Genomic DNA, 70,191 nt, shown 5'->3' on the forward strand with positions numbered 1-70,191 from the left:
TAAGATATAAAGGAGGAGCAGCTTAAAATACTATATAATACCTCTATAAGGAAGATAAATAAATTAAGAATAAGTAAAAATAACCCTATAAACTACTATTTAATAAACATAATAATAGAATATATACCTTAATAAAAGATAGATATCTATAAGAAGTAAGGGAATACGGCAATATTAATAAGCTTAAAAACTTATATATTTAGGCTTATTATATAGTAAATACTATAAACCCCTACTATAAGGAATTAAGATTTAATACTAAGGATATTATAAAAACATTTCTAACCTACCTAAGATATAATAAATTATTATAGCTATCTTATAAATACTATTAATATAAGGAATATAAATAAGATAAGGAAGATAATAATTACTTCCTTATTATAATTTCCGGCATACCTAATAATAACCCTTATTAAAAAATAGAAATAAAAAGATATCTAATATATTATTAATATAAAAACCTTAAAGTAATAAAGCTATAATTCTATATACTATATTACTATAAGATTTAGAGAAATAGAAACTTTTATTAAGAAGCCTTATAAATAATAAAAATAATTAAAAAAGTAAAAAAAGAATTTAAAGATCTAGCTTTAGAAAATTATAAGAAAGAAAAAGGCAAAAGGAAATTTAAACTTATTAACTTAGGAGAATATAAAAAAAGAAAAGAAAAAGAGTTTATTTAAGGAATATATAAATAACTAAAAGAACATCTCTAAGACAAGAAAAACAAATCTAAAATTATAAAAGAAAGATACCTCCTTAAGCCTATTAACTTTAAGAAAAGACTTAATTAAGTTTTAATTAATAATAAATAATCTAAATAAGGAATTTCCCTAAATAAATAAAATATAAAACTAGAAAAACATTTTTAATAGTATTTATATAATAAAGAATTTATAAATAACTTTTTAGAAAAAGAGAAATATATTAAGGACTGCCTAAAGGAAGTTAATTATAATAATAAAGAATATAAGTTACTTTATTAAGCCAGTTTAGGAAAAGTAATATACCTTTTATAATAATAAAGCTATAAAAAAGCAGTAAATAAGGATAAAAAAGACTTAAATTAATAAGTACTCTAGGAGCTATATAAGATAATAAACCTAATTACCTAATACTATAAGCTTAAATTAAGGAAAGATAGCTAAATATATAGATTAATAGTAAAGTAAAAAAGAACTTTATTAATTTAAAAATAGTTATAAAGCTAGGATTATTATAAAAAAAGAAATAACTATTATACTAACTTATTAATATAAAAAGGTAACTTTTTAATTATAATAATAATATAATAAATTAAGAGATTAATTACCTTAAGGTCCTTATTAAAGGAAAGAATTAAGAAATAAGTTTTAATATTATTCCTTTAGGAGAGGAAATAGATATTATCCTTAAAATAAACTAGCTTAAATAAAAAAACCTATATATTAACTAAAGGACTGGCTAAGTTATATTTCTTAATAACCCTAATAGTAATAGTAAAATAATTATAAAAAGTAATAAGAGATTTTAATTTATAACTAAGAAAATAAATATAGACCAATATAGAGCAAAGACTTTACTACCTCTAAAAGGAGTAAGATATAAGTATAAGACAGGCTAAAGATAAAAATTAGAAATCCTAGGCATCCTTAAATAATAAAATCTATAAAAGGATAAAATTATAATATTAAGCCAAGACTAACTTAAAAATATTCTAAAAGAATATTAAATATATAATAAATTATTTTAAGAAAAACTAAAAATAAAAATCCCTAAATATAGTAAATAAGACTATAAAATTAACCTTATAGATAAAAGACTATTATTTTAAAAGCTATATTTACTTAATTAAAAAAAACTATAAGTTTAGTAAAAATATATTAATAAGATATTAAGAAAAGGTTATATTAAAGAATTAAGTTTATTAATAATATTAATAATATTCTTTATATTAAAGAAAAATAAAAAAGACTAATTAATTATAAATTATTAACTAGTTAATATATATATTACTAAGGATTAAACCCTACTTTTACTTATAATAAAACTTAAAGATTAATTATAAGGCAAAAAGATCTTTATAGCTCTAGACCTTAAAGAAGTATATAACCTTATTTATATTAAGAAAGGAGATAAATAGAAGATAGTATTTAAAACTAGATTTAGATTATTTAAATACTTAATAATGCCTTTTAGCCTTATTAATATACTTATAATGTTTTAGTAAATAATTAATAGTATACTTTAATAATACCTTAATATCTTTATAATATATTACCTTAATAATATCTTAATTTTCTTAAATAATAAAGAAAAATATAAAAAATATATTTATAAAATCTTAAAAGTATTATAAGATATTAAGCTATTAATTAAATTAGAAAAGAGTTACTTTTATATTATAAAGGTAGACTTTTTAAGATATACTATTATATTTAGAAAGATCTAAATAAAGAGAAAGAAAATCTTAGTAATAGTAAAATAAAAGGTACTTACTAATATTAAAGAAATATAAGCCTTTTTAGGCTTTACTAACTACTACTAAAGGTTTATTAAAGGATTTAGTAAGATTGCAATTTTATTAATAAAACTAACTAAAAAGGAAAAGTCCTTTAACTAAAATAATAAAGCTTAAGAAGTATTTAAGTAACTTAAAGGAGTAATCCTTAGTAAACTAGTCTTAGTAATATTTAATCTTAAAAAAGAAATTAAGCTAGAAATAGATATATTAAACTTTATATTAAAAGGATAAATTAATTAGAGAGATAAGGAAGGAAAGCTATATCTTATTACTTTCTATTTATATAAACTATATAAAGCAAAACTTAATTACTTAATTTATAATAAAGAATTTCTAGTAATAATTAATTATTTTAGAGAATTTAAATACTATTTAATAAGAAGTAAGTATAAAGTTAAGGTTTATATTAATTACTAAAATATTTTATATTTTATTATAACTTATAAACTTAATAAATAATAACTATATTATATAGAATTCTTATATAAATTTAACTTTATAATTATTTACTAAAAGGAATTAGAAAATAATAAAGTAAATATAATTAGCTAATAACTAGACTATAATACTAGCACTACTAAAGTAAAAAAACAAGTACTAAAAAAAAATAATAAGGGAAAATATTAATTTACCTAAAAGATAATAATACTAAGATAGATATAGGTAAAAGTAATTAAAAAGATCCTAAGGGAATTATAAGAGTTTATTTAAGAATTTTATATATATCTATTATATAAATACTAAAAAGTTACTAAGACCTTAAAATAATTATTATAATAAGGCTATAAAATAATATAAAAAGTAATAAAAAAGGATATTAAATAATATAATATTTATATTAAAATAAAAGTATAATAATACAGACCTTATAAAATACTATAACTAATAAAAGTTATAAAATAACTATAAAGCTTAATTATAATAGATTTTATAACTAAATTACTATTATTAAAAGATCCTTTAATTAGAATCTACTATAATAGTATTATAGTTATTATAGATAGACTTATAAATTCTTAATCTACTTACCTTATAAAGAGGTAATAAATACAGAAGTTATAGCCTATATCTTTTATAATAGGGTAGTAAAAAAATAAGGACTATTAAAAGAGATTTTATTAAATAAAAGACTAATATTTACCTTTAAATTTTAGTAATTACTTATAATACTTATAGGAATTAATTACTAACTTATAATAACTTTTAGACTATAAGTAAATAGTTAAATAAAATAAATAAACTAAGTACTAAAATAATACTTTTAGTATTATATTAACTATAAATAAGATAACTAGGTTAAAAAGCTACTAAGCACTTAGCTAGCTTATAATACTGCCTATAATAAAAGTATAAAACTTATACTATTTAATATAAATATTAGATTTATACCTAATATATACTATAATGCTTAGGAGCCTAAGAATATAAACCTAGCAGTAATTATTATAATAATAAACTAAGAGAAATATATAATAAACTTAAGATTAAGCTAGAATTTATTAAGAAAAGGATATAGAGATATTATAACCCTAAAAGGTTAAAGAGACTAACCTTTATAAAGGGGATATAATTTACTTATTTACTAAAAATATTAAAATAAATTAACTAAATTATAAACTAGACTATAAGTACTTAAGACTAGTTAAAATTAAATAAAAAACAAGGGAAAATTAATATAAATTAAATCTACCCTTAAATATTAAATATTACCTAATTTACTATATCTTAATACTTAAATTAGCTATAGATATAATATATATAAAAACTAGTAATAAACTATAATAAATTATAAAACTAAAGGTATATAAAGTAAAGGAAATTAGAGATATATAAAGAATTAATAGATAAAAGATATATCTAATTAAATAAAAAAACTACTTAAAAAGCGAAAATATATAAAAACTAATAAAATACCTTATTAATACCTAGTAATTCTTAAAGAACTTTTACTAATATTAAATAAAGGAAAAGCATTAAGGAAATTATTACCTAAACCTAAAGCAGACTAATTAATATTATTAAGAATATAATCTACCTAAAGATTATAAAGTAATATATTTTTATATATATCTAGCCTTAATAAGATTATATTCTGCTAATTTACCTCTTAGAGGCTATAATAAGTAGCCTTAAAATGCTTTTCCTTTATATAATTATAAATCTTATAAATCCTTAATAGATAATTAGCAGCTAGAGTTAAACAGGACTAAAGCACTGCTATCTTCTTATAAAGCTTAAAAAGATCTTTACTTACTTTATCTTTATTATTCTCTAATTTCTTTTTTTATTTTATTAAAGTTATAACTACTAAAATTAATAAAAGACTTATAAAATAATATATAAACTTATAAGAAGATATAATATAAGTATTATTATAAGACTTTTTAGCTTAAATATACTTACTATAATAAGCAGAATTAGCAGATATTAGATACTTCTTGCCTACCTAAAAGTAATAAATATAAGGCATATTTACTTCTTTATTAGCAAACTTAATAGAAAGCATAAGTATTTAGATTTTATAATTCTTATAAGATAACTACTTAGATATATAGTTAAATATTATAAAATATAATAATAAAAGGTTTAAGTTAAGTCTTATTAAAAGAAAATAAATATTAATTAAGATAATAGGCCTTAAAGATAAGACTACTAAAGGGGAGAGATTATATTATAACCTTAGCAGTTATATTATATATACCCTATAAAAGCTCTACCTTAGTAACTAACTAAATAAGGACTAATAAGTATAAGAATAATAGCGCTCTAAAACTATATTATTTTAAGACTAATAATAACCTTATATTATATTGCTTTTATATAACTACCTTTAGTATATAAAAATATATTTATTAGCACTTTTATAAAACTTAGCTTACTAGCTATTAATAAAGTATCTTTATATTAATAAGCCTAATATATATTACTTAATTATTAAGAGATATAATACTTTATAATGCTTAGTATTATGCCTTATGTAATCTGTAAGTATAAACCTAGTATAGACTAGTTTACCTATTTAAAAACCTAATTATTATACTTAGTTAATATATATAGCCTCTAATTTACTTTATAATACTTATAAGGCTATATCTATTACTTAATTATAATAAAAGCTAATAATAATCTTACTTAATATAATATTAATTTATTTCTTTACTATAAGTATATTAATTATTTTATAAATTATACCTATCTTAACTTAGTATTAACTCTATCTAGTGCCTTTACTTAATATTATTATTTTACCTTTACTTCCTTTAAATCCTTCTTATAAGCCTAAACAGTTTATAGCAGTATAATATTACTATTATTACTATTATCCCCTTATCTAGCTATATTATTACTATTATTACTACTAAGGTTAGCCTATATAATAGCTAAATTAATAATTTAATACCTTATATATAAAGCCTTATATAGTAATTAAAGTATTATTATTACCTAGCCTTTCCCTTTACTACTACTAATCTATAGCCTATAGTGCCTTATATAGGTCTTATATATAGTAAAATTCTAACTATTATAAGTTAGAAACTAATAGCTTTTATAGTTAAGTCCTTTATATATCTTTAATCTAAGGATAAGTAGGCTTCTATTTAATAGCAGTTTTATATTTATAATTATTAGGTTTTATAATACCTAAAGGCACTATCTAGATAATAAAAACAATTTAGTAAATGCAATAACTTCTTATAGTAGCTATCTAATAGTCTTATAGTAGTTATAATAGTAATGCTCTATCTAAGCCAGTTTAGGCTTAATAGCTATCTTATAAATTAGTTATAGTAAAGCATTAAGCTAGTTCTAAGCTAATAAAAGGAAATTTTTTATTATAAGAATATAATTATAATTAAATATAAATAAGTTTAATATAGCTATTATAAATTAATTATCTTTTATATTATAATTTAATACTATATACTACTACCTATTATAAATCTTTAAAGATAGATATATTTCTAGCCTTTATTATTAACTTCTTTATCTTAATGTTTATATTAGCTGTAATAATGCTAAATATTTAACTTATTAATAAATAAGAAATTGCAGTAATTGCAGCTAAATCTACTAAGCTTTAGGAGTTGCAGTATAGCCTTATTACTATTCTTTAGAATTAGCACCCTAGTTAGGTCCTGAAATCCTTTCTTATTATAAAAAGATAATATCTCCTTAAGTTTATCTCCTATATACTTATATATATTTTAAAAGTAGGCTTTAATGCCTCTGCCAGGTCGAACAGTATATCTATAGAGAAGGCAAATTAAAATCCGAGGCTTATTAAGCACATAGAGAACTCCTTCCGTAAATGCGAAATGTCTGTTCCCGTCATGCACAGTTTGTATCGACACCTCGCTATATCTTGCAGGTAAGACTTAATCCTGCCTATCTTGCTAGCCCTCTGCTAATAAAAACTGCAAACTTTACTTACTTAAGGCCGTTAATGGCCTGCTACTTTTTTGTCTTTTTGCCAGATAACCTTCATCTATTAGAAGTATATAGTCTGCAATAACCTCTATAATGGCTCGCTTCTTACTAGTTGAAAATGATTTTAGAAAGGGTAATTCTTCGGGTGCTGAAGGTATGTTCTTGCTTGGCTGGTGCAGGAGTTCATGCCAGCGCACCGAAGCCCATTCATAGCATCGCAGAAGTGATAGTTGGAGTCTGGATAGGTATGCTCTATTAAGTCCATACGTAGTCCCACGCTAGAGCAGCTGGTGCCCGCTCTGCCAAGCGAATATGGAACTCGCGGTTTGTCAGTCGCTTTGCTTTATGATAACGGATAATATACACCATATAGCCGCCCTATGTATAAATCCCGCAGCTTGTGTTCGGACCATTCTCATACTCGAGGCTAAGAAGTTCCCTAATATATAGAGTCTGGCTACAGGCAGTATAAAGACTACCTGCAAGCTGCTCCTCTATCTTATTAACTTGTTTTAAATATGCTATTATAGTATACTATCTCTATATGCCGTCTCTAGCTAGTCTGTTTCTACCTGCAATATAAGTATAAACTAATAATTCTAAATATATTAACTTAAGACTATTTTTAATATATTTAATAAAGCTATAATTACTTTTTAAACTAGTAATATTATCTTTAACTTTTATTAAATTAATATTTAGATATATATTAAATATTAGTTAATTATATAATACTTCTGCCTATATAATAAAATAATTTAAGAGTTTATAAAAGTTATTTATTATTACTTTAGTAAAAAAGTAAAAATAGTAGTTTAGTATATATAATATTATATTTAAAATCTTAAAGACTTATTTGCTTTACTAATAGATACTATAAGCCTAAAACTATATACTTAGCTTAGACTTTATTAAAATACTTAAAATATCTAGCTTTTAGTTATTATAAAATACTAATAAATTTATATCTATATAAAGGCAATACTTACTTTAGGAATAGTATATACTATATATAAATTATTACTAATAGTTTTAAGTAATACTATTAGGCAAGTTAAAATCTCTAACAATCTATAGAAAATCTAAAGATACTGCTAAAATATATAAGCAGTATAGAGCTTAGTTACCTGTTAAGAAAACTCTTAGTACTAAGTATAATATATAGTTAAAATAAGAGTTTAAGGAATTAATTAGATATAAATATAGCAAAGTCCCCTAATTTATCTAAGAGCAGATCCTGTTAAGTTCTAGCCATATACCTATCAGTATTATTATCATAATATCTAGAGTCATTATAGTCATCGTCGTTATCGTCTTTGTCTTCAAGCTCCCAAGCTTCAACATTCTTATTATCTATCTCGCCATCCTCAGCGCCTTCTTTCCCATCTAATCCTTAATAAGCTTGAATGTTAAGAAGAACGTCAGTAGATGGGCCGCCTATAGGACCAGAGTGTATTCCTACTAGGGGACTTCCCTGTCTTTCCATAACTAGCTAATTCCCCTTTAATATATTAAGATAGTTCTAAATATCATGCTCCTAAATTCTATCTAGCTATATAGAGATCTTAGGCTTTATCTTTATATTTATTATTTCTTATTAAGAGTTACCTTATATTTAGTATATTTATAAGATAAAAGCTAAAAATTGCTTTTAAGTCCTTTAATACCTAATCTTATTATTATTCTCTACTACTAGGTTAAAAGCAATTTCCTAATAGCTATAAAGCCTTAAGCTAAGTAACTAATACTAAAGATTGTAATTAGCATAGTAAACTATATCCTTATAATAGTTTATTACTAAGTTAAATACTCTTATAATATATAAGATCTTTTATTTATTTTCTTATAGGCTTATAAGGTTTAGTATGCCTTTTAAAATACCTTATCTTAAGGTATAGTTTATATTAAGAAAGTAGTATTTAAGTAGTCTAATTAATACTTATAAAATATCTTATTAAGACTTTTAGTAAATAGAAGGCTATTATATTCTATTAAAACCTAAATAAAATTAAATATAAGTACTTATATATTATTTTTATATTTATTATTTCTTATTTTAGTTAATAAAGTTTAATAGACTTTATAAGTAAAATTTTAATAATCTCTTACCCCTATTTTTATTAGTATATATTTAGTTTTAGTAAGAATAGTTAATAAACACTACTAGAAACCGTTATTAGATTGTTATATAAAAGGGTATGTGTTTTAATTAAGGAGGAGGGGTTGCGGGGAGAGCGGTAGGCTGCTAAGGTTGTTGAAAATTTGCTTGCGGATTTTGGATTAGGTAATGCGGGCGGGGCTTCGAGCTCCCTCGACTCCTTGCTGGGATCCGGAATAAGGTTTATCCGTCCCGCAGGGAAGGTCTTGGCGCCAGTTGTGTCTCCTGCCCGGGAGAGCAACATCGCAGCCTCACATTAAACACATTAAACACGGTGTCGGGATGTCAGTGGCAATGTACCTAGGCAAGCGTGGGGGAATTGGGCAACTGGTTATGTATTAGGTATTTTTTTGCTAACTGCAGGATAAACAAAGCAATCAGCTCACGCATCCTGGCCGTCTTCAACGTGCCTCAACTCTAATCTCCCATCTCGTCGTCGCCCTGATCGCCACTATTATCATCAGATATAATGATTATCTCGTGCTCGGTCTCGTTGTTGCTCCCCTCTACGACCGACTTGGCCTCCTCTGCAGCTTGCTTGGTCTCCTCCTCACTTTTCTTAAAGCTCTGCATAATTATATACTCATCAGGCCATATATCAGGATTACTCGTAGGTTCGAAGTCGTAGTCGCAGTTAGGGTTCAAGGTTATGTTATTCTTGCAACAGTACAGCGCGATATCTGTTGCGTGGTAGATGTGGACTTGTTCAACAGGCCTCCATTCTGCCTCAGATTTGCGGCGGCCCTGGAGTTGTACGAGGAAGCGGTCTGGGTGCGGTACATCCTTGGGGGCGTGGTCGAGGATCTTCTGGACATGGATGCCGTTGCTAGAGGTAGTACTTTGGAACATGTTTAGGCCTCTGTTCCTCTCCAAGAACGCGTAGACAAGTGGTTCATTGGCATCTTGAAGTTCTTTCTGGAGTATATAGCATAGTCGATCTTTCATCTCGGTGCGGCCATTTTTATCGACATAGGTGAATTGCTCTGAGCATAGCAATGAAACCCTTCCGCTCCCGGCGGTGGTCTTTGGGTGGAGGATCTCGGTAATGGAGGCAGCTGCGATGGCACAGGCAGGTCAGCGAAACCGTCAGATAAGGCGGCAGGGCAACACCAGCAGCGGAATGTTTACATACGGTCTTGGCAGCGTTTGATAGACACCTTCTTTTCCTTTTCCTCCTTTGTTGAAGATGGTAGATGTTGTTGTCGTTGAGGGTTAAATGGTGATGATGCTGAAGCTGGAGGGAAGTGGAAGGAAAAGAGGAAGAAGCCTTCAATGGAGTTGTGCCTTCTTCTGATCCGGGCGGGGCTGTGAACCAGAGTGAAATTCAAGGCCGGCGGCGGCAGTGCCAGCAACTTGCCTGGTATAACGAGAAGGACCACCAGGTCCTGCAGTAGGATTTGTGTTCATTATTATAATAAGTAGACTAGAGGTGAGTTATGTTTGTTGTAAGCACCGAGCTGAAAGTGCTTTGGTTTCTTGCAAAAATTGGGATTAATGAGTGGTATTTGTTAGGATGCTGGCGGAGTGTTTAATTAAAGCCCTTGAAGAGGCTCATGTCGTGACGGCTTCGGTGGTCTTAATCGAAGGCGCTTGGGGTTTGCTGTGATGATAACCACCGCGGCGGGTTAGATCCTGTTATCTTATCAGCTGGCGTCCGAGATCTAAGCCTGTTATGGTAAAGATCCAGCTTCCGGTGGCTGTATGTGTGGCGTATGTGGCTAATGGTGTAGGGTAGGGAATACAGACGCACTCTAGATACTGTTTAACTTCCTTATATCCTCGTCGCGTATATAAGCATTGTAATTATTATAGAACCATAATCTGCGGACTTTCCTCTTTACAATCCTTATTTTCTTTTTCTTTTTTCCCTGTTGTGAATCTAGTTGCCCTCTTCTTTGTGCTCTTTAGCAAACCTCATTGAATATACCACATCACAACAGGGTCACTTTTTAGCTCCGATGTCGACTTGCACAAAACACAACACCGGTGCCCCCGATATGGTTAGAGTGTCTAGGAATAGCACCATGATACACACAGGGTTCTAAGCTAACCAACCGCAACCCTAGATTATACACAAAGGCATCCCTGCATTGTAGATTTAGTGTTATCCCCCTGACGGTTCGGACCGAGGTCTCCATCTTCATCTGCAGATAGAGCTTTCCATCGCGCTCACCCCGCAGACCGCCCTCGGCTGATCTGCATCACATCTAGAAAAGCAAAATAAGCTTTATCTTAACAATACCGACGGATTTTATCACGCGTTTGACCTTGGTCTCGATCTATACTTTCCTAGTTATATTTACCTTGTACAAATGCTTAGCCTGTACCTCCTTCGCGACCCGAACCTCCCTGCTCGTAGTCTTCTTGCAAAAACGGAAGTGGGGCTGCTTAAGTCATCGAAAATTCGGTAGCATATTTTAGATTAGGTAATGCGGGCAGGGCTTCGCGCTCCAACTTCAACATACCTACTCGAACAGCGGCTTATGCTTCCCCTCACTCCAACGCGCTCGTACAGTTGTCTCCTCGACTTGAGTTCCTCAGTCACAATCACCTCACTCCAACGCGCTCGAACGATGGCCTCCGCGGCTTGAGCTTCCTCATCAGTCACAGTCACCTCTCGAATACGCGCTCGACTCTCAGAGGACTCTCTCTTTATCTTCAAGATACTCGAACACAAGCCAACTAAGACCGGCACCGAGCTGTATATCCAGTGGGTTAGGTACAGCGAGGACAAGGCATCCTGGGAGAAGGTAGATAAGATCTGGAAAGCTGCGCCAGTTATGACATATTACTACTACTCTAACAATTCGATCGCAATTCCGAGACTTCTTGCCGACTTGGGTGAGCTAGGCGAGGATATTTCTTTTAAGGAGGTTGATGGCATACTTAAGATTATAATTTCTAAGAGCTTCTCAAGCATTAATGTCACGAAAACGAGGTCTTTTCATCGTTTTATTTAAGTTGCTCATAGAGGGCGATACAGCTGGATCGGACGTAGGTCCTTCTCGACGGGTTGTGTGGTGAAACCTGTTTCTTGTAGGATTGACTGCTGTAACCACGCCAAAACATGGATCCTCCGATATCACATCCAAGAGAACACTTAGAACTTGGCATGCTCAGCTGTTGTATTTCGTTATTCGATAAAGCATAGTGTATATCTATCTATGATGTTGTAGCCGTCACTATGTCGGTGACCTGGGGTACTCAAGCGTAAGGTTCCTGCAGCTCTCGGCAAGCCATGTCACGGCGACTGTAATGCATTGCTAAGCCATATGTAAACGGCCCAGAGAATTAGGAAATGTAAGGTCTGGCCCATGACGTGCACTACTTTATAATAGGAAATTCAGCCCTTGATCGAGAGTCACTCTATCACAACCACACTATAGCATGCCACGATGCATTATTAATCCAAAAACAATAAACCTTAACTGCTCTAGACGATCATACGGTCTCAGGGGAAAAGCTTGCTTGAGGAAAAGGAGTCACTGTATATATGCGAGTCCAGACAAATGAGGCGTACAAGCATAAGCGTTGAGGAAGCTTTTAGTTACTTTTGAGTACGCAAGTATGCCACTGAAGTACTTGAGCACCATCGAGCTTGGTCGGCCATCCGTCAGCCTTTCTGTACGGAGCGCCAGACTCAGGCCGAAGACAAGCTCAGCAAGGGTGGAAAGGGATGGGCCCTATCAGCCCTCTCGGCGAACACGCGATCTTAATAGAAGTGTGTTCAATCTAGATTGCCTTCATTCACAGTGAGCGTCGGACTGGACAGAGTTACTGAACAGGTAGCAGTCTGCGAACAAGCAGTGGTTAAAACAGTCCATTGATTGCAGATCTAGTTAGGCAGTGATCATGGTCTCTTTGTGCGTTTGCTCAGGTGAATGTCTTTGTCTGACCACATAAGCATTCACCTTCAGAGGGTTCGCTGCCTTGGCGATAGCCTTAAGGCAGCAGATCTTTCCAGGCACTGGCTCTCTTTCTTCCTTCAACATCTCACATCACAGCTCACAGTAGATCTTGCTTGAGTTCATCAGGGTATCCAGCACCCCGGATTCAGAATTGAAGAACAGACAAACAGTGGCCCAAGTCTTAATCCTCTGCCACTGGCTCTGTCAGTTTAGCTCAGCCAACTACCTATACCTGTATTACAGATATACCGCGTTCGTGATGACCGGCCCCTGCCTACCCCCACTTATTGACAACCACTGGCAGCACATAAATATGGCTAGAGATCGTGACCTTCTCCTTAAGATGTCTTAGGCAGACAATACTAAGGAAGAGAGTCAATCCTCGATCTATATAACGCCACGACTCTATTTACCTCAACTACAACTTTTCTTCTCTCAACATCTTTCATCTCAAGACTTTTCTTCTATCTCTCAACTACTTTCATCCCCATCTACAGCTCTTTCTTCCATCTGTCATACCATTACCATGGCTCTTCAGGAGCCTAGCAACCGAGAGCGCCGCATGTACTATTATGGCCTTCCAAGCGGCCCAAGACTTGTCGCCCGCTCTAGCACCACGCCCTGGTCTCAACCTCGTGAGTGGCCAGAGCGCAAGAAGCTGGGCGTTGCTACAGGCCATAAAATCCAGCAACCATGGAACGATCTGCAAGGATCACTTCAGCAGCTCATCATCAACACGCTCAGCGGCATCGACTGGACCGCCATAGACATCTTGCGCGTTAGCTACGAAGACACATATGAAGATAAATGCCCCGTCACCATGTTGATTTCCGTATCCAAGGACTCGACTTCGTTCCGACAGGCAGAAGCAGCAATCATCGCGTGCAGGGATATTCTCATCCGGTTCGGGCTCGATGACGTTGAAGTTGAGATGAAGGAAAGCATCGTCAGCACCGCTGCCTCGAGCCCAGGTCCAGCTACCTCAGACCCGATAACCGGCCATAAAGCCCCACGCCTCGATCCCGGCCCTTTCGACAACGACATATCCGATCTCAAGTACAACATCAATCGCGACATCTCAGAGTACATAGGAACGTCGATTGCTTCAACTGATGGGTTTAAACAAGGAACAAAGGGCCTCTATCTACAAAGCAACAACGGCAAGACATATGCACTTACATGTCGGCATGTTCTTTTTTCCGACAATGACTGCAAGGAGTACCGTTACCAAGACGGACATAATACTATCACTAAGGATGTTATCCAGCCAAGAAAGAACATTCTGAGCAACATAGTAGAAGAATTCAGGAGCAAGAAGGAAGCACTTGATCTGACTATTGATCTCACTGCAAAGCCATTGTATAACACTGTATCATACCAGGCGCTGCGTGTCGGTAACTTACGAGAGCAAACCTTGCGACAATCTTGCCAACCCCGCATTGATCAGTTTGACCAGAAGGGCTGCGCTATCCTTGGTCACGTCGTGTTTTCGCCTCCAATCGAACTTTGCTCTCAGCGTCTCAGACTCAGGGATTGGGCGCTTATCGAACTTAGCCAGGATATTTTTACCACGAAGCTCAGCGAGCTCAGAAACAAGGTCCCAGTCACACAAAAGCTCTCACTGATGCTGGGCGAGGTCAAGGAACTCCTGGCCACAACTGCCCTGCGGCTAGATTTCACTTATTCTCTTGAAGTGGCCATTGGACCACGTATGGTTCCCGAGAGTGATCTAGAAGATGCTCTATCCAGAACCCCGACCGAAGGTAAGGGTCTTATTGTTATAAAGCATGGCTTTAAAACTGGATTTACTATTGGACGCGCTAATGGGATCCGTTCTGTTATCCGCTATGCCTCTGAAGCCGTTGGAGAGGTCATCTCTAGTGAATGGTGTATTATTGGGATAGATAAAGCTTTCTCTGAGAAAGGGGACTCAGGCGCTTGTATTTTTGACCTGGAAGGTCGAATTGGCGGCATGATTACCGCAGGATTGGAAGCTGAGAACATTACTCGTGGTGGGTATGACGTCACGTACGCCGCGCCTATGCAGTGGCTTTTGGACGACATCAAGCGACAAGACTACGATATCAAGCTGCCTAACTAGACCCATATCTCTAATAAGGAGTTTTTGAGGACTTTGAGGATTTATGAAAAGTTTTGATGAGTTTTGGTTGGACTTTGTTAAGTATTAGGAAACTTGATGGTGTTCTGAGGATGAGATGTCAGTCTGGACTGAACTCTTATAGTGTAGACCAGCCTTGGGGAAATTGTTAAAAGGCTCTTTTCTTAGTAGATAGAAGTAGGTAGATCGTGTCCCGAGTTAAATAAGAAGGCATTGTAATAAGAGTGCCAGAGTTATCTAAGCGCCCTAGCAAAATTGTTATGCATCCTATCCAGTATATACTAAATCACTATCACCTCCCTCCAAAAGCCCCCTTTCCGTTTCCACCCCTAGGCCTCATAATCACAGGCCTATTATGCCCCTAGTACATCCTCTCCAACTCCTGCACCTCCAACCAATCCGTCTCTTCAAATCTCCTCTCCTGTCAACGCTTCCAACTAAACCCTCACACGCGGCACATCAACATCGAAATCCCGCCTCTAATAAATCCTCTCCCGTTCGCGTCTTTTCGCGTTGAGAATCCTACTCAATATCCATATTAACGAAAGCAAGTCAAGTGCCTCTTAGGTCGCTATCGTCTAATAGCGAGGGCAAATCTTTCCGAAGAACATGCTGTTCTTAGACAAGCCGACAAATCGGGTGAAGTCCTTTCTACCCCAAGGCCTTCGGTAACCGCATGCCAAAGAACGACTCGGTCCTCAGGACGGCCAGGGTAGCATGGTTTAATGCAGCTGGTACCAACTTCCTCTACCTCCAATTACTTTTCCTCAGTCTCTTCTGCTATATCCTGGGCTCCCTATACCAGCAGACAAGCAATATATATAATCTTTAGATTATCTTTATTAACTACGATAGGGGCGCAATCGGTCAGGCTATGCAGGGTACGTACTCATCTCTTCAAGGGAACAACTATCCATCCTTAATTAAAAGACCACCTTCCGATCTTCTAACCAAGAGCGACCTACTAGAAGCGGTTTACAAGATAAGATACTAGGCAGCTTTCTTTATAACCAAAGGCGCTTTAAGCCGGCTCTAAGAGGTATTAGAAGGGAATAGGATAGCATTAGGATATAATAACATAAATATAATAGGATATATATAAAACAAGGCTATATATATACCTATTATTAACTCCGCTATCTCTGCAAACCTTTAGCCTCTATTAGAAGTTGCCAGAGTTATATATAGTACTAGGAATAGGACAGGCAATATTTAGTCTATTTCTAGCTAGACTTCCCTATCTATCCTAGCTAACTTATAAAAGCTTTAATTTATTAATATTAAGCTAATATTATAAGAATTAAAAGTAATTTATAATACTATAGTAATTATCTTAATTATAATTAAAGAATTCTGCTATTTTAATATAGTTAATAGTCTTTATACTTAGTTTAAACTATATACCTATATTAACATATATTATATTATTATAATCTAGCTTATTCTTTTTCTTATTTATATATTTATTAGGTTACTTTATATTACTAATACTATCTAGGCTTTTAAAGCAGGCTAGTATATTAATAGTAATTAATTTATTTTATCTTAAATTACTATATAACTATTTACTTATATTAACTTTCTTACCCTTAATATCTTTATAATATAGCTACTACCTCTATTTATCCCTATAGCCTTTATCTATTAGATTATCTTAAACATCACCTCTTTATTATTATTATTTAATCTAAACCTAGCCTTTTATTAAGTTAGGTATATATTCCTAGCTTATAAAGTTTACTAAGTACTTCCCTATATCTAGTTAAGGGGATGCAATCCCTAGTTATACTATGCCTTATTAATCCTATTTATATAGGAGTTAATTACCTTTATTTTAAGTGCTCTCGGAGTCTTCTGCAGAAGCTACTTTGCCATAGTTAGAGAAGAGCAGCAGGAAATGGAGGGGCAATGCAGGAGGCTCCTACACGGCTTTAGGGTAGGGCAACCAAAAAGGCCCTCAAAGGTGCGATGGTCTGTGAACTACTTGGGTAGGGCCTAGAGACCGGCCACCCCGTGCTTTCCTTTACACCGTAAGTGCCCGTGCGTCAAGCACGGGGGGTAGCTTGACTAGGCAAAGGGTCGGTTAATAAGGAAATAAATAAGCTACTTTTAATTTATATGTAGCCCTACTAAGAAAATAGGTCACTCGTTTAATTAAATTGTTACCGTTTGCTGCACTAATAATGCCCGCAATATGTCATTACCCCTCATAAACGTTACAACGAAATCACCACTTAAATATCCTTAACACTAACATAACTACTTCACTCAGTCACAATAATTGCAATTTTCATTCAATTAAGCTAATAAGTATATCAATTAAAAGCCCTTAGCCTGCTCTTTCTGCAATATAAAGATAGATCGATCTTAATACCGGAAACCCTAATGTCTCGCGGTATACTGATCATAACCTTGAGATGCGTACTGTCGCGGCTGTTAAGCTTCTTCAGGAAGGATATTACTCCTCAGCTATTAAAGCTGCTGCGGCATAGAGGGTATTATATAAAAGGTTGCTTTCTCGACAAAAAGGAAAACATCCTATCTCTAAGAATGGCGGCAATCATACCCTTTTTTCGCCGGAAGAAGAGAAGGCGATCCTAGCTTAGTGCTGGCGCCGTGTCACTCAAGGACATTATATTTAACAGCGCACTCTTCGACAGCATGCTAATTCTGTTTTAAAAGCTACAGGGAGAGCCCCTACTGCATCTAGATACTAGGCAAGGCGCTTCTTACGCCGTCATTCTTCTGTTTTTCATAGAAGGAAGACTTCAACGCTTGAAGCACAAAGAAAGGCGATAGAAGACCGAGTAAATATCGAAGAGTAGTTTAAAAAGTGGCACGATTACACCAAAAAAGGCATAGATTATAAGGGTCTTTGGAACATCAATGAGACAGGCTTCCAGATTGGATATCTTAGAAACGGGATTATCATATGGACTTTTCGAGCTGTTGACCGGCCTATCTTGATCGATGCACATAAGACAATAAGCGTCACGGTCATTAAGTCGATATCAGCAATAGGAGCTATTATTCCTGCCTTTATTATCATGCCAGGGGTACAGTTACCGTCTCGGTAGGTTAATAATGCATTAGAAAAAGGCATAACGATTATCATAACACCAAAAGGCTATATCGACGATATCGCCGCGCTAGAATTCTTCAATCACTTTAAACGGCATACGCGGTCTCAAAAAAATCCACAAAAAAGAACAATATTACTAGATAGCTATAAGAATCATTTCACCAAAGAGCTTTTCCAAAAAGCCCAAGATGCAGGCATAGAGCTCTTCCCTTTCCCTCCTCACTTGACGCATATTCTTCAGCCGCTAGATATTGGGCTATTTAGCTCATATAAGCACTAGCATCAAGAAGTCCTTTCTCATAAGATTGCAGATGGCGCTACAGACTTTAATAAAGCTAACTTCCTGTTTCATTTATAGGAAATCCGCCGCAAGACTGCTAAGAAAAGCACTATCATCTCATCTTGGAAGAAGACCGGCATCTATCCTTATAATCCCGCAGCCGTGATCGACCGTATGATCAACCCCTTATCATCACTATCTTTAGAGGTAGCTAAGGAGTCGTTACCCGGCTACATATCACAGGGGTCATCTTCTACCTACAGCAGCGATAACAACTCCGAATCCGATGAGGTTTCTGAAGTCTAATCGTCTCGAGAGCTATACCATTCGATTCCTTTTGATCAGGAGATTCGATTAATGTCAACGCCGCCTCCGCACGTCAACTGGATCGAAATAAACACGCCACAGCTGAATTTGCAGAAGATCCGTCAGTATGAGGAATATGTGGCCCTCAGGATCGAATGCTCAGTGGCCTCGGGCACGCCCCTGACTCCCTCAGTGTCACATATTAATGAGAAGGTGCGAAAGGCACACTCAACTCTCGCTTTAAATGGCATTACAGCGACTCAGGAGATGCGCCTGCTTAAGGAGAAGAACCTTAGACGCTCTGCCCGGGATCAGGGGATAACGATTATAGCAAATTACGGGCCAATTACTGTCTATGATGCCAGACTTCGCGTCGCAAAGGATCAGCATAACCGACTGGCCGGTCAGGCAGCAGAGGAATCGCGCCTCCACAATAAGGAAGTAAAAGACAAAGTTATCTATCTACGACGATGGATTGCAGCAGTCAGGAAGCAATTGAGAATAAGTCTAAAGCTATTACGGGTTGCTGACCTTCATAGCAGCCAGCCGAGCTATTCTCAGAAGAAGAAGCTATTCACAGCAGGTGATTTCTATATAAAGTCACAACACCAAGAGTTTCTGAAGTTAACCGCGTTGCTAGGCTTAAGATACCGGCTTCTCCGCGAGCTTGACGATAAAATGAAGCAATCCAAGGAGAGAGCAAAGCAGGCAGTGGAATCAGGAAGTCAGGAAGTCATTAAGGTCTTCAGATTTCACTGGAATCCCCTATTCCTTCTTCCATTTGACTATAACTTCAATATTATAAAGGAGGCACTGGAATTCCTTGTTGCAGATGAGGAAAAACGCCGCTCCAATCGGAAGAAGATGTCGTTAGAAGCTGACGGCTTGGAAATCGTTGAAGATGACGAGGAATTAATTGATGAAGAAGATGATGACTCCGAAAATGATGAAATAGTCGTTGGGGGAAGTATTGAAGTCGATTAGGGCGAATTCGTTGTCCCAAGGGATGAAGAAAATACCGAATAGTTGTGACAGTTGCTTGGTGTTGTTGCGATATGCATTTTTGGTGATGGTTGCAAATGGAGGGGTTAGTCCGGTCACAATCATGTAGTTAACAGTGAAAAAGGAGGTACTTTGTAATTTGGTGGGGCATATATATGAATTCAAGGTAGCTTTTTTTCCCTAGTCAACCGACCCTTTCCCCAGTTAACGCACCCCCCGTGCTATAGGCACCGTCACTGGTGACTGACTAAAAGCTAAGGGGTGGCCGGTCTCTAGGCCCTACCCAAGTACTAAAAGGGGCGAAAATTGCCTATGGAAAAGTTGAAGTTTTCATATAAGATCAGCTTAACAGTCTGTGACCGATTATGGAATCCCGAGCGGCATCGATAGCCAAGCAGGCTCAATGCAGACTAAGCTATGGCTAACAAGCATTGCATTCTCAATGGGTATTTTTGAACTTCCTTCTTAAAGCGTGTATTTTTAAACTTGTTAGTAATCTTGATACAAAAAGAGAATTTTACGGTTGACTTGCCACTGCATGGCTAGGGATGATAATGACCAAAGGTTGTCAAGAGATGAGGGAAGACATTCATAGCACGGGTCTGAGCTTTTCTATGAGATTGAGCATCGCTGGTTTATCATTCTACTCATTGCTTCTCTTGTCAAGAATGGGCTCATCAAGGGGGGAAGAGTCTTATGGCTACTACCTTGGCTGCTGACAATGGGAATACTGCTGTTGGATATGTGCAGCTTGAAGGGCAAGTTCTATCTGGCTACATTGGTCCGTTGACAGAACCGACAAGCAATCACCATCCGCATCCGTTGGCCCCAGGTCGGGCTTTGGTGAAACGGTTCTATCCTCCCCTTTGGGCTATTGTGTGGGTAGTTGGTATGCTGCCTGAAGTGTGTTTTGAGATGTGTTATTTAGAGTTGAATCTGGCTGAGAGCTGACGCTGACTGCACGCCGTACCTCGAGGTTAGACTGAGTTCAAGCGGCAACTTTCGCTCGATCTCCGCTGCACTCAGCAGCATACACATGCATGTGGTAGTGCTGACAGGCGCGACTTTTCCATAAAGTGGCTGCTTATCATTTAAGGGCATGATTCATTATGATATATTCCCCAGCCGTATGAACTTTGTATAAGATACTGTGTCACAATAATGTATTATCGTCATGGCAGAGGATGGTGTTACTTCTTCTGACAAGAATGCAAAGCTGGATGCTTTACACGACTGTATCGAGCAATAAGGATCTCTAGTTAATGTGAGTTATATGGTTCGACTTTTCCCGCTTCAAGTACGCCTTTATTTAGAGTTTTAATCATGCCAGAACGTCCGGAGGTAGTGTTGGTCCCCTTCCGCTTCGTGTCGGAGAAGGACGTAGCGAGGCGCTGTCCATGAACTCTCATTTACATGGACATGAATGGAGCTGCTGATCATGGCCGTGGAATAGATTGTGGATGGTATGTATTCAGCAGTAAACTTTACTTGATACTCGGCATTACTGTTCCCGACTAACCGAAACTTTTAACAGGAGTCGAAATACATCAATATCCGTTTATTTACAAGTAGTATCATTGGCTAATGCATTTTCGTCAAGCATTGATGTTCATGTCTCACACCACCTCAAACTCGAGCCAATTATATCGATGGACTTGACGTATCTATGAGAGAGCGTTCAGGCGCCTGAATGTCAACGTTGTATAAGACCATCGATTGGAATCTGGACATAAATAGCTAATTCAACCCATCACCCTTTGCAAATATCTACTTAAAAGTCATTTTACAAGCTACAATTCGCCTACTACCCTCACTTCTATTCACCCGTAGGATCATTAATCGTTGTCTTGTTAATGTCATTACCTTGATCAACTCTTCATCCAGATCCTTCGGCTAAGCTACCCAAATCATTCAATTCGGGTTTTCTCAAACGTTGTAATGGATTTCTCCATCTCCGATTATGAAATTATTGTGGACTCACATTCACCTGCCCCCTCTATAAGACCCCGAGATGAACTGCAAACAGTGGATTCCTCCTACTTGCGGGGTATAGTGGATATGGGGAGGTAAGTAACGCCCTGTATGGAAACTGAAGTACGACAAATTATTCCTTGGCTATTAATATAATAATAAACGGGTCTTGAAAAGATGGAAATTATTGGCGTGGAGGCTGACAGATATACTAGTAACGGCATCCGATTCTCCGTCACGGATCTATCTCCACCTTTCTCTCGTATTCTTCCTACAATCCATGTGTATCGTGTCAGTATATCACTTTACGACGCCCAATTTGATCCAGAGACCGGCCACCAAGTACCTATCCCACCTGATACTATTGACGACGTTATTGCTGCGCTGAATCGTTTCAAAATTGTCTGCACCGACCTTGGCGTTCCCCAAGCGAACATCCATGTTGTCGCCACTGAAGCAACTCGAGCTGCTCTCAACTCTGCTGAATTCATAAAGAAAATAAATGCAGCTACCGGACTTGTCGTTGATATGCTCCCTAAAGAAGATGAAGGACGTATCGGTTCTCTAGGTGTTGCAAGCGGTTTCTCTGATATCAGAGGACTTATGATGGACCTTGGCGGTGGCAGCACTCAGATTACCTGGATTATATCACAAGGCGGGAACGTCCGCATTAGTGACAAAGGATCAATAAGCTTTCCTTACGGAGCTGCAGCATTGACGAAGACTTTGGAGGACCTTAAAAGGGGTAAGTCGAAACATGAGGCAGAGAAAGCACGGGAAAAGCTTCGCCAGGAGATGACAAAGAATTTCGAGGATGCATACAAAAGTCTCCGAATTCCTGAAAGCTTAGTTGAGGAAGCAAAGACAAATGGCGGCTTTCCATTGTATCTCTCCGGGGGTGGATTTCGAGGTTGGGGCTACTTGCTCCTTTATATGAGCCAGACTGGCGAGAAGCCTCATCCCATATCCATCATTAATGGATACACTGTTGGAAAGGAAAGATTTGAGAACACAAAAGCCATGGAAGAAGTTGCTCGGAATGCCCATTCTGTCTTCCGGGTTTCAGATCGGAGGAGAAAACAGGTTCCTGCCGTCGCGTTCCTAATCAACGCTTTATCCAACGCGATCCCTCATGGAATCCGACTTGCACACTTCTGTCAAGGAGGTGTGCGAGAAGGACTTCTATTTAGAGAGCTTGAGCCTAGTATCAGAGCTCAGGACCCTCTCGAGGTCACTACCCAGCGTTTCGCCCCCGAGTCAGTCGAGGCCCTCTACAACCTTCTCATGTTCTCATTTCCTAAGCCCTCCCAGGGTGGGACTCGCAGATTCCCAGAGTCCATCAGCAAGCATGTTATACGAGGATTCGCAAATATCATGTATGTTCATACCATCATGGATAAAGAGCTTGCATCTACAGCAGCAATGTATAGCACGAGCACTGGATTACTTGCCTTTACTCGCGGGGTTTCGCATGAAGACCGAGCCAGACTTGCCCTTATGTTGGAATCGCGTTATATGGGAGAGCTACCCCCACGCGAGAGCAAGTTCAAGGAGGCACTCCAATCTATTATTACGCCAGAAGAGGTTTGGTGGGCTGCATACCTTGGCCGAGTCGGATACCTACTTGGTCGCCTCTATCCCTCAGGGAAAGTTGATGAGAGCAAGCCTCGCATTGTGCTCTCATCTGAATGGGCTTGGGATCTAGGCCATAAGAAGAAGGGGGAGGGTGTTCAGTTGACTATATCTATACAGAAGATGAAACATGATCCCGCAAAGCTAAAGAAAGCTTTAAGAGATCATGTGAATATAGTGGAAAAGATTGGTAAAAAGAAGAATTGGATAGGAGGGCCAGATGGCTGGGGGATGAAGGTAAAACTGAAAATTGTAGAAGAAGATATCTTAATCTTGTCTGATAATAGTCTTTATTAGTATTTATTAATAAGTCTTAGTTTTATTTTATATTAATATTTTAACTGACGTTTCATTATTTAAGATTATTCAGGAAATTATTTTACTAGTCTGCAAAGTTTCCAGACACGATAATACAACAGGATCTAATAAGATTCTAGGTAAAGTAATAGAGTAACTCACTACTAAGCTATAAACTATTTAAGATGCGTTTGGGACTTTCTGCATGAGATGTGATAGTAGGAGGGGTAATCCCAGCACAGAGCTCCTAGGTCTATTTAATTATATTTATCATAGCTTATTTTTGTCTCAGCCCAACGCTAACTACCGAATCCTAGTCTGATCACTATAGGCAGGTTAGAAAGATTTGCCGGAGAGCTGGCATTGGGCTGGGAAATTTCGACTTAGCAGGCTTACGATGCTACCTCCGAAATTACCAGACAAGACCGCTCTATCGGAGGTAAATCATGTGAAAGCCTTGGTAACCAGCTGTTCAACGGACACCCTCTCTTTTCTATATCACGAACCAAGTCTGGCTACAAATAATCAGAAATTGTCTTTTACCAGATGCTAACCAGCCATCAAGTAAACAAGACCATACATATGTGTAGGTTATGCTTTCACATGTCAACTATTCCTTCCACTGTTACCATACTTTGAACATTATGACAATTTATTACATCACGTTATAAACATCATTTTAGCTAGTCTTCCGCAATTAATCGGCATCTAGCTCAAATTGGGAGTGCCTTTCGGGACGAAAGGTTCTGCTACCGCGCAAACCTCCCTGTTTCCTCTCTCCGCCACTGGTTGATGTCGCCCGGATTTCAAGCTCCTCGTATAATGATTAAATAAGCAATCAACAGCGATTTGAATGGGTCCGTCAGTGAAGATATAAGAATATAATAAATAACCCTTAGTAGCTGATTTAAGAGCACTGCTTCTATTAATTTTATAACTTGCAGTATAAATTAACCCTGGCCCCATTATCTCTTTACTTCTCACGTTTCATCTCTTCCAAAGTTACTCTGCTACTGCTAGTCATTTTAATATTCAACTCCTATATCACAAGCATATCCTAACAAAGAAGGTATCTATCAAGCTTAACACAAATTCAGACTCAACCATGGCCTAAGTAAGATCAAGGCCAGGCGAAACCTGAACTACAAGCCGCACGGCACCAAATCCTACATTCACCTTCTTAACCGCTTCGGATTTGAACCTACCAAATCCGGACCGTACTTCCAAGCTCACCGAATCCAACAACGTGGACTCGCTCACCCTAGATTTGATGCTGCTGTAGGCGGACGTGCCTATCAGACAAAGATACTTCAGAAAAAGCTTGGTGCCGATGGATCTCTGGATGCCGGCGGAACTCAAATTGGAGAGGTTACGGCAGAGGACGTGCCGTTTGATTCCACGTACTTGTGCGAGGTGTCCATTGGCACGCCCCCTCAGAAGTTCAAGTTGGACTTTGACACTGGGTCCGCAGACCTTTGGGTGAGCCTTCCTAAACCAGGCCCTAAAACAGAGTGCACAATTCTAACCAGGTACCTAAAGGTAGTCTCAACAAAATTGAGTAAGAGAATCCAGAGAGGTCACAATGTCTTTGATCCTTCATCTTCCTCATCGTTCAATGAGCTCACCGATAAGTCTTGGGAGACCGTTTATCAAGATAGGAGCCGCGCATCAGGAGATTGCGGCTCAGATAATCTTACCATTGGTGGTTTGACCATTGAGAATCAAACTGTCCAGCTCGCGTCGGAACTTTCCTACCAATTTGCCCAGGGCACTGGCGATGGTCTTCTTGGCCTTGCTTTCCCGTCCATCAGCACAGTCAAGACCAATAAGTCTCCAGACCCTGCAGACACTCCTGTTATTAACATGATCAAACAAGGTGACATCCCCGAGGAGGCTGAGCTCTTTACCTCGGCGTTTTACAGCCAGTGGGATGCTAATTCGCCTGAGTCATTCTACACTTTTGGCTTCATTGACACTGATCTTGTCTCGAGCTCCGGTGAGGAAATTACGTGGACCGAAATTGACTCGTCTGATGGTTTTTGGATGTTCCTATCTGTCAGTGTCTCTGTGAAGGGCAAAACTATCAATCTGTCTGGTAATAAGGCTATTGCAGATACTGGTATAACTTTAGTCTTGGTTTCTAATAAGGTCTGCGAGGCGCTGTACAATGAATTTCCTGGGGCGCACTATAACTCGACCTAACAGGGCTATGTCTTCCCTAAGAGCACAAAGGTAGAAGACCTACCAGAATTCAAGGTGGCGATTAGGGATAAGCGGTTTATTATCTAGCCCTAGGACTTGGTGTTTGCACCTGCAGATAAATATAAGTGGTATGGTAGAGTTTAGTTGAGGGGCAAATTGGCCTTTGATATTTTTGGCGACTCTTTTCTTAAGTCGGTTTACGCGGTAAGTCCTCTCGAAGCTGAAATTTCGGGAAGCATGCTAATGAAAGATAGATTTGGGACCAAGGCAATTAACGATTTGGAGTCGTTCTAAAAATTGAAGTAACTCAGAATCTGGACCTTATGCGTATTACTTAGGGGATTATATTTATTATTTTGTTAAGAAGGTTTTGCAAGTATATGCGGAACGTTGATGTGGATGATGCTTGCTCCTTAATTCCTTGGTGTAATAATGTTTTGGAATATATGCAACATCTCGACGATGAATTACTCTCGCAGCCAATGACATAATATTGTACAATGATCAATATACAAACCATCCACTGCTTGACTCTACTCCAATAGACATGTGCGTCGTATAGAGCAACTGCTCACTACTGTCGGAAACTACATCATTACCTTGTCAAGTCCTATAGCTATATTATAGCAGCCTTTAAATGAAACAGCAGCCGACATCGTGACTTAATCACCATTACTTTAAAATAAACAAGACAAGTTAATATAAGATATACAAGTAAACAAGTTACTTTTCTAACTTTTAATATTTTCCATTCCACTCGAACTTGAACAGCAGGCCCCTCCGGTAAAATACTCCCCTGATTATCAACTATTTACATCGGCAACTCATAGTTCCAAACAACTCCAGTTCAGCCACTTCTCCTCACCGTTAAATACGAGGTAGCTACTACAAAAGCTCTTACTGATATCAGTAGCCCTCCCAACCGCACTGCATCTTATGTGCCTTGCAGTTCAGCCGTCTCTTGCTACCCCACCACCTGAAACATATCAGCAGCCACAATCACAATGACGCCCGAACAACCAACACATTTACTTACTGGAACGAACCAAGCCTTTTTATATCATTATATGCAGCATGTATTGGCTGGTGCACTGGCCAGTGAATGTATTATCGGCATCGGCTGTGCGTTTAATGCCAAATTAGAGAGAATAGGTTGATGCGGTTGCTCTGACGCTGTGATAATGCTACGCATAGGTTGCTTGATTTGGGGAGGCAAATCGTGCTCTAGTTAACTACTAGGCAAGTTATCTTAAGTATCCTTAGAGTCTTAGATTATTTATATTATATATATTTATAATTACTATTACTTAATATATAATCTATATTATAGAGGTATATAGTTTAATAATTCGGTTTATTATACTCTAAATAAGGCAGCTTATATAAGATCTAGTAGGATTACTTAGCATTTCTTATATATAGAGCCTAGTTTATAAAGTCTAATTACTATTAATATAGATATAATTAGGTATTATACTCTAAGTCTACTATATATATATTCCTATTTAAAAAAAAAAATAAGAAAAAGATAAAAGTAATTAATTATAGCTAAAGAGATATCTTAAACTATATATTATTATATCTTACTTACTTCTAATAAATTATACTATCTAAAAGAGGCTAACTATATGGCAAACATTAGCTATAATTAATTATCCTGTATTATTAAATATGGCGTTAACTTGTAGTTTACTGCTAGCATAATATATCTCTAGACCCTCCTCATTCTCATTACTATGTAAGCAATTTGCAATTATACTTCCTAGTATCTTGGCCGTAGCAGCTATAGCTAAAGCCGCTATCACTAGTATTGCTTTGCGAGCTTGACCCACTGACATAGAGCGAATATTAATCTCGCCATTTGTCGGTTCTTTTCTTGGCAAAGCCATGGCAATTTTGGAAACCTTCGGGGACATTGTTTAAACCTTGAGCGAGGCCTGTCTCGAGAGCAGCTTGACCGCGGATAGATCGTTTTGGCAAAGTCCATAACATAATGAAACGCAACAAAAGGGCCATATGGATTTTATTAGCTATATAATTGTAATACTCCTGGCAGATAAATGGTCTATTAATTCACCATCCATTGCTCCATCAATATAGCACTCCCTAACCAGCCTGAACTATGTTACAGAGCCCCAAATTCATGGGATCTCTACGGGACGCAATATATACGGCGTCTGCATGCCAGAAATGATATATACGACATCATCCTCTCTTGTTGCAGCAGGCACAACCCCAAGTCAATGGCCAAAGGTAAGGCAAAGCTTCCGGCCGCCACATATTGCTTTCATTCTTGATGCAAAGTCCATGGTAAGTGTGAGAACATTTCCTGGCCCTTCGGTCTCTGCTGCACATTGGGAGTCAACCGTAAAGCTGTAGCCGCGATTTCTTAAGCTTTCGATCTCGAATGCGGCGGGGTTATCTGTCAAGATGTGATATGCCTCGATCAGGCTGTCTGGGTCGGGACGCCAGCTCGAATCGTTGTTGATCCGGTTGCCAATGAGGGTCCGAGGTAGCACTGTACGATCTGAAATCCGAGCCGCCAGAATCTCCGCTTCAACTAACCAAAGTCGATGAGTGCGTGGATCCATTGAGAGATGATTATAAGGCTGTATGCTTTGAGCAGCAATTCCGTCAATCAAAACTGCATTTGTTCGGAGCTGTCCCAGTGTAGGATCTATTTGAAACTGAGGCCTTGAAGGACCGCCGGCGGTATACTTATAGCTCAGGGTGTTCGGCAGGCCTTCGACTTCATCACAGAAATTCATCATTCGTTGAATATTTCCTATCCCAGGTGGAATATGGATACTGATCAGCTCAGTGATCCTTTGCGTCTCCCTTTCCCAATCTGGAACCCAAGAAGGAAGATCCGGGTTGTTATTGGATACACTTATCCCGGCATGAGGCAGAACAAACTCAGCGTCGTGGACGGATTCAAGTAATTTGATTGCAGTTGAACGGAACAGCTCCGTTGTGGAGATGTTCTGGCAAGGTCTAATCTGCCTCGCGGTATCGCTATTCGAAATGCCTAGGAGTGCATAGATTTTGTCGCGGGGATTAGTGGCTTTCAATCTCGAGCAGACTGATAACATAAGACCAAAGCAATGTATGGTTTCCCTGTTATGGGAAGACTCGGAGTTCCAGGGGCGGAGGCCAAAGGTTGTATTCCAGCATTTGATAACATCAAGAGCATCATTCGCTGGAAGCTTGCTTTCCTTGCAAATGTCTAATATCGCCTCTGATTGCGATAACGCCCTCATGGCATAGCAAATCACTTCTGGCCAAAGGTAAACGCCACCAATATAGAACTGTAAATTGTGGCCCAAGCCAGCCTCTTGGCATATCCAAGCTCTGGTGAAATAGCGATGAAAGACGAACTTCATGAAAGCCCCTCCATTGCGGAGAGTTTCTGTCCCAATAATTGAGGAATTTATCTGATTGTATATTCTATAACTGAAATTTGTTAGAGATTTCTGCAATAGTACGCGCAGCCATCGACGCGTCGAAATTGTCATCTAGCCAAGCGACTACACGGTATGCGTCGATGTAGATATCTCTCATCTTCTTGATCTGACTTTGAACCTCTTCGCCGTTCTCCTGGTTAATGCAAATTTGGTCGATCCATAGAAAGCGATCATGAATGAAGGATCGCCTAGCATGCAGAAGTTGGTGGAGGCTCTGACTAATGTCGTGTCGCCTACCCCAGATTGCAATAGATCGCTGAAGAGATGTCTCCCTCCAGGTGTAAGACATTGCCTCATAATGATAATCTTTTGCTTCTGCTAGGGGCACTGAAAACAATTTTACTTGAATTATCCCGCCGGCAAACGGCTTCCAAGATCGACGAGGAAGGTAGAGCAGTCGAATTTCGTCCTCATCGATTGGGACTAAGCTGTAATAGAAATCAGCAAGGTTGACCTCCTGATCGCGATTTTCCATCCAATCCCGGTACTTTATCTTCAGGTAATAATAAATCTTTAAGCGCATTTCAAAATAGTAGTTATCAAGCGGTTTTAACGTCAGCTAGGCAAAGAATGATTCGGAAATTGACTCCCAAGAGATCCCCATGTTTGGCCATCGGCTGCCAAGCTCACAAATTACTCCCGAAGGAGAGGGGTAAGGACGACAAATGATAGAGGGTCGCAGTTCCAACTGTTGGAAAACATATGATGATGGATTTCTTGCGGGCGGAAAAGTAGTGCTGCGGTAGCAAAATGGGTGAGCACGCGGATTTGGTTGAGTTTACGATGCCCACCAAATTCATCATTTGGGACGTCCAGGAAGATGATGCAAGCTAGCTTAATATCCAACTAACATCCGTAGAAAACAATTGCCAAATATGTGGACACAACCCAGTTGAGTGGATACCAACGATGCAAAAGAATTGCTATTATAGCGGCACTCGCATGGAGACAGACGGTTTTCAAACGTAGGTGTGTAGTGGGAACGACAACAATGTTGAATGTGCTGTATCCAACAATGGCGGTATGCCTCACGGAATCCCAAGGCAGACGGTCCAGAAGATAGCCTAGAATGGTAGACCAAAACCCTATGGTAGCAAATTCCCGATATCGCCATCCGAAGTAGGTGTTAAGCTCTGTGGGCGTGGTAGTTTTATAATAGCCTGGCAGCGGTGTTACTGAAGGAAGCCGATTATATAAGTTTGCCATTTTGACTATGTGTGTCGCCTACAAGCTACAGAAGCCTACAAGGACCCTCTCAAGTTAGAATGTAGAGACAGGATCAGGATCAGGGACAAAGGCGGATTACCGATGGACTTAATTAACAAACCACCTTGCTCCTGGCACAGAAGATAGAGTAAATACTAATCGTTCCGAATATGTCGCCAGTACCTCTCTATTAGAGATATAACCGAGAGTGGACATTCAAGCTAAATGCGAGAAGAGGGACTGTAAAGATTTCTGTTCCAGACTGGTTAGAAGGTAGTTTTTTGCCTCGAGGAGTGAAAAGGTATGTAAAAGGTCTATTATCCACTATACCATCTGACTGAGTTGGCCTTCCGGTTACCCGAGCCAGTGGCGGTCTTGGCTGTCTTTTTGAAGGCATCTTGTCTACCTTATGATGGCTTCATGCAGGCGGGGTAAACATGTCACCTTATAACTGAGACATTGAGTTGCCAACCTGCACTTTCAGTCTGTCACAACTTCCACTGAACGCTCAATGGCCCTGTGCTTGTATCGCTAGGCGGTCAGCTGCCTGCCATCAAGCCCTATGTAGTTAGTCTGTGCTGAGGGGCTTTTATGGCTGACACTAGGCTGAATAAAACACTACTTCTCCGATTATATACGGAAGTTAATTGCATTAATTAGGTATACTGCATACCAGAGCGTAAAGGTGCAAGCTATTAGAGATCCCGTAGTATTAGTGCACAGCCACTTCAAGCGGCAATATTATCATGTAAAGTTTCCAAGCTCGCCCGTTAGTCCATGCGTCGGCTTGGGATTAGCCCAATTTAGTCAAGTTATCCCTAGTGGCTTGCATAATATTAGCGCCACAACGCCTTGTCAGCAATTTACACAGTCAAGGCAGGAACGTTTGGTCCTAAAATCCTTAGGTTAAAACTGCTATTCTTTCCTTTATATTGCCGATTTGCCGAGCCTTACACTCATTTTAACAAAGATCCATGGTCGAGACTCAAGATCATAGCGTAGTGCAGCTAAATATATGCATCTCGAGGTAGTTGATGGATATTGAATAATAGTCAGCATTTGCGCTTTCTGTTGCAGAAACGCCTGCTTAAAATATAAAACCATGTCCCAAACCACAAGAGAGTTCTAAATTGCTTTATTACACTAAATATTTATTACTTAATAAAATTAAAGTTAACTACACCATAAAGTATTTATTATGTCTTTTATTATAGATTTACTTAAGCTTTTTATATGTCCTATTTCTCAATCAGATGAGCCTGAAACTGGTGCAGAGTAAGCCCAACCTCATACTTTCTAATTACTCAAGAACTCGCTAATTTAGTAATTCCCTTAGCCCTCAGCCTTCCTATTTCAACACCAACACCACGGAGCCTGATTACAGTGCCCAGACTCCATCTTATGAGTCACAGTCGCCTTCCTATAACGCCCAGCCTTTGTCTGACAATATGTCGTCAGGTGGGGAAGGGGCTGTGCAGAACCATAACATTGTCAACCAAGCCTGGCAGACAGCATATAGCAACGCACAGGAATATGTGTCAGATGGGACTTATACACAAGAAACAGTATATGGCAATAGTGTTACGACTGGGGGTGCAGCAAGCTACTTATGATGTTGAACTAGCCTTGTGCAGCTAACAATCTGCCTGACAGCCGACCCCGCCTAGCGTGGCTTTATTAACTGTATGTAGACTCTATGTGGAATTGGGTTAAGCTTGCTGGGTATATGGAGGAACTCGATGCCTGGGGGTAGGAAGTCGGACACAGGGACCACCAATACTAGCTAGTCGCTCCAAGTCCTCATAGAAAATAGAAAGCAGGTACTTATTAGCAAACCTTTAACTATTCTATCCTCTATTGCTTTATTATTAAAGGCAGTACTGTAGCAGTAATTTAATATTATTAAATTTAACTTATAATTACTATTATTATTGTAGCGATTTTTATTCTTACTATTATAGTTATATTAACTATTCTTATTAACTTAGCACTTTTGGCGAGCTTACTGTATGTTTTTACTATCTGTAATATAAATAATATGAAATCTCCTATTTGGAATTAAATGTAATAAGGTTGCAGTTAGCGCCTTATCACTCGTCCTAATAATTACCAGTATATCTACATACAATGGGTGAGGCGCCAAATATAGAATGAATCTCATTCTTATAGACCAAGTCCATAATGTCCTTCTTGCCCATGAAGACGGATATTAGATAGTAACTTAGTGATATCAGTACTGTTGTTGTATGTGGAAAAGCTCCTTGACTTACCGCCAGTAGCAGCATTGCCCATGATGACCATGTCGGGTTCAAGGGTTGCCTCATGCTGGTAGGACAAATCCTTGCTATTCGGGCCATATCCAGTCTGAATCTCATCACAGATAAGCAGAACGTTGTGCTTTCTGCAGAGCTCCTGGGCAACCTTCAGGTACTCAGTTGGAGGAACGATAGTGCTATAAAGATTTCGGTTGCTGCTTCAGTCACGGTTACTATGTCAAACATACCCGGCCCAACCTTGAACAGGCTCGATACATAGTGCGGCAAGATGGTGAGCGTCTTCCTCAAAGTAGTTAGTTAGGGCTTTAATATCACCGAACGAGATAAGCTTTCCACTTGACGGAGCATACGGGCCAACATTGGGGAGATGCTCGCCGAAGTCTAATGTCAAGGTAAGTATAAAGATCGTTATGTTTTCATACGTAACTTGCGCTTTGCTGCGACAGTAGCCATGGGCATAGTCAATAGAGTCCATCTGTGGTAGCATTGATCGACAGTCGAAATGTGAGTTTTGTCCTGAGGAATACCCTTGTGGAGATAGGCCCATCCTCGTGCAATCTTGTCAGCTGACTCGACGGCTTCAGAGCCGCTGAGCATTGTCACGATTGAGCCGTAGCCGAATTCCTTGAGGCGCCAGCTGTTGGCTTTTCCAAACTGTTTTAGGTCAGAAGGAGATTGCTTCCTACCTTGGTTACCCGCTGGGAAAATTCTATATAGAGAGAGCTGATGCTATACGTCCCAGCGAGGGGAAGCTTGTAGACGTGATCTGCAGCTGCCTTTGCGAATTTGGCGTTCGACTATCCAAAGTTCATAACTGCGAATTGGCCGATAAAGTCGATGTAGTCTTGATCGTCTACATCTTGGATGGTGTGACCATGGGCGGATTCAACCGCGACCTTACCATTATTAGCCAGGTATAAGTCCAAGCTAGAGTGTATAATGCAGGGATATATACAGCCAGCCACAAGCCCCAGGCCGGAACCAGCTCTGGCACCCAACAACAAGGTTGTGCAATGGAGAAACGGCGACGAGACTGAAGAAGAGAAAGCGGAAGAAGATACACATCGGTTCTCCGAGGATCATCAGAGGCGCATGTTTATCCAATCGGCCTTCTGGGACAGGCTGGAAATGATAGGGGCCATGACGGAGCGATGACCGCGAGATGCGCGGGCTGCATTGAACTGCATGGATAGAGGAGTAGGGGAGCTGAAGGTCGCAGAGCATTCAAGAGTCTTGCTGCCATCTATAATCTCGGTCAGCGATAACGATACCAGTCGATTTAGACGAGCCTGGTGGGATTCTTTATCTACTCGAGTAGTAAGGGTATACTAAAAGAGATAGGTTTATACTTAATAGAGAGCTAGTTTAAAGATTTTATAAATATTAAGTAAGAAGTCTTAGTAGTTGACGTAGGGGCAATCACGCAGAGAGGGAAAAATGGAGATTTAAGAATATCTAGGCACCTATCTAGCAGATACTTATAGAGGCGTTGAGGAAGCCTAAATTAATGCCGCAGAATAACCCCCTTATATGGTAGATTGCAGCCCTTGCCTAATCGGCGGTGTCATCGGATGATGGAGATGGTAGTGGTGACGTATATTTTATTAGCCGAGGGCGGTTTCATAAGAACCCAATGCCTATAGACATCAACCTCGGTAAATAGCTGCAAGCCATAATGCACTACAGCAATGTCCTCGTGCTTCACTATGTCTTCTTAACCTTATCGGCAGAGTCAAGCAGAGTAACAGAGGTGCCAAGTAGACTAAATATAGTAAGCATTAAATCGATTAATGACGAGGAGAGTTCAAGGTCTGCTAGAGTACCTGGTGATAGTAGACTAGTATATTTAACAGCTGCATAGGAGTCTGTGGTGGCATATATAGATAACCTAGCAAATAGCTATCTTGGGGGGAGTATAATATTATATTTAAGATAAAGACCTTGTTTTATTAGTAAGGGAATCCTTCTTTTAGCTAATATTATTTTATTTATTTTAAGACTTAAAGATTTAAGTAAGTAAATTTAAGAAGATAATGGTTTAGTTTTTAGCTATAGTTTTTAAAAAGAATATAATAATCTTATTATATACTTATAAAAATAAGATTACTTATCTTATACATAAATTATATAATTAATAATATATTTATTAAAAGTTTATAATAGCTATAAAAATAATAAGGTTTATTTTACTTAAAGGAGATAATAGCTAATATATGATTTTAACTATATTACCTAGATTTATATAACTAATATATTAATATAATTTACTTTTAAAATATTTTTTATTTTATTTTTATTCTAAAATCTTTAATAGTATTAATAAATAAAATTAATAAATAAGATTAATAAATAAGATTAATAAATAAAATAATTCCTTTCCTTTTTTTCCTAATTAAGATATTTATTTAATTAAATACTAGCTCTTTTATCTTATTAAATTAATATATTTGTTTTTATTTAGCTAGTATATATTAACTTATAAATATTATATTACTTTTCATTTTTATATTAGCTATATACTTTTAGCCCTTATATTAATAGTATTATATTACTATTAATGTCCTTATAACTTTATTATTTAATTAATTTCTTACTTTGCCTAAAGTATTAAAATAGCTACCTTTATATATTTTAAGTAAATAATTAATAAATTTAATAATTAAAATATATATATAAAATACTAAGCTTAGAATTTATTAAGACTTTTCTTATATTTATTTTATTATAAACTATATTTCTATAAGGACTTATATTTTCCTTTATATTATCTTTTATTATATATACTTTTACTATTACTAACCTTAACTATAATACTATCTCTTATAATATATTTTTAAAGTTTATTAATAGTATATTATAAAAATACTAATTAATAACTTTTAAAAAGATTTTTTATTTAATTAAATAATTTTAGTAATATTAAATAATAATAATTAAATAAAAATATATTTATTTATTTATTTAAATATTTAAAATAATAATAAATAGATAAGAGTAAAAAGCTTATTATACTTTAGTAAATTAAGTAACTATTATATATTTATATTTAGTATTAAGCTTAAAACCTAGAGCCTAAATATTATAAAATAGGGTTTTAGTAACCTTTTATTATATATTATAATAGAAATAATTTAAAATTTTATAGAGAATTTTCTATTTAAATTTTATATTATAAAGTATTTAATTAATTAATATAAAATCTTAAGTTAATATCTTACTTTTCTTTAATTAATTAAAATATAAATAATAATTAGGCTAAAAGTAATATATTTATATTAAGATTTAATATATTAAAATCCTAATAATTCTTAAGGTTAGGTAAATATATTAATATATTTATAAGATATATATTTACTAATATTAGTAATTAATTTATTATATAATTATTTAATATATATTAATATTTTATATTTTTTAAATTATATAAAGACTATTTTTAAGAAATAGTAAATTAATAAGGATAAAAAGGGTAATTTTACTAATTTATTAATATAATATATAATAAGGTAAAAGGCCTTTAGGGCTATTATATTAAAGACCTTGCTTTTTAGGAAATATAAATTATACTAACTATTAACTAGAATTTTAAACTTTTAACTTATTAATTAGTAATTGTTTTAAATAGCTAAGGGACCTTTCTTTTAATTTAATTAAATATATAATTTTTTAATTTATTTACTATAATATAAGTAATAAAAAATTATAATAGTTAGGTTTTCTAAATAGGTAAACTAGTCTATACTAGGTTTATATTTGCAGATTATATAGGGCATAATGCTAAGTATTATAAAGTATTATATCTCTTAATAATTAAGTAATATATATTAGGCTTATTAATATAAAGATACTTTATTAATAGCTAGTAAGTTAAGTTTTATAAAAGTATTAATAAATATATTCTATATATACTTAAATGCAGTTACTGCCTAGAAAGATAGTTATTAAGTAATTTTTAAGGTTATTAGTAATTCTTAAGAATTACTGGTATTTCTAGTTAGTTTTTAATAACTAGGTCTTAGTAGTTACTTATAGAATCCCTTAATATATAGTAACTACCTGTAATTAAAAAGATAAGGTAAGGTATATATAATATAATTATTAAGATTATAATATAATCTCTCCCCTTTCCTAGTCTTGCCCTTAAGACATTGCTTATTTATTATAGTATTAGTTCCTCCCTAGTATGTAAAACTTTAACTTTATAATTATTCTTATATTAACTATATTATTTCTAGAAACTTAATATTATCTTACTTATATAAATCTTATTACTTTTATTAGTTATAAAATTATGCCTTATTTCTTATATATTAAAAATTATATTAAATATATAATAAAGGATAAGTAAAAGAATTATTTTAAGTATATTTATTAAGGTTATACTTATAATAGTAAAGGTATAACTTTAACTAAAGGTTAATTATATATTTTCTATATATAGTATTTTACTAATTTTTAGGTAGTAAATTATTTAATTTAAAAAAAAACCTATATTAAAGCTAATAAAAAAGCTATTAAAAAGGAGCTTATTTAATTATAATATTAATTAAATAAGCATTTATTTAAACTAATATATCTTTATTATTAAAAACATCTTATTTAATTTAAAGGTCTAAAGGCTCTTAAATAGGATATTAAGTTAATAAGTAAGTATAAAAAGGCAGAGAATTTAATTATGCCTTTTAATTCTATTACTATAGTAGAATTAATTAAAGCTAGTATAATAGACCTTATTAATTAGTTTGCTATTTTAAATCCTTTCCTAGTTTTTAATAAAAGTTCTTTAAGAGTTATTAGGCATTAATAAGGTATTTTATTAGTTTTTATATTTTTTTACTTTTTAAGTAGTTTTTTTATTTAATTAAGTATATTTTTTATTTATTAATCCTTTTTATATTTTTAATTTCCTTTACTTTATATACCTCTAGTTCTGTAATTTATTATAGTTTATTGCCGGTTTTAATATATATTATATTAATAGCTAATTCTTATATTAAGATATAATAAACTAGGTAATATTTAATATTTAGGGATAAATCTAATTTATATTAATTTTCTCTTATCTTTTATTTAATTTTAATTTATCTTAGGTATTTATAATCTAGTTTATAATTTAGTTAATTTATTTTAATATTTTTAGTAAATAAGTAAATTATATCTCCCTTTATAAAGGTTAGTTCCTTTAACCTTTTAGGGTTATAATATCTCTATATCCTTTTTCTAATAAATTCTAACTTAGTTTTAAGTTCTTTATATATTTCTCTTAATTTATTACTTATAATTATAGCTACTAGGTTTATATTTTTAAGTTCTTAAGTATTATAATATATATTAAGTATAAATCTAATATTTATATTAAATAATATAAGTTTTATATTCTTATTATAAGTAGTATTATAAGCTAACTAAGTGCTTAGTAGCTTCTTAACTTAATTATCTTATTTATAATTAATATAATACTAAAGGTATTATTTTAATACTTAATTTATTTATTTTATCTAGCTATTTACTTATAGTCTAAAGGCTATTATAAGTTAATAATTAACTCTTATAAGTATTATAAGTAATTACTAGAATTTAGAGGTAAATATTAGTTCTCTATTTAATAGGATTTCTTTTAGTAATCCTTATTTTTTTACTACCTTATTATAGAAGATATAGGCTATAACTTCTGTATTTATTGCCTCTCTATAAGGTAAGTAAATAGAGAACTTTATAAATCTATTTATAATAACTATAATACTATAATAGAAGATTTTAATTAAGGGGTCTTTTAATAGTAGTAATTTAGTTATAAAGTCTATTATAATTAAGCTTTATAGTTACTTTATAACTTTCATTAATTATAGTATTTTATAAGGTTTATATTATTATACTTTTATTTTAGTATAAATATTATATTATTTAATAACCTTTTTTATTACTTTTTATATTATTTAGTAACTTTATTAGAATAGTTATTTTAAGGGTTTAGTAACTTCTTAGTATTTATATAATAAATATATATAGAATTCTTAAATATACTTTTATAATTTTTTTAAGATTTCTTTAGTTATTTTTAATTATATTTATCTTAATATTATTATTTTCTAAGTAAATTAATATTCTCCTTTATTATTCTTTTCTAATATTTATTTTTTTACTTTAATAATATTAATATTATAGTTTAGTTATTAGCTAATTATATTTACTTTATTATTTTCTAATCCTTTTTATTAAATAATTATAAAGTTAGATTTATATAAGAATTTTATATAATATAGTTATTATTTATTAAGTTTATAAGTTATAATAAAGTATAAAATATTTTAATAATTAATATAAACTTTAACCTTATACTTACTTCTTATTAAGTAATATCTAAACTCTTTAAAATAGTTAACTATTATTAAGAATTCTTTATTATAAATTAGGTAATTAAGCTTTACTTTATATAGTTTATATAAATAGAAAGTAATAAGATATAGCTTTCTTTCCTTATCTTTCTAACTAATTTATCTTCTTAATATAAAGTCTAATATATCTATTTTTAGTTTAATTTCTCTTTTTAAATTAAATATTATTAAGACTGGTTTATTAAGGATTGCTTTTTAAGTTACTTAAATGCTTTTTAAGCCTTATTATTTTAGTTAAAAGGTTTTCCCTTTTTAATTAGTCTTATTAATAAAATTGCAATTTTATTAAATCTTTTAATAAATCTTTAATAGTAATTAATAAAGCTTAAAAAGGCTTATATTTCTTTAATATTAATAAGTACTTTTTATTTTACTATTATTAAGACTTTTTTCTTTTTTATTTAGATTTCTTTAAGTATAATAATATATTTTAAAAAGTTTACCTTTATAATATAAAAGTAACTTTTTTTTAATTTAATTAATAACTTAGTATTTTATAATACTTTTAAGACTTTATAAATATATTTCTTATAGTCTTCTTTACTATTTAAGAAAATTAAGATATTATTAAGGTAATATATTATAAAGATATTAAGGTATTATTAAAATATATTATTAATTATTTATTAAAATATTATAAGTATATTAGTAAGACTAAAGGGCATTACTAAGTATTTAAATAGCCTAAATCTGGTTTTAAATGCTATTTTTTATTTATCTCCTTTCTTAATATAAATAAGATTATATACTCCTTTAAGGTTTAAAGCTATAAAGATCTTTTTACCTTATAATTAATCCTTAAGTTTTATTATAAGTAAAAGTAAGGTTTAATCCTTAATAATATATATATTAACTAGTTAATAGTTTATAACTAGTTAATCCTTTTTATTTTTTTTTAATATAAAGAATATTATTAATATTATTAATAAACTTAATTTTTTAATATAACCCTTTCTTAATATCTTATTAATATATTTTTACTAAATTTATAGTTTTTACTAATTAAATAAGTATAGCTTTTAAAATAATAGCTTTTTATTTATAAAGTTAATCTTATAGTCTTATTTACTATATTTAAGGACTTTTATTTCTAGTTCTTCCTTAACTAGTTTATTATATATTTAGTATTTTTTTAAAATGTTTTTAAGTTAGTCCTAGCTTATAGTAATTAATTTGTTCTTTTATAGGTCTTATTATTAGAGGATACCTAGGATTTCTATGTTTTATCTTTAGCCTATTTTATATTTATATTATACTCCTTTTAGAGGCAGTAAAGTCTTTACTTTATATTAGTTTATATTAATCCTTTTAGTTATAAAATAAGATCTCTTATTACTTATTATAATTATTTTATTATTATTATTAGGGTTATTAAGAAATATAATTTAGTTAGTCCTTTAATTAATATATAGGTTTTATTATTTAAGCTAATTTATTTTAAGTAAGATATTTATCTCCTTTCCTAAAGGAATAATATTAAAACTTATTTTTTAATTTTTTTCTTTAATAAGGACCTTAAGGTAATTAATCTCTTAATTTATTATATTATTATTATAATTAAAGTATTACCCTTTTATATTAATAAGTTAATGTAGTAATTATTTCTTTTTTTATAATATCCCTAGCTTTATAACTTTTCTTAAATTAATAAAGTTCTTTTTTACCTTACTATTAATTTATATATTTAGTTATTTTCCCTTAATTTAAGCTTATAATACTAGGCAGTTTAGTTTATTATTTTATATAACTCCTAAAGTACTTATTAATTTAAGTCTTTTTTATCCTTATTTATTACTTTTTTATAGCTTTATTATTATAAAAGGCATATTACTTTTCTTAAATTTATTTAGTAAAGTAACTTATATCTTTTATTATTATAGTTAACTCCTTTATAATAGTCTTTAATATATTTTTCTTTTTCTAAAGAGTTATTTATAAATTCTTTATTATATAAATATTATTAAAAATGTTCTTTTAGCTCTATATCTTATTTATTTAATATAGTTCCTTGCCTAGATTGTTTATAGTTAATTAGAACCTGGTTAAAGGCTTCTTTTAGGTTAGTAAGTTTAAAGAAGTATCTTTTTTCTATATTTTTAAATTTATTATTTTTTTTAGTTAACCTTTACTATTTTCCTCTTCCTATTCCTTATAGCTATTATAATTATAAAAGCATTATAAGTTAGTATATATATTAAAGTCTTTAGGTTTATATATTTTAAACTTTAATAATCCTTTACTATTTATATCCCCTTTAATATACCTAGGGTTAATTAAATTATAAGTTCTTTATTATTTTATTTAAATTATATTTTTATATTCCTTTTTTACTTTTTTAATTAGTTATTAAGACTAGTAAATCCTTTTATAAAGTTTTTTTATTTTATAAATTTATTAATATTAAGATATATTTAGTTTTTTAAGTTTTTTTACTATTTCCTTTAGTATTTAATTACCTTTATCTTATATAATATTAAGATTTAAGGTATATTTCCTACTCTGGCATTTTCTTTTATTAAAAACCTTTTTTATAATTTATAAAATAAGCTATTTAAATATAAATACTATTTATATTTTAGTATAGTGCCTTTATATAAAGTAGTTATATTATATAGGCTTTATATTATCTTTAATATTTAGGTTTATATAGCAGTTTAGGGTTTTTATTTATAAGTTATTATTAGTATTTACTTACCTTAATTAAGGTCTTTAGGCCTTTTTAATTAAGGATATTTATTAATAATATATCTAAACTAATTATAATTATAATATTTAACCTTAAATATGTTATAAGATCTTTTATTATTATTATATTATATTACTTTAAGTATTATAAGTCTTAATTTAGTCTTATATTATATATTAATATATCTCTTTCTTTTTTAATTAATATTTTATTATTTATTAATATTTTACTATAAGTTATATAATCCTTTATGCCTTTTTATTTATTTCTCTTAATATTACTTATATTACTAATTATTAATTTTTATAGTAATATTTGCTAATTTATTTAGGTTTTTTAATTTAAGTTTAATATTTACTATTATATCCTTAACTTCTAACTTTAGTCTTAAATATACCTATATTATATAAGCTTCCTTACTTTAATTTAACTTAGCTACTTAGTAATAATATTTAGTTAAATAATCTATAGTAAATCCTTTTTATTTAAGTTATTATACTTTTATTTTTATAGTATATTTTTTATTTATTACTTTAAATATATTTTTAAGTTTTAATTTAAAGTTTTTATATTTTTTATAAATATATTTTATTATTTCTTATTATTCTTTATATAATTTATTAATATAATCTTAAATAATAAGTTTTATTAATTATAATACTTTATCTTTAAGAAATCTTATATTATATTAAACTCTTAATTTATTAATAATAAACTAAATAAGGTAATATATTTAATAGCTTTAAAGGCTAATAAGAAATCCTTAAAGTTTATTAGTATTACTATTAAATAGTTTAGGCTAGTAAGGTTAAAGGATTTCTCTAAGGTCTTTTTTAGTTATTATAAAGGCTATAATATATTTAATATACTCCTTATAAAGTTTTTAACTATTTTCTACTTTCTTTTTAAGTACTTTTATAATCTTAATAAGGTTAATTACTTTTTTCTTTAGGTTTTTAATTTTATTTTTAGCTATATTAAAGTTATTTTTTATAATCTTTAAGAAGTTATTATATTACTAGCTAAGCTATTTAAGTTTATATTTAAGTTTTATTACTTTCCCTTTATAAATACTTAAGTAAGTAGGGGTAATATTTTCTTTATTTTTATTATTAGTTTTTATAAAAATATCTTTTAAATTAAAAGGTATTTTTTATTATAGGTAGTGCTAGGTATATCTTAAGTTAGAAGGCTAGATTAAAGTAATAAGTATTATTATATTAGTATTACTTAATATTATATAATATAATCTAAATAAGAGTTATTAATATATAATAATTAGGTTTTTTAAATAAGTAAACTAGTTTATATTAGGTTTATATTTATAAATTATATAAGGTATAATATTAAGTATTATAAAGTATTATATTTCTTAATAATTAAGTAATATATATTAGGCTTATTAATATAAAGATACTTTATTAATAGCTAGTAAGCTAAGTTTTATAAAAGTATTAATAATTATATTTTATATATACTTAAATATAATTATTACTTAGAAAGATAGTTATTAAGTAATTTTTAAAGTTATTAGTAATTCCTAAGAATTACTAATATTTTTAATTAGTTCTTAATAACTAGGTCTTAGTAGTTATTTATAAAATCCCTTAGTATATAGTAACTATCTATAATTAAAAAGAAAAGGTAAGATATATATAATATAACTACTAAGATTGTAATAAAAATGCTTTTTAAGTTATTTTTTATTTTATTTATTTTATTACTTTTTATATTATATTAATATAAGAGCCTTAATATAATAATAAAATAATAAGATATAAAAATATTAATATATATAATTTTTTTTTTTACTTTTAACCTTATAAGAGGCTATCTAGCTTTTTAGCTTTTTTATTAATAACTTAAATAAAGAAACCTCTATAGCAGGTTATTATAATAGAAATTAATATTAAATAAGGGTATTTGCCTTAATAATCTAATTACTACCTTAATTAAGTAATATATATACTAGCTTTTAATAGCTAAATTAACCTTTTTCCTTTAACTTACTTAAAAAAATACTATACCTAATTTATTTATTATAAAGTATATAACTTAATTTAACTTTTCCTTTATTAATTATATTTACTAATATTAATTATTATATTACTTATTATTTATAATAGCCTATAGCCTAATTAAGGCTATTATATAATTAATTATAATCTTATTAATATAATTTAATTAGCCTTAAAGTAAGTTATAGGCAGAGATTATTATATATTATATATAATAATTATCCCCTATTTATATTAATAGTGCATTAATATTATAGCTAATTTACTTATTTAGTTATATAATTTATCTTATAACTTATTTAATCCTCTTTTCGCCGCCAATACTAAATTTAGTTATAACTTCAGGTCTTTAACTTTAGGTAACTAAACTTATATAAAACTTAATATATTTTTCCTCTAAACCCTGTAATTACCCTGCTTCTATCCTAGATATTGCAGTATAATATCCCCCCTTATAGGTTCTCGGTCTTCTCTAATACCTCCTTAGCCTGCTACTAGATATCCTTAAGCTACTTATTATATAAGCCGCCATTAAGGGCCTTAAGGAACCCCCTCTCCCTCCTGCTTGGCTATACCCCTCTATATAGCTTCCTTTCTAAATCCTTAAGCTTTTACTTCTTGCATTTAAGGAAGTCTTTATTAATTAGAGGGTTCTTATAGATAAACTATATAAGCAGGAAGATCTTATAACTAAAGATTATTATTTTAATATAGCTAGTATTATCTTTATTAAACTAGGCCTTTTTAATATTTATAGCTATTATATATAATATATTGCCCTTACCCTTATTTTGCCTAAAAGCTTTTTTAATCTTAAGGATTATATTATAGCCTTTAGTTAGATAAGGCTTATTAGGCCTAGGTGCCTGCAGGCTTCTTTAGATAGCAGGCATTATAATAAGGCAGCTATAATGCTGTTAGTGGTTATGGCTAGAAGTTAGGTTAGGTCGGATAACTTACTATATAATAGATAATTAAAGCATAATATCCTTTTAGGTAGGTTATAAGAAGAAGGTTAGGGCTAGCTAATAAGTAGGTAAGGCTTTTTAGCTAGTATATATATAGCTAGGTTTAGGCTGTAATTAAGGCAGCTAATTATAATAATTTAACTTAATAAAGCTTTGCTAGCTATAGGGGTAATAAATATTTAAACTATATTAGACTCTAGAGATACTTAGATATACCTTTTAAGGCTAACTTGCAAACTTAAAAAAAAAAAATATAATAATTATAATTATTAAAAAGAACTTTTTATTAATAGGAAAATTTAATATAATTAAAATAATAATTTTTAATTATAGCCTAATTAAGTTAATTAATTATATAAATCTAAGTTATATAAGAGGTATAATATCTTTAGCTTAAATTAACTAAAAGCTATTTAAATTAAAGAAGTTAGAAAATTCCTTAAGATATAACTAGCCTTTAAAGGCAGAAGAGATAGCTTTCCTTACTGCCTTTATAGGCCTAAACTTAGCCTAGTATAAAAAGTGGCTTATTTATATAATTATATAGGCAAAATCAGTACTTTATATCCTCCCTATTATATATAAATAAGAATAAATACAGGCTAAAGGCAGGGTTTTATAAAGGAATTATTTTAAGTTTTATATAAGTTAGTTAGCAAAAGTTAAATCTACCTAAAGTTATAACTAGCTTAATTAATTAAATTCACATAGTGGGGCACGTGGCTAATTAGCCTTATATATAAAAATAGATAAAATGAAATTAGTAAAAAAGCAGTAGTTTAAACTAGGGATTAATATATTATATAAAATAAGTAATAGAATAATAAAACAAGTTGCCTATATATAACATTGGAGTTAATAGTAAAGCCTAGATTTCTCGTGATAATAGTCAATTTTTAATAGCGCAAAGCTAGGCTATGCGTTTTATGTATTATCTCTTCTAGCGAGCGTATGGTGTAATATTAATTGCATATTAAAGAGAGTGGTAACGAGCCCGGAGAACAATTTCCCACTTCTTGATATCCTAGTATTCTATTGAAGAGATTTACTCCAGCCCCGCAGTGCCCAAAACCTTTATGTCCAGCTCGTACCCCTGACTGCGACTAGTGGTCGTTGAAATCCTCGTCCCTTACATTAAGTTAGTAATCATTCAGAGGTGTTTCTCGGGATGAGTGAGACAACTTACCTTCCAGTGTACATGATATCTTGTTTTATCACAGCTCGGACATGGTTGAAGAGAACATAGAAGTAGGTGCAGATAAGCACAATACTCATACCTGTCCCCATCCACTTGACTGGCTCATTGCCCATGGCGTTTCCAATGGATATGGTAGCAAGAATCCAGCCAGTGTTAGGGAAGACCATGGCCCACCAGCCTAGATGGAAATAGACGGGAGGCGACTGGACGACAGCCACGATAGCAATTCCCCACCACCAGGCTGCGAGGGCCCAGAGAAAGATGCCCGATATCAAAGCCATTGTGCGAATGATGCCAACATCGATGAGGAAGCCATCCATGTCTGGATCCAGACTCTTGGGTAGTCCATTAGCCATGCCGATAAGGGCCAGTGCTGTGAATGATGGCGGGCCCACGTTCATGAACAGGCCAGGGCGATGCTCACGGTTCGGCAAGCCGGCTGACATCAAGCGACCGACCATGTGAGCATACATGAGAACGGCGACGGACAGGCCAAGACCCTGGCACGTCAAACCAGCCACAATGATAGGAATAGCCGCGATCTCAGGCTGCGTCTCGGCAACAACAGAAGCAATGGTCCCCGACAACATGATAGGAAAAATAGGAAGAATCCACGTTGGCATCATAGTCTGCAACCCAAAGCTATGCGCAGCGAAGACATAACTATACTGACCGATAGCCAACAAGAGAGTCACAACAACGTAGCTCCAAAAGGCCACCTGGATAGCCCACGCCAGCGTTATATCGTTATCAGGAATGGCATACCGCTGGGTGCTAGTGATAAGGGTAGCGATGGAAAGGAAGAAAGTGGGAAAGAAGAAGCCTTCTCGCTCGTGCGTAAGCGACTTCGCCATATCACCCGTGTTAAAGAAGAAGCGCATCAACATAGCAGAGCAGATGGCCACGAAGAGAATGATATTGATGATATACACCGTCATGCCGATTCCCAAGAGACCAGGGAACTGATGCGGCTGCGCGAAGATGAGAAGTGACAAACCGCCTGTACTCATGGGAAACGTGTACCAAGCCCACGTAAAATGGTGCAGACGCTGCTTGAGCGGCATCTTGGGCCTGTTGGGATCGAACATGTCAACTTTACCATGGTCGTCATGATGTTTTTCGTCTTCGGAGGCGTCATCGCGGAAGGGGTCTTCGCCTTTTTCGACGGCTGGCGTGATGGATTTACTGTAGGCGTGGGTAGCATGGTTGGTGTTAACACTTAGATGACTCAGGATGGGAGAGGTTGGTCTTGATTGTTGCCATTCTGCCGAGTTTCTGCGGGTTGACACGACGGAGTCGGTCCATGCTGAGTTATCGCCGCTTCTTCTATCCATGGTAGGCATTTTGTGTTTCGGTAATCAATCGCGAGGTGTCATCTCTGTCGAAGAAGAGTCGTCCGTTCGAGATAGAGTGAAGACTTGAAATACAAAGACAAGAAGGAAAAACAAGAATTCCAAGATCAAAATAGACTAACTGAAAGTCCAGATGAGAAAAGAAATAAAGGAAAGGAAAACAAACAGAAAAAGGAAAATCTAGTTGCGCAATGGGATTCCAGCTCCCCGAGTTCCTGCCTGTCCCAAAAAGAAACTTAAGGGTCTTGGCCCGGACGATTTATAGACTTGTGGCGACAAACACCTCTATGGTGAATACGCGCGCTAGTAGTTTAGAATAGAATCTCTTCCGGCATATGTTTTAGTTTGGTGGGCCATTTCTCCCCCCGTGGGTATCCTACAGCGCAAAACGTGGTAAAAGTGGTACCTGTTTGAAGGAGTTTTGCTCCGTGCTACGCCAAGCGCTCTGATCCTCTTTTTTTTTATTTTTTTTATCAATACTCGAGTGTCATTATTATTATTATGATAATTAGCCGCCTGCTACCGGTGAATAAGACCCTATGGCGAAGCCCAGGGGTGCTTCTGTTGACGCGTTGAAATTTAAGAGCCTTATCGCGATGATACAGATAGAAACCATTGGTGTTGCGGCTCTGTCCAAAGCTTGGCGGGTGGCTGGTGGCTGAAGCCAGAAAAAACAAAAGAACCCAATGGAAGCCCCTAAGAAGCTACCATAATTAGGTTCCGGCCCATGCGCTAAACCATAGTGAGAACGTCAACTGTTTCAGATTACCAAAGGGGTTGTTATCGATATCGTTATGATGCTGATGGTTTTCGGGTTATCTACTCCTGGATCGTCGCCTCCTTCCCAAGCCAGGCTAGATCGTCGCTGCGTGAGAGATATGGCGTTGCATCATCTTGCTTATCTTTTCTGCCCGGGCGTCAAGACCCGATGTGGGATGGATAATCTGTTTCGACGGGAAAATGTCCATGGTGTGAAACAGGCTGTTTGTTACAGCGCATGACTCGGGCGGCACTAGGTCCGGAGAAACGCATAAGAATAGAAACGACTTTTTCTTTCCTCTAGTGCTCATCCTCCATTGTCCTCAATGATATGGAACATGATGTGCGTAACAAGCAGTGTCTTCTGACTTGTATCATCAGTCGCATCGCGTCCCTTCTATCTGTAGTCGGAGATGCACATCTGTCACTAAGTAATATTTTAAAGATCAACACGACTCTGTGACAAGCACATGCACCGAAGACTGCTTGCTCGGCTCCGAGCCGATCCCATTATCACGACGCGGAAAGACATATCTGAAGCTGTTAAACAGCTAGCAAGGGGACCATGTGCCCCATATTTGCGAGCAACAAGCTTCTGGCTAAGCCTGGTTGGTTCTATCAAGTCCCCATCCAACCCAACCAATCGGCATCCCCACCTGTCTGTCTTTGGGCCCTCCCATTTCTTACCTTAAACGTTATATGTACTATAAGTAGCTACGAGCTGGTCAGAGCTCGAATCGTGAAACAAACGCTGATAAATAGGAGTTTTATATATTAAGCATATGTATTCCATATCTGTTGAGAAGTGATGTTCTTCAGTCTATATATAGAAGGTTGTACTGAAGATGTAAAGATAGCTTCTTGCCCCACCAGGTGGTAAGTGCCGCTTCCGGTTAATGTCAGCCGGCACAGATCTGGATAACAAAGAGCCCGTCGTGGTCCATCCCGTTGTGTCTCAGTGAGATTGAAAGATCGATCGCTAAGTGGATAAGCAACCCTCGGCAAAGTGAAAGCCGTGTAATGCGACTCGATGCAATAAAGATCTCATATAGGGTAGTGCCATAATAGCGCATAAGCGGAGGCAATTCAACTATACCTTGTAGTCCTCATAAACCAGCATTCACCTAAGTACTCGAGCCAATATAGCCAGAGCAACTCATTTGCCCCGCTATATAAAGGCCTCTAATATTCGAAAAGCTTAATGATATTTCCGTACTCTGTCTTGGCCTATCACTCTTCTAAAACCCTGGCTATACGGGACTACATATTTTATTCTCTTTATCTATATAATAAGCTTATAATATCTAAGAACCGGTTTGCCAGGTAGTAATAATAGGTGCTAGATGGCCACTACTGCTTTTACTGTAGCTAGGCAAAAGGCTAGCCAGTAAAACTATAAGCAGTAAGGAACTAGGAATTTGCAATATGGAAAAAAGAGGGTGGAAAATATGGATAATTGGATTATTTTTCCTGCACTCTGTGGTTTTTGCATATTATGTAAAAGATAAATGCGAAATTCTAGCACGCTGGCTAGCTTAGCTGGAAAAAAAAAAAAAAAGTAATAATTATAATAGTGTTTTATGCTGCAGCATGGGAAATTGCTTGGCTTGCATTTTGCTATAGTCGAAATCTGGGAAGATGGCAATTGTTTAGGCATATCGGTTGGTTATGATAATTGTTTTACGGTGAAGTTGCAAATTATAAGGCTGAATTTTCCACTAAGAGTTAGGTTGTATAGGTACGGCACAGAAGTTAGCCGCTGACTCAGCATCCTTCCGTTGGTCACGACATTGTTTTAAGATATCCTGATCCAGATTAATATATTAACTTAGAATTACCAAGTTCCTCGCCTTATCTTTCACTTTCTCTGCTTTTGACCTGTACGTTTTTCATATCCATGTTCCAGACTTGTGGACGCCATGTCAACAGACCAACTCGAAACCGGTAGCTACGAGCCAATGACATCTTACGAGAACTCGCATGCTAATCACTTGACTAGAATCATCTTTATCCATGGTCTGAATTCTTATTTTACTGGCACTGGTGAATGGAAGGAGGTCGACCAAGTGCTAAGCACTCACCCGATTGAATCCCCGTTTAAACTTCCAGCATTAACACAAACGTATGCATTTGCCCATGCCGGCAATCTTCTTGAAAACGTTGGGAATATTGCAAAAGGAGCCAAGGCGCTCGTTGAAGCTATCCACTCTGGGCGTAAGTAAAACATTTTGCGCACGTAGGGTCGATTGTGGTGGATTTTCATTGTAAAAGCTAAAGACCAACAGCATACCAGAATAGCGTATTAGACACTAAGGTAGCCCCTCCGCCCTTTCTTAAGGCTAGTCTTTTTATAATATAGTCTGTCTATAGATCTACCACGAGATTGTGCTTGTGTGTCACGGTTCCGCAGGGTTCATCGTGAAGAAAGCACTGAACCAGTCGTTACTTCATCCTAATAGCAATGAGGCGTTCCATATAGCAATCCTGGGTATTGTTTTTATTAGAACCCCTCATTTAATACCGGTTGCTAAAATATCCTATTAGTTGCAATTTATAAGAGACAGAGACTGCCTAGCCCTTTAACCAAAGATTAACATGAAAGTGGTATCGTCTGTAAAGAATATCCTTCTGTGATTCAGCAGTCTGCCTTTATGGTGGAAACGCGGCGTGTTCCGTGTTCTCGGTTTACGGGCCTTAACGGAAATGCACCGCATTTTCAGGGAAGAAATTTAGGGTAAGAGTATGGAGATGTTAATTGGTGCAGAATTGGAAATGAAGAGACATTAAAGTTATTTAAGAGAGAATAAAAGCAGATAATAAGGAATAGGAAGTTTTCTACTCAATTAATAAGTTTATAGAAGATTATATTATTATTAAAAGCCATAGGTATTAGATTATTACTCAAAAGTAAAGCCCTTAAGTATCCTCTGGTTATTATAACTGTTTATAATTTAAATAGCTCTTCCTATCTCTATTTCAACAATCACAGTCAAAAGGTAGCTGTCGCCTCCATTCAGTGCGTTGGTGCATTCAGTCAATCCAGAGTTCAACAGGAGGAAATGCTTAGTCAGGGGACTGTGTCCCTAGCCTGCTGACAGGGGGCTGTGCCTCGAGCGCACAGGACCTGTGCGCCTCGACGGCGCCCTACATCAAGGTCTTATTACATAATCAATAACACATAAATCTATTTCGTCAGGAATGCCCTGAGAATTTTTATCCAAGGCCCAGCGATCCAGAAATAGTGGCCAGGAGCCCATTGAGTTGACACAAGGCATAAGTTGCCTTTAAAAACATAACCATCTAAAGACGCAGTGTATGTTGGTTGACGGTGTCATGAATCTGGTAGACAAATTAACAGTTATTGGTCTAGTGCATGCGACTGAACCACTTGCTGTTTAAGCTGGTCAAAGTTAATTTAGAGTCCGACATGGCCAATCAAGATGGTGAATGACCTCCCCTCTTCCCCTCATATGCCGCGGGGAAAGGGATGAATATGGTATGCAGCCCTGGCGGATTGAAAGCTTTGGTATAATTCACAGGCATGATAATAATTTCGTAATTTGTTGTTTGGGAGTCCGAGCCTCCACTCCTAAATGCGAGCCGGCTTATCAAATGCCTTGTCTTTAAACGAGAACTCTGCTTAGCGTGAGATAAACAGACCAGTGCCATAAGAGTAGAGTACCCGTAATTATCAGATGTTTCCACTATTACGGAAGTACCAAACTAATCATTACCCTTTGGGTATATTAGCTATAGGCACTCCAAGACCAATCACGACCAAGGGTATAAAAGATATCATCGCCGAAGAAAGCCTATAGTTAGTAGGTAGATGTGATTGGCCAGGTCGGTCTCAATTCAGGTGTGTACGCTTGTGTCCAATGCTGATTTAATCAGGTAATCCATTTCTATTTCGGCAGGTAGGGCAACCTATTATTAGATTGGATATCGTGATAAGCGATAGGTAGTATAGAAAAGTGGATCTCAAGAGCCTTGATTTTTCTACAAAGGAAATACGCGTTTGCGTGGTTTTAACCTAAAAGGAGCATACCCACAATAACATGCAAGCTCAGCCAATCAGAGAACCGAAGTTCTCAACATTGGCGCCTGAGAATGGTCCCCACTTTATGACATTTACTTAACCGATCCAATCCGTGCTTGGAAGATGAAGCGCTGCCAACATTAAAAGCAACCACGTCCCTCACCACTCGCTCATATCTAGCTGAGTGCTGGATATGACTGGTCCAGGAAAGAAACATATATGTCAATTCTGCGATGATGGCTTCGACGCCGACAGAAGAATCTAAGCCCGCTGGTACAGTCGATACCCGTCGATCAATCTTTCCGGAAGGCGGAGAAGTTCGTCCCGTCAAGCCGCTGGAAAGACCACCCATTCTGTGTCTGGGCAGCCCCCGCACAGGTACTGCCTCGTTGATGAAGGCACTCGAGATACTTGGGTTTCCCAACACGCACCATGGATGGGATCTCTGCGAGCTCGACCATCTGCAATGGCAGTGGCCAATCCTGGACCAGGCCAACGACGCTACATTCACAAACCTCCCTACGTATCGCGGGACGCCCTTCTCTCGAGAGGAATGGGACCAGGTTTTTGGGCAGTATGATGCCGTTTCAGACGTGGCGTCTTTCTATGCTGAGTCTCTGATCCCGGCGTATCCTGACGCCAAGGTGATCCTCGTTGAGCGCGATATCGACGCTTGGTGTAATAGCATGCAGTCTGTTGTTAAGCCGATAATGAGCCCCTGGATGCGTTGGTTCGTCACAAAAGTCGGCGACTATGCTGGCTACCCATGTGGCTCGGTGTCATTCCGAACGCAGCAGGGCTGGACCAGATCGGACTGCCCCGAAGATGTTGAGCAGAATCTAAGAGCAGCATATATCCGGCACTACGAATACGTTCGCACTAGTGTTCCGAGGGAACAGCTTCTTAACTTCAACCTGGCCGACGGTTGGGAACCGCTGTGCTTGTTTTTGGGAAAAGATGTCCCTGATGTCTCCTTTCCACATATCAATGAGAAAAAGGAGTATACGGCCAGAAGTAAACGATTGGGGGATAAGATCACCAAAAGCGCGGCGCGCAAGTTTTTTCTCCCTTGGTTAGCATAGCACGTAGAAGCTTGCCAAATGTCTAGGTTCGATTCTATCACTCTGAGAGCCGTAGGACAAAAGATTGGATATCGACAACAACCCGATTTGTAGTCACCTGAACTAGGTGGCGAATAGCAACCTGTCTTTAGTCTGACTTTCACATCGTCAATCTTCTTCATTCTGTCCTGAAAGCCCCCCAGCATGTCAATATGCACTATTTTTTAATACATAAATGCTATCCGGCATATAATTGTAATTCTTCTTACGCACTGAGGATCGAAGACCTGATAAGCAATCCATGGGTTCTTCGCGTCCAAAAATGTGACGAACAGCTATTCCGCACCGATGTAAGCATTCAATTGAGGTTTAAGAGAGCTTGTAATTTCCAAGGTAAGATTGCAGAAGCGACGCCAATTTATACAATGCCGTCAGCTTCTGATAAGAGAAATTAAGCCACGATAAGCTCAATACGGACGGCATTTGTGGGCTGTGAATTTCCCGACAAAAAACCTGTCAACTTAAGTAAGGTCAAGATGGCAGGCCAATAACAATATACAGATACGCCTTATTAAATAAAGAAAAACCTTAATATTATAAAATACTTTATAATACTATTTCTAAATTTTTAATAAGAAATATATCTTACTTAATTTATTTATCTTAAAGATATCAAATAGCTAGAGAAATAGTTCTAGGTTTGGGGAGTTTAAGACAAAGATTGCAACTGTAGGCGGGATGGTGAAGAGAAAGAAGCTCAAGATAATTATTTTCAGGATCCGTTAAATCTTTCTTCTGTCATCAGCGACCAAAAGTGGGGTCGGGGGCAAAAGACAACGGATTAAGTTAGCTAAAGATGCTCGGCAACTTCCGCTAGAAGTTAAATCATTCTTTAGGGTAACTAAGTTCCATCTCAAGATAAATATAATTAAGAGTGTAGGGTAAATCGATTTAGCGCCCCGCTGAAATGGCAAGCATTATATGTTAAGGTGAAAAGAGAAAAGGGTTTCATTAACACTCAATGAACATACAAGTCAATCATGTACCTCTGTAAGTGAAGCCTACTGGCGTTTCGGTGCTTTGAGGTCAAAAATCGGTATTTGAAACTCGTCCTTGTAAATATAAAGCTGAACCCAATTTTATAATCACTTTGGCGGATTGGACATCAGCCATCTCGACTACAACGCACCTATTACCCTTCATTCTCATTATAATTTTCCATTCTCTTTCATCTCTTTGACCCAACTCTTCACATTAGATCTCATCTCCGAGACCGTCTCACGCTTGGAGAAACCAACCACCTGGATCATCCAAACTTGACCTCCTCGCCTTTCCTCTTGTTCTTGATAATCTCAAACATCTGGTCAATTTTGATTCCAGTCACTTCGTCACGATCGTCCTCGCCTTTCCACAAATAGTCAACAAGGAAATGTTCCTTGCATTGGGATTCATGTTGAGTCATGAAATCCTCAAGGTTCGGCCTGAGCTATACATGAAACTTGACTTCGAAGGTTTCCTCGTCAAGCTCATGGTCTCTGTGTTGGCTTGCTGTCTTTGAGAAGATGATTAACGCTGAGCAATTCGACTGGTGAGGGGTGTCAATAGCGATGCCTGACAGCCTACATGGCTATGGCCTAAGTCTCTCTACATATAGATGTTAGAGGAGTCCGTCACGCCCAAAATGAGCACTAACGTAACTGATCCTGATAATCGTGCTCATTTACTGCAACAATTTGCAACTCGACGCTGTTGATTCAAGCGAATGTTGAGGCGGCACTGGAGCTGGGGAAACGTGTTGATGAAACTGGCCCTCATACCTCTGGTACTGTAGATAAGGGCGTGTTATCTAATAGATCGATAATATTACTGACGCGATTTGTTCGACTATAGTAACAGCGTCAGGGCTTCAGACCGGAAGCCAATTTTGGGGTGCATTGGCAACAACTCTGGTCAAATCTGGTGCCGCTGGTTAGGCGAAATAATCGGTTAAGCTAGAAAAGATGAAAGTATTGTTCCGTACATCTATGCATGATGTGCTATAGTTCAGTATTTATAATAGAAGCTTCTCTTCTTGCTCCACGTTATCGAGAAGTACTGTAATACCTATCGCTGGTTTCAACTCATCAAATCGTCAAACCAGCTAGCCTAAGTTATAGGTTCGATCTGCTCTTTTTTTGTTGTTGTATATATAGCGTCCCAGTCAGATTGTCCGTCTGCAACATGCCTTCACAGCTCAATTTTCTGTCTCCAAGCGCTTCATCACTCAAGCGTTGCCGTAGACATACATGTTTGAATGTCTCTAGGACGGGGATTTTACCCCCCCGGTCCGCTTTATATAGTTTCCTCCCTGTGTCTTATTTGTTCATTACATCAGTCTTATCTATTTTGTTGACCTCGGCGTCGCGACTAGGCTTTGCTTATTGGCTCTTTGGTGCCATTGCCTTCCATTATGTAGAGTTAAAGTGTTAGATGTATGCTTTAGAAATTTGCTATTCGATTATTATAGGGAATTGCGATTAACAGCGAGTTTAGTGGTTTCCTTAGGTAATTGTTCTTTAACCTAACACTAATTTCTACAACCTCGAGTAAGGAAACTTTAAGAAAGGAACGATATCTCTCTATCCCCAAGCGCTGGACACTCCTATCAAAGAGGCGACTTCTCTCGATTTGCCAGATTTGCAGAGGCTTCTTGTAGTTCTTTCGATGGTAGACACCGGGTTGTAATCTGAGGCTTTTTCAACTGATTTGGGGACGGCAAAAGCAGTCTAGGTTTGCAAATCGCAGTGTGATTATGTGACTATTCGCGTTGAGTGAATGTAGATAACCGTTCTATGATCGAATGGAGCGCGGATCGATGTTGTACCCTACTTACCTGAGTTCGGCATGCACTCACCTCGGCGCCGTGATTAGCTATGAATATATGGCCTCTTCTGCAAACAATAGATAGGTTCATAGAGATAGTTCGTGGATCCGAGCTGGTGGGTATGGTCTTTTCAAAAGAGGGACTAGAGAGGGTGATAATATTGTGAGATCGAACTAGATACATTGGGTCATTGCTTTACTAAAAGATCCGGTTGTACCTTGCTCACCTACGTAGATTGTTAGATCGAAATCAGCAACTTCTTTGGTGAAGGGCTCAGGTCTGTTCTGTTCGGAGGGAACTGAATTACCAGTTAGGGCGCTGGAACGCATATGTCGACTTGTTACCAGTATGCGAAAATTCAAAACTATACATGTACATATAACCTTGCTCACGCAGAGATGTGGTCTCGTTCCTCAGCCGCACCTTGCCTCGTGGTGAGCATCCTATCTTCTATCCCCAGCTGATATCAGGAGCGATCATAGAAGACTCTTGCATATGATTGAGGTAGTTTACAATAGTTCGCTACCAACACGTATAACAAGAGGAAGTGTCAACAGCCAAACCCACGATCTAGACGATGCCAGAGTCCAATCTTCAAGAGAATCGGATCGTCGGACAGGACGAACTAACGGCCATCCATCTCATCTTAGAAAAGATAGATTGGAAGCCCAATAATAGTCATCATGGGAAGAAACGAGTCAAACTCAACAAGCTAGATGAACATATCGAGGACATCGATTGGATGAGGGTGACATAGCAATAATGGCGGCGCGTGGTGCTCCTTAACCACCATCAGGAATACCAGAAACGCCGTTCGATCTTTCAGGTACAGTAAAATATCGACGGTAAGATCATCTGTGGTACATAAACAGACAACAAGCATGACAGAAAGCAAGCACGTAACTTTGCTATCAGGCACAGGTCCTAAAAGCCATGTTGTGATGATTTCATTCTCATATGCTTTATCAACATCTTCTCTTTCGCAGACTGTCCAGATCCAGTAACAGAAACGCCATGTAACGATTCATCCTACGGCTGGCCTCGACGGTCTTGCTGCTGAACGAGCTCAGGCTGCTGAGGCTACTCAAGCTTCCAAACCTATTCACGCTGTTTCTTCCCCTTGAGGATCTTCACTAGCTTTCCCGCGACGTCCTCGACATATTGCGCCTCAGGTCACCCAACCAGTTCTACCTTGGAACGATTCATCTTTTTCAAATATTAACCATCACGGCAGCTGCTTTAGACATCGTCGTCCCGCCTATCGGTCCGCAATCGTTGTCACCAGAACCCTTCGCAAATGTCATCCTATGGGCCGAGGCTGATGTCCCAGTCAGGCTCAATTTCACATGGTAGATAACTGAGCGGAATATTAAAACGGACCATCAAATGACCGCCTTACTATTCATACCATCAAATCATCCCACCGCCTTTCAATATCCATTGAGCATAAATGTACCCAGACACACTGGGATCGTAAGTGTCGCCTCGGGACGGACAACGCAGGCGACAAGCAGGACGCCTATAGCTGGTCATATGAGGAAGAAGGCTTTCATAACCAATTTCAAAGCTCCCTGGATGATTCCGAGAACGAAATTGAAGGATTTGGGCTTTGATTCGCTCTAACCAATGGAGCTGAGCGAAAATTACTGGAATTCTTTGTCGAGAAATGATCGTCGTCTATCGCGTCGAACGATCTGATGATATGAGAGATGAGCCGTGTCACCCTGAATAGGACAACCCTGTCCTATGCGGTCCTTCGAGAAGCAGTGAGTTACACGAGTGCTTGGGGTCTCTGGCATAACACTCGCATCTTAGTCAATTTATCCTAGAGAGGGTAACGGTGCAGCTGAGTAATTCATGGTCCCAGGCTTCCCTCCCAGGATAAAAGCCCTCGTACTGTGAGCCATTTCGACCCCTCAATGGATACAAGGATCCTAGACAGTCTAGCCTCTATGTCTTGTTTCTTCTCCGCTTCACAGTTTATTTTCGACTTATCCGTTTTCATGCATATTCTCCAGTCATGAATGGAAATCACCATATGATAGGATTAGCATCTTCAATGCCAAAGTTGTTTCGAGAGCCGAACCAAATAGAATCATCTAATCTATTCCAATGGAACTACTCTATGTCATCGCAAGTGCCGGTACTCGAACCTTTGGGCCACGATCATCAAGGCGCCTTGCTGGAAGGTCTCATGAATCAAGCATTTATTCATCAAACCTTGAATCAAGTAATGCATATCATGCATATTCCGGGCACCTTTTCAACTACCATTGATAAGCCCTGTTCAGCAATGAATAGGAGCAGAATGGTGAGCACGGCATTCCAGTGTTTGCATGCTGGTCCCAGGTAGGGAGCGGCGTCGATTGCTAATAACGACAGCTGCGATTACCAATACAACGAACGCAGATGACGATCCATGCAGAACCTATACTAGCCTCTCGACATGGAAGACTCTGTCATGGAGGCCTCTGGGAACAAGCCATGACGCTGTATCTCTAGGAAAATGTACAATAGAACCGCAGACAACGGAACCTCCCACATAGATGGAGAGGTCAATGATTAACCAGCGGGTGATGGGTTGGACCAAGGTTAACATTGGGCACAAAAGTGGCATAGGTGATAATTGGATGATACTCATCACCAAAATCCCGCAAAGGAAATCCCAACAAATTCAGTGACAGAACGCCAAGAACCAGCAGGCTCACCTATAGGCTCTGTCGCAAGGTATCCTCAGTGACTATGTCAAGCTCATCATGCGCTGACCTGAAGCTTTATAAATTACATCGGTTTAAAGTCCTAGATAAAACCCTTTGGTAATATAAACCCCAGAAGAACTCTTAGTTATGGCGAAGAAAGCTTGTAAATTTACGAGACAATAAGAGTGCCAAGTATTGCAAAATACAGATAAAATGGGAAATGGCTGCATTTCTCAATCAACGCCAATAGGAGAGCAATAGACCGTAAATACCCGAACCCTAGACTTACAGCTATCCCTAAATTAGACTCTCTAAACCTTAAATCCTTTTCTTAAATAAGCACTAGATAAGCCAGGGCAGGAAGATCTGCAGGATTATTTTAAGGCAATAAGCTTAATTATAGTAGCCGACAAATACGACCATTCACCAGCTATCAGCTGCCAGTTATGACAGGAGTCCTGACGCTAAACGTCAAAGAGTGGGGAGCTAAAAAGGCAGAATAAGCAGACAGTCCGGCATTACCTCATAACATTAGATTCTTTCAGTCCAGATTGGCCCGCTTGGTATAGATCGTCTAGCGGCCAGTGGAAGGGTTACATTAGCTCCATAATGTGACATAGAAAGTCCTATTATTTCTGCAAGGACGGCCGGTTTGTCTCAAGAGGTAAGTTGAACTACCTGCCGATTATAGCTTGAAAAGCGGCAAATAACAAAAGGACCTGACCATGAAGCTCAAAGCGGGGAACATCGGCGGGGTCGGGACAGGGCACCTTCTCCTCCTAGTAAGCCGTGTGCACCCCGCAGGTCGCAGCAGCAATCGCAGACCCAGGAGCAATTGTAGATCCCGGAGTGATTGTAGACTCCAGAGCGATTATAAGCCCTTACGTGAATGTAAGCCCGGGGTAATTGACAGCTCCGATACGATTGTAAACGTTGAACAGCTTTCTCATGGAGATAGCTTAGCTGCTGGCTGGGGCCGGCATAGTAGTTAGATGAAAGCAAAAAGTATAAATATAAGATGTTTTCACGAATATTGTCACAAAGTCAGTGACAACCTTTTCAAACAGTCTTATCTATCTGCCCGTCTTTGAAACTCTTTTCTCAACACGCAACTGCAAATATGAAGTTCTCAGTTACCTTGCTGACCATCCTCGCCGGACTCGCAATCGCCAACCCCGCGGTGGAGGGAACTGCGGAGGCAGAAGCCGTCGACACACCAGCCCTTGACGGACTTATTGAAGTGCAAGCTCTTGACGGCAATTGTGTCCGGTGCATCAGAAGAGGATGCGGATCGGCCGCGGTCCGATGTCTCAGAGGACGACTTGCACCACTTATTTTGGCGTGTCTTGCGGCCAAGTGTGGCGATGATTTTGTCCGATGCTGCGCATGAGCTATTTCCGATGATTAGTGGCCTGCTGGTGTGGCTTATTATTTCCACGAGTGACGAGGACATTTGGATGCCTAGGAGGCTGGGTACGGTGTGAATTTCGTTGCAAGTCTATCGATGATGCGGGACGTCTGGATGCTGCTGTGTGTTGGAGATAGCTCTCAATCGTTGTATGGACTTCTCTAGGGGAGTTTAAGCTCGGCCGATCGTTAGCGGGTTTAGTGTTTATTGGATTTGACACTATAGCAACTCTATCCTTCTACTTTCTGAGAAGTCAAAATGGAACTTGAGCAAGTCTCATGACTTTCACTTCTGATTAGTTACCTTCTCTCTTTATTAATGTACCTTAGTTCTGCTACCTTCCTCAGATGACTTAGGGCAACAGCCCACACAGGATCCCACCATTTCTAGGCATAAACTATTTATTATACCTCCTTAAGACAGAATACACTAGGTTGTTTTAGTATTCTCGTGTAAACTGCTACTAGTGCACCCCCTCCATCTCTGTAATCAAGTTATTATAGTCTTGGTGGAAGTATCAACCCGCGAGGGGCTTTGTAACCCCCAGCGCTGACCTCAATTCAAGTATCAAGTCAAGTATTCCAAGTAAGTCAAGTAAGTCGATAACCCACTTTATTTCAAGTAAGTAAGTTCATAATGCTTCAAACTTGATTTTCTTGAAATACTAGATTTTATAGATTTTCCTATGTAACAGCCCTGTAAATATCGAGGGTGTTTAGAGTCCTAGGCATAGGGTAATCAATTAAGTGTAGTACCCTAGTTAATTACACCAATAGAACCCAGGAACGCGGCAGGGGTGGCGCGACTATATGTTTTGCGTTCGCTCGCGTAGGAGAAACACCTGGTTCAGAATTAATATTACTCCCTGATGAGAAGCATCTGTATTCCGCGATTCGCTGGTAGCCCGCTATGGCAGCACAACAACAGTCGTTAGAATCGCTTCTGGGAATTAGTGGCCAGCGCAAATCACTCAAGCAGCAGCTTGACGCTGCGTCCATCAAGACTGAAGCTGGAAGAACGACCCTGGTAGTCAATGACAAAACAATTGTAGTAGATTTGATTTATTTGCCCCACATTACATAGGGTAGATTTGATCTTAATGTGACTTTTGCTTAGCAAAGTGGTCACCGGCCTTTGCAGCGCGGAATAACATATGGCCTTAACGGAGCATATCTATACTAACTTTAACCGTCGCTTATGCGTGCATATTAATGGGCCTCGACTAAATGGCATAAGTTCTTCTATTTAGCTAGTAAGTTTATCCTCTTATTAGATACAGAGTCTCGGTTTGGGCCTTTATAACGCATATGCTCAGATAACCCCTAAGTTACTATAAACTTAATGACTATTAGTAAGTAATTAGTGGCTATTAATATTAAGAAGCGAAAATAAATTAGCTATAATAATATAAGCCGCTCTATTAAGAGGATCTCTGGCCTATTGCCCTCTGTCCTATCTTATACTGCCGTTTAAATTAATAGCCTTACTGCTATCTTACCTAAGTATCCTGTTTTAATATATCTAATCTATAAAATAGTAGTCTGGCCTGGTAAAAGCGTTAAAATTTATTTCTGCTATACCTATTATATAAAGAGGGAGATATTAAAAGCGGTTAATGCTCTATATTTAGAGTAGACCCTATAGGATTTACTATATATGTTTCCTAAAGATAACAAGAGTTAAGTTATTTCTGCCTTGAAAGTTAAATATGGTTATAGTTGTAAAGCGTGTATTTACTTGACTATTAGTAGGGATAACCTTATTAAATACTGTTCTTAATACTACTCTGAGCTAAGGGCGACTAATAAGCGGCAGTATGAGGAAGTGTTATTACAGATATGGCTCGGGGGTAAATATGTATAATACTAGACTGTAACAAATTGTTAGCATCTAGCAAGGAGTAACAGGTATGATATATCTGGGAGCTTTTGGGGCTAAGTTAAGCAATAGAGGCTGATGACTGGCATCTTTCCTTAGGGTCAATGCACCTACTCCGAGGCCTGTGATGACTCTGGAAGCAATGAGTTGTCCAAGAGAGAATGAGCTGCTCTGTATCGCGAAACCAACAATGACGATGCAACCTGCAATAAAGATTGTACGACGACGACCGAGAATGTCGCCGAGAAAGGCGCAAGATAGTGCTCCAATCGCATAGCCAACTTCATAAATAGCCACAGCTGTACCTGAAAGAAAAGAGGACGTCAGTCAGCAGCCATAGTAGGAAAGGCGGGCGAGAAAAAAAGTCAAAGTGTGCTCACCTTCGATATTGGAGTTCTTGATCTGAGGAAACTGGTGCTTAAAGGTATCCAGGGTCAGGAGACCGTTCATGACGGCTTGATCGTAACCTTGGAGAGCAAAGGCCATCGCTGCAAATATTCTCAGCAAGGTGCTAGGGACTTGCCCCGAAGGCCAAAGTATGACATGATAGCGTAGTTCAAGACGGTCTGGGGAGACACTTTGCACGAATTCGATGAGACGGCGAGATGGAGAGGAATAAGTGACAGGAGTCAATTCGAGGGCTCTGGTCATGAACGAGCTGAAGAAGCAAGATCACTTTTCTTTGTTCCCTGTCCCCTGTTTATCAAATTCTTGGGGCAGCCTGCACCGAGACCAGAACAAGAGCTTAGGGTTACGATATTATATATCATCCTTACCTCAGTTTCGTGGTGACCCTATAATAAAAAAGTAAAATCTACGGAGAATCTGGAGAACTGAACCTGACTCTGCACCCGCAGTTGACATTAATTGGAGATACTGTATACGCCATATGCCGTTATTGCCGCGTTGGCGAGTGCCGCGTGGTCCCGGGTAATGCGGAAGCAACCCAGCTTTGCCGAGTTATCTGAATTCACGAGGATATACACTTATCCGCGTCATAACTCAAATCAACTTTATACCCCAGATCATTCCCGACTCATGTCGTTCGATTGAATAAAGGGCTTAGCTCTATCTTACATCATTACGTGGACAATGCGGGCTATCTTCCTTAAGCGAGGTGGCCAACCGCGCCGGGCAAATAATATGCTCCGATGATATCCAATACTGCTCACGAACTAAGTCATTAAGTGTACTTGTCTAGCCGTATAGCCGTCTAAATTGCTGTGCATATCAATTCTTCCAGGAGCACAATTACGTGCGAAGATTGCGTTAACTAATTGCCTTATATGAAAGTACAAAAGTTCTTGCTCAGGCCAGCATCGGCCTTGTCCACTTTGCCTGGAACCTTCTGTGGTATCACTTTACCATAGAAGGTTGTCTACAGATTTGTTGAAAGAACGAACCTCTTGCTCCTAAAGGCATTGGCATTGATTGATCCCAGCATTAAGTCCCAGCATCCTTCCCAAGAACCAAATGACTCTTGCTGGCGGCATTATGTTTACAAACATCCTTTCCTCTGAAGGCCAGCTCGAAAAAGGAGTAGAGCTCAACAAAGCTGTAAGCAAGGATGGTCGGCAACATCAAGACCCAATGCAATAGCCCTCTTGCAACACCCCGAACACCATTGTTGTAATTGTTATGACTATCGTAAGGCATAGGTAGGTTCCAACGGACAAGAACGGAGGCAATGAGCAAAAAGACGTATTGAGTTCCCAAGAAGATAAAGCAAATAGTTGAAAAGAGTGTGTCGCTGATGAAGAGTCGATTATGTTCAGTAGCAACGCCATTAATTAACTGGACAATGATAGGAGAAGCCACAGAAAAGATGGCGCTGGCGCAGAGAACGAGGCCATAGTAGATGAAGAAGCGAGTCGCCCAGCTGATAGAAAGGTACAGTCCAGGCATTCGATAGGTCTTGACGATAAAGTAATGAAACACTTCGCCGGCACCAATGGTCCATCGGCGAATCTGAAGTGCCCATTCGCGTATTTCATCAGCGTAGTTGGCTCCAGAGGTTGGACCGTTGATGGAAATGAGATTCAAAGGCCTGATGCGGATTTCTCGTCTCGTCATGATGGTGTAGCGTATCAAAGCAATAATATCCTCCATTTGGTAGGCTGGGTGAGTAAAGGCGCCCTCCTTGAGCAACTTAACACTGAGAGAGTAGTGTGACATGGGATTGATGTTCCAGGGGATCAAAACGCCCATGAAGAAAAAGGTTCGCAAAACACCGGTAATATCGACAAAGAAGGGCATGGAGTCGCGCTTGTAGATGATGATGGACTGCCAGATGGAGGAATGACGATCAGCAGAATCTAGCTTTAAGTACTCAGTTTCCAGCTCCAGCATGTATTCGGGATCGAAAACCGCGTCGCAGTCGCAGTTGGTAAAGATATGTTCGTATTTCTCATAGTTGTAAACAACATCTTGACGTAGAATCTGTAGGCCCTGGCGACAGGCGTAGTTCATGTTGGAACACTTGCCGCTGATTTCGCCAGGAATGCCCGAGGGGTGAAAAGTAACGATAAGACGGAGGAACTTATTCTCGTACTTTGCATAGACCTCATCGCGTTTGGCTTCCTTGTCAGGTGTGCGGCATTCCATGCCAATAATGACGGAGAGACGGGACTTGGCATCCTTTTGCTCCACGAGTGAGTCCAAGGTGGTTTGCAGCACGCTCATGGGCTCTTTATATAAGGTCATGGCAACTATGTGACGAATGTTTGAGGAGTAGTTGGCCGTGGCGTCTGATGATTCAACATCTTGGGCTTTTGCAACCTTGAGTTTGTTTCGTCTGTTGATGGCTAGTGTTCGGCGAATGGCACAGATTGTCGCTATTAGCCAGATGAGTTGGAAAAGACCGATAATGATTATGATGAAGACGTTGGTCACTTGGTTGACATAAGGAGTAAAGGGCATCCATATTGGAAATAGAAGAAAGGTAAAGATGATTAGAAGGAATAACAGGTTCCAGCGGACATAACGATTAGCTGCTTCGAGTTTTGCAGCGTCGAAGCCAATGTCTAGGCTGTTACGCGATGAGGATGGTGATGATGAATCCATTTCAGGAGAAGTTTCTGTGACAAATTCATAGGTATCACCGCGAGTAAGGAAAGAATAAATAGTAAAATTATCACATTTGTCCGAGTATTAATAGTTTTTCACGAATTCAAATCTCTCATACTCTATCATTCAGCTGCAAGTAAAAAAGCTATTGCTTTGTCCTAGCCATATTCAATGAGAAGAATTTTCAGCTGTCGTGGAAGACGGTCAATAAAAGCCCGCAGGGCTCGTTACCAAGGGCAAATTTGTTGAGTTAACGATTTAAGCGTGCCTGTAATGGTAAGTCTATTCAGCTGTGGCGCAATAGAGTCAATAAAAGCCCACAAGGCGCAGCACCAGGGGTGGATAGGGTAAGGCGCGCGATAAGCATCAGCTTTGAACCAGCGTCAACCCTAAATGACACGTTGACCAAGCATAAGCGAGGAGCTAAATCGACGATTCAACCGTCCTGATAATAAAATTCCTACACAGTCTTATGCTATATGTCATACACCGCCACTTCTTTGGGACCGACACCAGTCAATCAAGACATATGTCTGGGAGCACCAGCTTGAGCGACTGCAATGCACTGAACTGTCAATTAAAAATCCACTTCAGAGTCACCCACGATACATCATATTATCTACACAGCCTGCATCTTTGCATGTGTCCAAAGATTAGCTTTGGTAAGGGCGTAAATACATTGATATCGTAATGTACTCATCCCTTTAACACCCTCAAAGCTCTACCTTGGAAACTGCAACATCAGACTTGCGGGGAGCATCACCACTCTCCTCAATGGAGCTAGACTCCCGAACTAAGCTAGGAGCCTTTAGATTCCTCCTCTGTTTCCAAGTAAGACCAGGTGTCTCAAAGATAGTATCAATCTCCTCGAGGGTATATCCCTTAGTCTCAACAAAGAAATACCAGACAGCAATAAGCTATTACAGAGAACCAGTCAGTTAGGCTCAAACAATTCAATAAAGGCACCATGGAAAACTTACCTCAAGAAACGTGTAGACAATAAATGCAATATAGTACTTCCACCCAGCATTCTTCAGACCGATTGGGTTGACAAAAGAAGAGAAGAATCCTGCGGCGTGCATAATACCCGTCATGTAGGCGACACCACGGGCTCGCACCTCGTAGGGAAGAAGCTCGGCCGGGTAAGCCCAGAGAGGAGTCCATCCGAGGTCATAAGCGCCATTGCTAAGGAAGATGGAAACAATGACACCAATAGCGTAGTTCCGTGTGCCGTGTTCGGTGTATACTGCGTCAACTGAATTAGTATACTTTAGTCAAACTAAATGCAGTTACAGTAAATACTCACACGCTGCAAAGGTAGTCCACAAAATAAAGGCAAAGAACATTCCGGCAGTAGAGATAATAAAGAGCTTGCGGCGGCCAATCCTATCAACCAAGAAAGAGGCTCCAAGGGCCAAGACAAAGTTGTAGATAGACAAGCAGCCGTTAACTGTAGTTTGCTCAATAGTCTTGGTAATTCCAATGCTGTTTAGGACGGAATGGAGATAGTATTGGACCAGGCCGTTGCCGGAAATCTGTATAGACCGTCAGCAGAGGTTTTGTTAGAAGGGTTTTGCTGACGTTGTCACCTCAAGGAACAGACCACAGAACGTGACGAGAATAAGTCTTCTTCTATTCGGCTTCGTTCGGATGAGATCAATATAGCTGCCCTGCTCCTTATACTGTGCATCTTTGAGGATAGCTTCCTTGATCTGCGTGTATTCGATATCCACAATGGGATTGCTCTCATCGCCGTTGGCATGATGCTTTACCAGGAAGCTTCGGGCTGCTGCGCCATTACCCTTGGAGATAAGCCAACGAGGACTTTCGGGAATAAACCAAAGAAGGCTGATCTGGATGACAGCAGGGACAGCTTGGAGACCACTGGGAATACGCCAGGAGCGGGAGTCCTGGATGAATTGAGTTCCATAGGTCGTCCAGGCTGCAATAATAGCTCCCGTGTACCACGCGGTAGGAAAGTAGGATAAGATGGTTCCACGGTGCTTTGGAAGAGCCAGCTCGGCTAGGAGCAGCGGGGCACCAACAACGGTGAAAGCGAGGCCGAAACCAATGATGAACCGGGAAATGACGAATTGGGCGATGTGCTTGGATGTTGCCTGTAGGATCGCGCCAAGCAGAGTCCATGAGGCACCAAAGGCAATGGACTTGCGACGTCCGACCTTATCGACAACCCAACCAATAAAAGGTAGCGCCAACATGGCGCCAACCGTCTGAATAGAGTTGAGTAAGCCCAAAACCGGTCCTTCGGGATGGTCGAATTCTGCGATTGGGATGCGGAGTCAGTCTCTTGTGATTTACCATTTCGATTTACCAGGGGCTTGAGCTAAATGACACTTACCTTCTTGCCACGAGGGCAGCAACTGTAAACCATTCATGATCATGCCATCAAAACCTTGATAGGAACTGCTGAGGATGACAACTGGCAGCCAGAGGTAGAGCTTCCTCAAGCCGGCATCATTCCACCAATGGGTGGATGGGCCAAGTGCATTAGCCATTGTACAATATGTCCGTTCTGGCGATTTGTAGTAACAGTCAAGTGATAGGTGTATATTTACTTGTAATACAGTGAATATGAAAGAATAGAGAAAGTGATAGTTATCATGAGTCCACTTCTCTATTTATTGTGAGCCTTGTCAAGTGCTTTCCAATACTTCTTTACCATGTTTGTTTGCTGTGACTACTAAACTTGGCCTGTCTCCAGCAGCTTGGGACCGCAAGTGGCACACCAATAGACATGTCGCTAACATAATCTAGAGCGTCACGCAATAATGAGGCTGAATAGTGAGCAGTGCAGAACCAACAGACACATCTTCGAAATCGCCTTCAACCTCAAGACTAACATGCCAAGAACAGGGTCGCGTAGTCTAGTCATCCTCTAGCAGAAGAGAAAATACGGTGCAACCAGGGCAGTAAGATGTTGGTCTTGCTGTTTTCGCGGAAATCGATGTTGAGTGTGCGGTTGAAAAGCTCCGACCACGGTCAGCCAAGTCCGAAGGGGAGGATACATTGCCATTTTGCTCCGAACAGCGTCGGACATTTTTAGAAGGTCCACTACCGCTTGAGTGCAGTTCTCAATTGCGTAATCCCGCGACGCTCTCTAGCGATACTCGTGTATGGAAAGGAAACCAATTGAAACTCGGAGATTATTGCCCTGCAAATGAAGTGAACCAACCTCTCTTAAGCGACCCAAGTCGAGTTATTCTCTAGCGCGACTCCGACCAATCACCACCACCGACATTCTATTCCCAACCAAATAGGAAGATCACATCACATTGACCTGAATCCAGTCTTAGTCACTACCAGCTTGACTTACAGCGACGCTGCTGGGTCAAAACACTGAGAAGATTGAGGATTTGCTGGGAAATTGACTTACAGCCTCTACCGATTGATCTTGTTTTACCATTTTTTATCCAGCTTTTACCGCCCAAGCTTACATCTAGGAAGAAGTACTGAAGATGTCTACACCTACCGAAGGGTCGGTCCTCGAAACCCAGAAAGATGCTGCCATTGAGCTGTCGGTACCCAAAGGCCTCGACCCTGAAGGTCTTGACGCTATTCGGGTGCTTCTTCAGAGTCAAGCGCTAGGTGGGAATGATACACCGAAGCAGATTGGTGTTTCTTTCAAGCATCTCTCGGTAACAGCCCCATCCGGAACCCAGGTTCGGGTCAAGACTCTGCCTCGAGCAATCCTCAATACCTTTGGGCCCGACCAGGTTCGCTTTGTCAAGGAACAGGTCTTGGCACGTATCAATCCAAGAAACTCTGTCCTTGAGGGGAAGACGATCCTCAATGGATTCTCGGGCGTCATCAAACCTGGGGAGATGCTTCTTGTCCTGGGGCGCCCGGGCAGTGGCTGCTCTACGTTCCTCCGCACTGTCGCCAGCCGATCTAATCTGGCCAGTACTGGTGATCTCGAATACGCCAACGTATCTTCTTCTGTCTTCAAGCGTGACCATGCCAGGGAGACCATCTATCTACCTGAAGAGGATAGACACATTGCGTCCTTGACCGTGAGGCAGACAATCCAGTTTGCTCTCCGTAATTCTCTTCCTACAGATGCTCGGAACACGAAGCTCGTGGCAAGCCTTGTTGATGTTATTGCCAAGATCTGCGGCCTCTCACATGCTCTCGACACTCCAGTTGGTGGTGCGTTCTCTCCCGGAGTCTCAGGTGGAGAGAGAAAACGGTAAGAGAGAAACTCCACTCACCTCGTTAATATCATGTCTGACACGCATTTCTTAGTGTTTCCATCGCCGAGGTTCTAGCAGCTGGCTCGTCAGTCCAGTGCTTCGATAACTCCACCCGGGGCCTCGACTCTTCAACGGCTCTGGACTTTGTGAAGGCCCTAAGAGCATTCACCGATATCGGCCATAAAACAACTCTCGCAACACTCTACCAGGCCGGCGAAGAGATATACCGAAATTTCGACAAGGTGGTCGTTCTCTCAGAAGGACACGAAGCTTTTTTCGGAAGCACATCCGAGGCCTGGAGCTATTTCCAGAATCTTGGATTTGTTCCCATTCCAGGTCAAACAACCGCCGAATTCCTTGCGACCGTGACAGACCCTGACGAGAGGAGAGCTATACCTGGGTCAGAAGCAGACAACATCAAGTCCTCTGCCGATCTTGCCGCAGCATTCAAGCGATCAGACCACCACGCGCGCCTCATCAGTGAGATCAACGAATATCGAGAGAAGCAGGGCCAGGCAGATGCTCTACTCCCAACCTACTCATATCGTTTATCACTGCCCTCTCAGGTGAAGGAGAGCCTCAAACGAGAATATCAGCTCGTCAAGGGACAGAGACGGGTTTACTACATCAAGTGGATTACAACCATTATTCTCTGCCTGGTTTGCGGCAGCGTGTATTTTGACATCGAAAACAATGCGCAGGGTGCATTTACCCGTGGTGGGATCTTGTACTTTGCACTGATCCTGAACG

At 37.2% G+C, this 70,191-nt stretch overlaps 13 protein-coding genes across 13 annotated transcripts in view; 6 read left to right on the top strand and 7 right to left on the bottom strand.

Annotated features, from left to right (window-relative positions):
• Nucleotides 1-9,353: 9,353 nt before the first annotated feature.
• Nucleotides 9,354-12,296, bottom strand: BKA55DRAFT_681170 (uncharacterized protein). The gene is made up of 5 exons (XM_046198240.1): nucleotides 11,982-12,296; nucleotides 11,561-11,864; nucleotides 11,147-11,291; nucleotides 10,228-10,480; nucleotides 9,354-10,150 (listed from the first exon to the last, which is right to left on the bottom strand). Exons 1-5 carry the CDS (start codon nucleotides 12,013-12,015, stop codon nucleotides 9,513-9,515), a joined length of 1,374 nt encoding a protein of 457 aa, XP_046041844.1. The 5' UTR covers nucleotides 12,016-12,296; the 3' UTR covers nucleotides 9,354-9,512.
• Nucleotides 12,297-12,577: 281 nt separating this feature from the next.
• On the bottom strand, nucleotides 12,578-12,775 carry BKA55DRAFT_528292 (uncharacterized protein; the record flags this gene model as incomplete). Its single annotated transcript, XM_046188990.1, has 1 exon — nucleotides 12,578-12,775. A coding segment is annotated over one exon (198 nt), but the record flags the coding sequence as incomplete, so codon positions are not given.
• Nucleotides 12,776-13,529: 754 nt separating this feature from the next.
• BKA55DRAFT_717775 (uncharacterized protein) lies at nucleotides 13,530-15,125 on the top strand (the record flags this gene model as incomplete). Its single annotated transcript, XM_046200934.1, has 1 exon — nucleotides 13,530-15,125. The coding sequence occupies one exon, from the start codon at nucleotides 13,530-13,532 to the stop codon at nucleotides 15,102-15,104; it is 1,575 nt and encodes a 524-aa protein (XP_046041846.1). The 3' UTR covers nucleotides 15,105-15,125.
• Nucleotides 15,126-21,520: 6,395 nt separating this feature from the next.
• Nucleotides 21,521-23,742, top strand: BKA55DRAFT_585029 (Ppx/GppA phosphatase family-domain-containing protein). The gene is made up of 2 exons (XM_046194406.1): nucleotides 21,521-21,858; nucleotides 21,979-23,742. The coding sequence occupies exons 1-2, from the start codon at nucleotides 21,731-21,733 to the stop codon at nucleotides 23,690-23,692; spliced, it is 1,842 nt and encodes a 613-aa protein (XP_046041847.1). The 5' UTR covers nucleotides 21,521-21,730; the 3' UTR covers nucleotides 23,693-23,742.
• A 347-nt stretch (nucleotides 23,743-24,089) lies between these two features.
• Nucleotides 24,090-26,038, top strand: BKA55DRAFT_668263 (aspartic peptidase domain-containing protein; the record flags this gene model as incomplete). Its single annotated transcript, XM_046197887.1, has 5 exons — nucleotides 24,090-24,131; nucleotides 24,812-25,171; nucleotides 25,232-25,840; nucleotides 25,898-25,948; nucleotides 25,988-26,038. The coding sequence occupies 5 exons, from the start codon at nucleotides 24,090-24,092 to the stop codon at nucleotides 26,036-26,038; spliced, it is 1,113 nt and encodes a 370-aa protein (XP_046041848.1).
• Nucleotides 26,039-29,303: 3,265 nt separating this feature from the next.
• BKA55DRAFT_217447 (heterokaryon incompatibility protein-domain-containing protein) lies at nucleotides 29,304-30,042 on the bottom strand. The gene is made up of 2 exons (XM_046185210.1): nucleotides 29,847-30,042; nucleotides 29,304-29,786 (listed from the first exon to the last, which is right to left on the bottom strand). The coding sequence occupies exons 1-2, from the start codon at nucleotides 29,879-29,881 to the stop codon at nucleotides 29,342-29,344; spliced, it is 480 nt and encodes a 159-aa protein (XP_046041849.1). The 5' UTR covers nucleotides 29,882-30,042; the 3' UTR covers nucleotides 29,304-29,341.
• Nucleotides 30,043-31,533: 1,491 nt separating this feature from the next.
• On the top strand, nucleotides 31,534-32,451 carry BKA55DRAFT_668264 (uncharacterized protein). The gene is made up of 2 exons (XM_046197888.1): nucleotides 31,534-31,839; nucleotides 31,901-32,451. The coding sequence occupies exons 1-2, from the start codon at nucleotides 31,763-31,765 to the stop codon at nucleotides 32,175-32,177; spliced, it is 354 nt and encodes a 117-aa protein (XP_046041850.1). The 5' UTR covers nucleotides 31,534-31,762; the 3' UTR covers nucleotides 32,178-32,451.
• A 21-nt stretch (nucleotides 32,452-32,472) lies between these two features.
• Nucleotides 32,473-33,744, bottom strand: BKA55DRAFT_546303 (pyridoxal phosphate-dependent transferase; the record flags this gene model as incomplete). The annotated part of the gene is made up of 8 exons (XM_046190905.1): nucleotides 32,473-32,486; nucleotides 32,571-32,586; nucleotides 32,691-32,800; nucleotides 32,835-33,016; nucleotides 33,068-33,221; nucleotides 33,263-33,494; nucleotides 33,527-33,637; nucleotides 33,742-33,744. 8 exons carry the CDS (start codon nucleotides 33,742-33,744, stop codon nucleotides 32,473-32,475), a joined length of 822 nt encoding a protein of 273 aa, XP_046041851.1.
• Nucleotides 33,745-46,010: 12,266 nt separating this feature from the next.
• On the bottom strand, nucleotides 46,011-47,448 carry BKA55DRAFT_546304 (C4-dicarboxylate transporter/malic acid transporter; the record flags this gene model as incomplete). Its single annotated transcript, XM_046190906.1, has 2 exons — nucleotides 46,011-46,035; nucleotides 46,094-47,448. 2 exons carry the CDS (start codon nucleotides 47,446-47,448, stop codon nucleotides 46,011-46,013), a joined length of 1,380 nt encoding a protein of 459 aa, XP_046041852.1.
• A 4,934-nt stretch (nucleotides 47,449-52,382) lies between these two features.
• Nucleotides 52,383-53,684, top strand: BKA55DRAFT_585035 (P-loop containing nucleoside triphosphate hydrolase protein). Its single transcript, XM_046194407.1, has one exon. It carries the CDS (start codon nucleotides 52,489-52,491, stop codon nucleotides 53,335-53,337), a length of 849 nt encoding a protein of 282 aa, XP_046041853.1. The 5' UTR covers nucleotides 52,383-52,488; the 3' UTR covers nucleotides 53,338-53,684.
• Nucleotides 53,685-62,281: 8,597 nt separating this feature from the next.
• On the bottom strand, nucleotides 62,282-62,659 carry BKA55DRAFT_469853 (general substrate transporter; the record flags this gene model as incomplete). The annotated part of the gene is made up of 2 exons (XM_046186135.1): nucleotides 62,282-62,469; nucleotides 62,545-62,659. Coding segments are annotated over 2 exons (303 nt in total), but the record flags the coding sequence as incomplete, so codon positions are not given.
• A 948-nt stretch (nucleotides 62,660-63,607) lies between these two features.
• On the bottom strand, nucleotides 63,608-67,746 carry BKA55DRAFT_599586 (uncharacterized protein; the record flags this gene model as incomplete). The annotated part of the gene is made up of 7 exons (XM_046196414.1): nucleotides 63,608-65,241; nucleotides 65,564-65,653; nucleotides 65,994-66,147; nucleotides 66,211-66,476; nucleotides 66,537-66,765; nucleotides 66,820-67,511; nucleotides 67,590-67,746. 7 exons carry the CDS (start codon nucleotides 67,744-67,746, stop codon nucleotides 63,608-63,610), a joined length of 3,222 nt encoding a protein of 1,073 aa, XP_046041855.1.
• Nucleotides 67,747-68,706: 960 nt separating this feature from the next.
• BKA55DRAFT_697584 (ABC-2 type transporter-domain-containing protein) overlaps nucleotides 68,707-70,191 on the top strand; it is a gene marked incomplete at both ends in the record, with an annotated part of 4,717 nt that continues 3,232 nt past the window's right edge. The window contains 2 exons of the mRNA XM_046200402.1: nucleotides 68,707-69,437; nucleotides 69,494-70,191. The exon at nucleotides 69,494-70,191 is cut by the window's right edge and continues 63 nt beyond it. Coding sequence (XP_046041856.1) covers nucleotides 68,707-69,437; nucleotides 69,494-70,191 — 1,429 coding nt within the window. The remainder of the gene's footprint in view (nucleotides 69,438-69,493) is intronic.

This window comes from Fusarium redolens (genome assembly GCF_020744475.1).
Source record: "Fusarium redolens strain MPI-CAGE-AT-0023 chromosome Unknown BKA55scaffold_29, whole genome shotgun sequence".
NCBI classification, from domain to species: domain Eukaryota; kingdom Fungi; phylum Ascomycota; class Sordariomycetes; order Hypocreales; family Nectriaceae; genus Fusarium; species Fusarium redolens.

Coding starts and splice junctions, on each gene's coding strand:
- BKA55DRAFT_217447 (XM_046185210.1), bottom strand. CDS start 29,881: ATGCGCTTAAAGATTTATTATTACCTGAAGATAAA. Junction 29,787..29,846: donor TATTATTACCTGAAGATAAA/GTACCGGGATTG, acceptor TTTCTATTACAG/CTTAGTCCCAATCGATGAGG.
- BKA55DRAFT_585035 (XM_046194407.1), top strand. CDS start 52,489: ATGATGGCTTCGACGCCGACAGAAGAATCTAAGCCCGCTGGTACAGTC.
- BKA55DRAFT_585029 (XM_046194406.1), top strand. CDS start 21,731: ATGGATTTCTCCATCTCCGATTATGAAATTATTGTGGACTCACATTCA. Junction 21,859..21,978: donor GGTATAGTGGATATGGGGAG/GTAAGTAACGCC, acceptor CAGATATACTAG/TAACGGCATCCGATTCTCCG.
- BKA55DRAFT_681170 (XM_046198240.1), bottom strand. CDS start 12,015: ATGCTTGAGAAGCTCTTAGAAATTATAATCTTAA. Junction 11,292..11,560: donor ATAAGCCGCTGTTCGAGTAG/GTATGTTGAAGT, acceptor GATGTGATGCAG/ATCAGCCGAGGGCGGTCTGC. Junction 10,151..10,227: donor TATCAAACGCTGCCAAGACC/GTATGTAAACAT, acceptor GTGCCATCGCAG/CTGCCTCCATTACCGAGATC.
- BKA55DRAFT_668264 (XM_046197888.1), top strand. CDS start 31,763: ATGTCTTTTATTATAGATTTACTTAAGCTTTTTATATGTCCTATTTCT. Junction 31,840..31,900: donor GAGCCTGAAACTGGTGCAGA/GTAAGCCCAACC, acceptor TAATTCCCTTAG/CCCTCAGCCTTCCTATTTCA.